This window comes from Schistocerca nitens, chromosome 4, assembly GCF_023898315.1.
Source record: "Schistocerca nitens isolate TAMUIC-IGC-003100 chromosome 4, iqSchNite1.1, whole genome shotgun sequence".
NCBI lineage: Eukaryota > Metazoa > Arthropoda > Insecta > Orthoptera > Acrididae > Schistocerca > Schistocerca nitens.
In genome coordinates this window covers 478,412,818-478,484,906 of record NC_064617.1, presented here as the reverse complement: position 1 = coordinate 478,484,906, position 72,089 = coordinate 478,412,818, and positions in this window count along the sequence as shown.

Here is a 72,089-nt window from a genome sequence, read left to right as displayed (position 1 = left end):
CGAACTAAAGTCTGTTAGAGGTCATGTATGCATTTCTTTTATTTAATGATGGACAAGGTAAACAAAATGTATCTTATAATTTATAATGAGTAGCAGATTTGGATCAGATGGATTACACGAGAGGTTGTGTGTTGACATTGTGTCTTCGGATTGTATGAGATGATGAATTGAGGTTTGCATTAGGATTTTGTCTGTACTTGTTCGAGGAGACTGACTAGAGGAAAGAGTTGTTTTGGAAGTGAAATGATATTGGTAATGAGGTTTATATGTAACGACGTAAGAGGTATTATTGAGGTATTGAGATTAGGTGAAGTTGATGATTATTGGAGTTTTGGTGGATAAGAGGTAAAGTAAATGAGGAGCATATTGTTTTTGTTGGTTTATATGGAACAAGGAGGATGAAGATGGCAGACTAGAACACTAAAGTGGAAGGAAGATTGTCTATACACACACTTGTTAAATCACTAAGCAGTATAAACGTTTTTTTGAGAGAGGAAGCATGGGCATATCTTGGCTCACTGACAGTTGTTCAGCAACCGTACATTTTGATCTGGCTTGGCAAACATTGGTCTTGACATGATGACTATGACGTTGACTTAACTGTTATTGACTGTTATACATTGCTGCCACTAGTACTTGGTACACATGATGAACATCAAATCTTGGACAGAGTTACATTTACACAGTTAACACTATTCAATTACACAGTAGTACTTAATGTGGATGAAAGATGAGTGGATGTGTTTTGTGTGTTTTCCTTTTCTAATCCTACCCACCTATCTCCTAAATATTATTTTATTTGTTGGTAGTGGCTTGCACTGACACCCATAAATGTTATAGGTTTACTGGTATTTGTGTATTGTAATAGTTAATAGGACAATTATCTGATATCATTTGTGTGTTTGTTATGATTTGTATGTTTAATGTAAAAGCATTGTATGTGTATTCAAACTATTGTTCATGCCTGAACTGTCTGGTTAGTGATGGTGCTGCACTTTTCAACATGATGTGTGACATTTAGGCATGTTTAATTTCTGCTGATGAACTGTGTGATCAGTGATTGTAAAAAAAAATTATGGACTGTTACTTGTACCTTCTCTACATGATTGGTGCCACTAGGACATGTTTAATTTCTGCTTATAAACTCTGATGAACAGTGTGATCAGTGATACTAGATTTTATGGAACTGCTTCTGCTGAGAAATGTGACTTGTTGCTGTGTGTACCTACTCAACATTGCTGGGTGCCACTGATGGATTGCTTCTACTGAAATGAAGTCACCTGTTGCTGTGTGCACCTGATCAACATTGCTGGTGCCACTAATGGACTGCTTCTACTGAAGTGGTGTTACTTGTTGGTGTCTGCACCTACTCAACATTGCTGGGTGCCACTGATGGATTGCTTCTACTGAAATGAAGTCACCTGTTGCTGTGTGCACCTGATCAACATTGCGGGTGCCACTGATGGACTGCTTCTATTGAAAAAATGTTACTTATTGGTATTTGCACCTGTTGACCATTGCTGGGTGCTACTGCTGGAACTGTCAACTGCTTATTCTTGGGCTATGGAAAGCGTTTATGTGAATATTTGTATAAACTGATTTTTTGTGTATTACTGTTTGTGAAAAGTTATGAGACTCTTACCTGCACATATTCGTCATTGCTGACGCTATTGATTGAACTGTTTAACCACATAATACTTGTGTAAACTTATGTAAAGTCACATGTATGAAAGAATTTGTATTGCTTACTGTATTTTATATATTAGGTTATTGAAAGGTCAGTGCAAAGCCAAAATTTTATCTAGTTATATGATATTTACGTATTAATATTATTTTTTATTTTTGTCTGTATTTTTTGACGAATTTGGTGGTATTTTCACCACCAATGCTGGCAAAAATACCATCAAATTCTAGCCGTGGAGGAAGGGCATATGAAAGGTGGCTACACTGAGCCACAGCGACAGAGATCGCTAGAGAGCATTGTTCCGCCGCCTCCACGGGAGTGATTATTGAGATGTCGTGGTAGTCAGTGCTTGTCCAGGACTGGTAGTAGTCAGTTGGTGTTCAGATGTGCTAGTAGGGAGTGCTTGCTGAGATGTGATACTGAAAGGTTCTTGTTCAGATGTGGTAATAGCGAGGCGGTGTGGAGATATATTGTAATTATGAGAGTGATTTTGGTCAATATATGAAGGTAACGAAACTTGATTTATTTTTCATTATTTCCATGTTTTAAATAATGTGTCATTACAGGTTCAGTCAACAAAGCATCTGGCTTGTGTTCTTGGATTAGAGTGTAATTGTGGTTCTCTTGAGTAATTATGGTATTTGTATTTTCTTTAATTAATTCAGTATAATGTTATTTAAAAATTGTTGTGTTGTTGAAGAAGAACCGTGCCAGATGCGTACGTTGAGTCACACTCCCACACACAGAACAGTTACTCTTGTGCTTGTTGTTGCGTTGGTTTTATAGTTGCTGGGGGCTTAATTAATTAACTGTGTTAATGAAAATTTCCATTTCATTCTTTGTTATTGTTCTAAGCAGTCAGATTGCGTAATAATAATAGTCAGGGCCAACCGGTACGAGACTTCGTAATCGGACAGACTAATACTAAAAAAAAATTAAAATTATTTGCATTAATATTTTTATTAAGCCCCCATGCATGGTGCGCAAGCTGACATTTGTTGATGGCTCAGCTTTGAAATCTGCAACAATTTGCGGAAGGGTTGCAGTTCTGTCACGTTGAACGATTGTCTTCAGTCGTCCATGGTCCCGTTCTAGCAGGATCTTTTCCCGGTCGCAGCGATGTCGGAGATTTGATGTTTTACCTGATTCCTGATATTGACGGTATGTTAGTGAAATGGACGTAGTAGAAAATCCCCACTTCATCGCTACCTCGGAGCTGTTGTAGCCCACCGCTCGTTCGCCGACTATAAAACCACGCACAAACTCACTTAAATCTTAGTAACGTGCCATTGTAGCAGCAGTCATCGATCCAATAACTACGCCAGTCACTTGTTGTCTTTTGTAGGCGTTCCCGACCGCAGCGCCGTATTTTGCCTGTTTACGTATCTCTGTATTTGAATACGCCTCCCTATACCAGTTTGTTTGGAGCTTCAGTGTAATTAAGGTGAGGATGATCAACTGGTCACCTCAATGGAGATGCATACCACATTCGAACTGTTTACGTGATTCGGTTGAAAGCCGCGAGTAATGAGGATGGTGGGACGGGACACTACATTAGTAGAGCGTCAATAAGTTGAGAATTTGGGTGTCACAAGACCCGTGCTATGGAAGTCTGTGCAGTTGCGATGGTCACTGTGTCCGGATGGCGCAGTGTTCAGTACATCTGCCTCTGAAGGAGGAGACCCGCAATCTAACCTGGTCTAGCACATACGAGGGCGGTTCAGAAAGTAACCTCCGATTGGTCACAGTGCGGGTTGTGGGGGGAGTAGCGACGCCATCTGTGCGTTCACGCACTCAACAGGTCAGTCGGCATCAAGCCGTGGTCGAGTGAACGTCGTACCTGCGCTAGTTTAGTTTTTGTGGCGGTTTGAAATGTGTGCTGCAATAGAAAACCCCGCCAAATGTGAAGTGCGTGCTGTCATAAGGTTTTTTACAGCCAAAGGATATTCTGCTGCAGCTATTCATCGTGAGCTTTGTGCCGTGTACGGACCAAGAGTTATGAGTGAAGGAGTTGTCCGTGAATGGGTACGTTTATTTAAATGTGGACGAGAAAACGTTCATGATGAAGAGAGGAGTGGTAGACCATCATTGGTGGCTGACGAACTCGTTCAGACAGTTGATGCAAAAGTTCGTGAAAATCGACGTTTCTCAATGTCGGAGTTGTCTACTGGTTTTCCACAGATTTCTAAGACTCTCTTGTACGAGATAGTGACAGCAAGATTGGGTTACCGTAAGTTCTGTGCACGATGGGTGCCCAAAATTCTTACCGACCGCCACAAAACTCAAAGAATGGCCTCTGCATTAGACTTTCTGTCACGTTATGAGGATGAAGGAGAACCATTGTTAAACAGAATCGTGACCGGTGACGAAACCTGGATTAAGTACGTGAACCCTGAGACAAAAGAACAATCAAAGATGTGGGCACATTCAAATTCGCCTACCAAACCAAGAAAAGCCTCGCAAGATTTTTCTGCCAGAAAACTGATGGCAACGGTGTTTTGGGATGCCAAAGGGGTGTTGTTGGTTGAATTCATGGAACGTGGTACGACCATTAATCAAGACGTGTACTGTGAAACAATAAAAAAGTTACGACGGGCTATACAGAACAAACGCCGTGGTATGCTGACTTCCGGTATCGTTTTTTTGCACGATAACGCCCGTCCTCACTCTGCTCGCAGAACAACGGCCCTTCTTGAGTCCTTCAAGTGGGACGTTATCAACCATCCACCTTACAGCCCAGACCTGGCGCCAAGTGATTATCACCTCTTCATGCATTTGAAGAAATGGCTCGGGTCACAGCGGTTTGATGACGACGAAGAGCTCAAAGATGCGGTCACAGGCTGGCTCCAGGCACAAGCGGGTGATTTTTATGCAGAAGGAATTTCAAAGCTTGTGAAGAGATACGATAAGTGCCTCAATCGCTATGGAGACTATGTAGAAAAATAGTGCAAAGATGTAGTTGTAAGATGTATATATTAAATTATTTTTATTTAACTTGGTGTATTTTTTTAAATCAACCGGAGGTTACTTTCTGAACGGCCCTCGTATTTTAAACTTCCACATTGACGTAGATCAATGCCCACTAGCATTAATGCCATTAATTCGTTTGTGTCGCCACATTCACATCAGGATTGATTCCATGGGATAGCAGATGCGCCGAGCGACTGTATTTATTTTAAGTAGTGAAGAGTACATCAACCAGTTTGCAAATAACGTTTATTGCACATCAAGATTTTGGTCACTATGTGGACATCTTCAGTGCAGCAAGTGTAAGTTACAATATTAAATCCATTTGTATAAGCATACTCAACCTTTGACATGAATACTCCAATAGGGCTGTGTGCATATATGAGCGCTTTTAATGTTTTAGCTTACATTTAGTGCACCGACTATATTCACACAGTGACCGAAATCTAGATAGGAAATAAACATTATTTACAACTGATTGCTGTACTCCTTTCTATCACCGAACGAAGTGGCGTAGTGGTTAGCACACTGGGCTCGCATTCGGGAGGACGACGGTTCAATCCCGCGTCCGGCCATCCTGATTTAGGGTTTCCGTGATTTCCCTAAATAGCTCCAGGGAAATGCCGGGATGGTTCCTTTCAAAGGGCACGGCCGACTTCCTTCCCCGTCCTTCCCTAATCCGATGAGACCGATGACCTCGCTGTCTGGTCTCTTCCCCCAAACCAGCCAGCCAGCCAGTCCATACTATCTGACACTCACACCAGTTTTTCAGGTACTCGGTCGCATAGTAGATGATACTGAGTGACGGCCCAGATGTTATAGGCCAGAGAGTAACATGAAATAAATTTTAACACACAGATTAATAAAATTAATTCCGACGCTTTTCCCCCTTTCTTTACGAATCAACAAAGGATCAATTTTTTCTATAAACTCGTTCGTTTTGAATTAATATTTTCCGGAGAATATAAGAATCGGATATAACTGGACTGTTACAGGCCTCTTTTAGATCTGCACCCTGTGTGTAATATGCAGCATGCGCAGCAGTCACGTACGGCTTGGGGGTTGAGAGGAAATTTGCGTGGGAGGAGGCGAGGTGGTCCGCCTGTCGCGGAGCAAAGGAGACGTTGGCCTAACGGTGGTGAGGGGGGCACCAAATTATAGATGCCAGCGCGTTATCTCGCGGGATGGCCGCTAAGCCGGCAGAACAATGCGCCATACAGAGATGCGCACATGCGGGGAGTTGCACGCACACGGCAATTACATGGCCCCGGTCCCGCTGATGAATATGCCCACAAAAAGTAAACAGGGATAGCGCTTCGGGCCGCGGCAGGTAGGGGCGTTAATGGCACAGGGGGCCCCGCTTTCTCGCGCTCGAAATGTCACGAGGAGGCCGCGGCCGTGTCGGGACATCTCACCTGCGGACGTTCACGCCCGGCCGTAAAACGGCGCAGGCGCAGTGAAGCCCCTGTCGCCTCGTCGCGACGCCTACTGGAGAAATCTCGCAGCGACGCCACGCTCGCGGCTCGACCTTTTTCTCTGCGCACTGACCTCTATCCATATGGAACTGAGTCAACACGCGCATTCTTCGCCTGTAGAAAGCGATACGGCTCTTTCCGCCATTCTCTGTAGGAAATACGATACGACTTGCAATTATTCACTCGCTACTCATCGAACAGAGAACTTGGTGTCCATACACGATCCACTCACCTTCATGTGACCACTGCCTATATTCGACGTCAATTTGAAACGTCCCGTTAGAAAAATTAATGAATTACTGTGCTGGTAAATCCCTTACGTTATACAATTTTCAAACAGCTGAGCAGAACTGAACGTACTCAGACATTTCTCACTTTACTTATTCTGATCATCACTAAATCGACAAACAATATTTTTAGCGCAACGCAATCTGACTTTCAATAATCCCTACAAAACAATGGCCCTGACTAACATTAACCTATACGTTTCACAAATCACTTACCTCACAAAAATCTTCGTTACTCGAACTACTGCAATACAACGAACACAACTACTGCCAGCTAAATAAAAGATTCAGACTACTGAAGGCACTAACTACTGATAGGCATAGTTAGCAAATGAAAGATTTTGATAGAGAACAAACAATGTATTTACCTTAATAGTGTTCAAAAGTCATAATTTATATAGCAGTTCATGACATCCATTCTTACAAATGTACTGTTTCTGATGGACACACGTCCAGATCATCCGCTCTCAAAAATCCGCCATCTCACTTCCCCACATCCACCACTGCTGGCGGCTCACCTCCAACTACACAATGCTATGCGCTGTTAACAGCCAACTGCCCACTACAATGGCGAATATCCCAACAACAATGCCAACCAGCCACAGACTGCACACAGCACAGCCAGTGATTTTCATACAGAGCGCTACGTGGCGTTACCAATATAAAAACCTAGACAGCCTACTTACAAATTTGAAATAACCACTTACAAACTGCAGGTGGCAGCACTAGCAGTGGAGGGTATATAAAGGTTGTGGAGGAAAGGGCAGGTGCGGAGGGGTGGGGGGTGGGGGGGGGGGAGGGGACGGAACGATTAATCAAACGCCCAAAAGGACACAATCATTGGCTTTCGGACTTCTGGTGGAAGCATTTTCGCAGTGGCTAAGTTTGTAAATTAGTCGTGGATCGTCGCGGTTAAAGTACACAGAGGTGACAAAAGCCATAGGTTGGCGTTATACACATTTATGGATGGCGGTACTATCACGTGCACAACTTTAAAAGTGTAATTCACTGGCGGAGCTGTGATTTTCACTCTGGTGATTCATCTGAGAACGTTTCCGATGGCCACACGATGGCAGTTAACAGACGTTGAACGCGGAAGGGTAGCTGGAGCTAGAAACATGAGAAAAACTGGTTCAAATGGCTCTGAGCACTATGGGACTTAACATCTGAGGTCATCAGTCCCCTAGAACTTAAAACTACTTAAACCTAACTAACCTAAGGACATCCCACACATCCATGCCCGAGGCAGGATTCGAACGTGCGACCGTACTGGTCACGCGACTCCAGACTGAAGCGCCTAGAACAGCTCGGCCGGCAAACATGAGAAATTCCATTTCGGAAATCGTTAGGGAATTCAATATTTCAAGACCCAAAGTGTCAACAGTTTCCCGAGAATACCAGATATCAGGCATTACCTCTCACCACGGACAATGCAGCTGCCGACGGCCTTCACTTAACGACTGGGAGCAGCGGCGTTTGCGCACAGTTGTCAGTGCTAACATACAAGCAACACTGAGTGAAATAACCACAGAACCCAATGTAGGACGTACGACAACGGACGCTGCCGCGAAAGTTGGCACCAGACAACCGACTCCAGTGCGTTTTCTAACAGCACGACATCATCTGCAGCTCCTGTACTGCTGACGTGAACATATCAGTTGGACCCGAATCGACTGGAAAACCGTGGACTGCTGAGTCCCGATTTCAGTTGGTAAGAATTAATGGTAGGGTTAGAGTGTGGCGCAGACCCCACGATGCCATGGACAGAAGTTGTCAATAATGCACTGTGCAAGAGTGTGGTGGCCCCATAACGTTGTGGACTGTGTTTACATGGAATGGACTGGAACCTCTGGTCCAACAGAACCGGTCATTGGCTGTAAATGTTTACATTCGGCTGCTTGGACACCATCTGCAACCTTTCATGGGCTTCATGTTCCCAAAGAGCGCCATGTCATCAGTCCACAATTGTTCACGATTGGTTTGAAGAACGTTCTGGACAATCTGAGAGAAAGATCGGGGCACCCAGATCGCTCGACGTGAATCCAGTCGAACATTTATGGGACGTAATCGAGAGGTCAGCTCATGCACAAAATCCTGCACCGGCAACACTTTCCCAGGTATGGACGGCTCAACAAGGTAACATGGTTGAATGTACAGGGGACGTCCAGCGAGGTTTTGAGTTCATGTCTCGTCGAGGTGCTGCACTACGCCGGGCAAAAAGACGTCCACTGAGTGGTGACAGATGCCCTTTTTAGACGATCACGTCCTATGCTCCGTCGGACAGATGGCAGTAGACGTGTATGGCGTGGAATGTCTGAAAGCAAATACCATGACACAATCGACACGATCTTAGGTGTCCCATGACTTCTGTTACCTCATTCTATACCGCGCACGCCAAAATAGCGCCATTCAAAACCGGCGCAGAGGCAAGTTGAAATGGCTCGAAGCACTATGGGACTTAAAATTTACAGTCATGGATTGTGCGGCTGGTCCCGACGGAGGTTCGAGTCCTCCCTCAGGCATGGATGTGTGTGTTTGTCCTTCGGATAATTTAGGTTCAATAGTGTGTAAGCTTGGGGACTGATGACCTTAGCAGTTAAGTCCCGTACGATTTCACACATATTTGAACATTTTTGAACTTAACATCTGAGGTCATCAGTCCCCTAGACTTAGAACTACTTAAACCTAACTAACCTAAGGACATCCCACACATCCATGCCCGAGGCAGGATTCTAACCTGCGACCGTAGCAGCAGCGCGGTTCCGGACTGAAGCGCCTAGAACCGCTCGGCCACACGGGCGGCTGCAATGGCAACTGTGGTGCACCATAGGCCGTAGATGACTGGGGTGAACGACGTCTACAGAAATGTGTACGATCAAATAGACAACCAGATGAACCACGAGCCTACCAACAGACAGCGTCTCCTCAACGACCATTCATTCAACGATGCTGGGTCTCAGCAACAGGTGCGTGGTTCATGCACCCACGCTGTCTGCTGTTCATAGGCGACGAAGGCTGGAACTTGCACCCCAGTACCACAACTGAACGTCCACTGAGTGGCGACAGATGCCCTTTTTAGACGATCACGTCCTATGCTCCGTCGGACAGATGGCAGTATACGTGTATGGCGTGGAATGTCTGAAAGCAAATGCCATGCGACAATCGTCGGAAGCGTCCAGGCCAGAGGGCATTGCCTGGGTGACCTCGTCATTCTGGATGGGACACTGGATCAACACATAAGCATGTCAACACCTGTATACAGTGTTTTTACTCGGGACAATGGCGTCTACCACCTTGACAATCGAGCGTGTCACACAGCTTACAGAATACTTGCCTACGTCGCAGAGAACCAGGACGAGTTATTTTACTCCCCTGCCCATGAAACTCCCTGGATTTAAAACCAATAGAGAATCTGTGGGACCACTTCGACAGGGCTGCTTGAACCGTGAATTCACAACCGAGAAACCCAGCACAGCGCGTCAAGGCGCTGGAGTCGGATGGTTCCACGCCCCTGTTAGTACTTTCCAGAACCTCATTGAGTCTCTTGCCGCAAGTCTCACGGCGGGCTGCGTTCCACAAGGTGGTTGTTCAGGCTTTTGACATGTGGTTACATTAATGTAGTTCACCATATCTTCACCCGTCAACGTAATACATTATTTCCAAGGATGAGCTAGGCTGTGCAAGTCTATACTTTGGCTGTACAGAAAAGGCGTCACATGGAAAAATTACGTTGTCGTCATTCTGTTAATTGTTACAGCGCAATGATTTCTTCAACCGGCGCAAGAGGAAGAAGTGACGTTGCCATGTTAGGGGAATCCAGGATGAAGCAAAATTTGGTAGGTTAAAGAAGTAGCATTTCTTACTGAGTCCTGTGCAGAGTGAGATGGGGGCTTCTCGTGAAACAAACCATCCACTCGGACGGCTTCCTGTGACACATCGTCTTGATAGCTGCCTTTAATGTAGACAGGAGATTTCAATAACAAGCTCCCGTTTCGGTTTGACCCATAAGAGTGCAATCTAATTGTGTGGTGATGAATTCACAGGTTTCCTCCTTTGTCTCGTGCTCATACTGAAACACTCAGCATCCGCTCATGGTGACTAAAAAACGGAAGCAGAAAGTAAGATTAAGGTAGAACACCCCACTAACAAAGGCGTCATTAGAGGCCAAGCCTAAGCTCGGTTTAGGGAAACATAGGGAAGGAAATTGGCTGGGCCCTTTCGAAGGAATCATTCTAGTATCTGTCTTAGGAAATTTAGGAAAATCTTCTAAAATGTAAATCTGGATGGTCTGACAGGGATTTCAGCGATCTTCCTGCCGAATGGTAGTCCAGCGTTGTAACCGGTCCGTCACCTGACTGTTCCACGGCTATTTGGTGGTGGGAGGTGTGGCGGGAGGGTGGGGGGGAGGGGGGGGGGGGAATTTGGTCATGCCCCTTTCTCAAAAAACAAACTGTTTAAGCTTTGAAAGACTTATGATGCAACTCCCCAACACTGGTCTGTCCTCCCAACAAACGTCGAATATTTGCCTTAGCGGTGAGCGCCCTGTTTATAGCCGCACCAGTGTATAAAGCGTGTGACAGCCGCTCTGCTCCTTATTACTCGTTCAACACCAGCCATTGTCTCCGCACTCGGTCAGCCTTCTGGCAGAACTGGCACATAACACTCTGTTGAGAAATCTCTGTAAGTCCATCTTTGTCCAAGATAGTCGGTGAGCTTCAGCTGTTTAATATATGATGTAAAATTAAAAACACTTTCTGCCGTCTATATTTTGAATGTAATTTGCTTATGCCATCTATTTCGACGTTTCGCTACGCCATCTTCACGCCCCCTGACCAACGTGTAGAAGGAATCCAGTCTCATGTCCAATCGAAATAGGGGCCAGCAGTAAGTAACTCGGATCCGTAGAATTATGGTTTCAACAGAACGATCCTTTCGTACATCAACTGAAGACATGCTGGGAACTGGCTCATTGTTTTCACCAAATAGCGTGCTATGTCTGCTCGCTTTCTCCCTGAATTCCCACATACCTGAGTACGAAACACAGTGGTACATAAGCGACCATCCAACCACTTGCGGTACTGGAAAAGGAAAGAGTCGTATATATTTTGGTTTATTTTCTCTCCGAGGTATATATGAACCATGTGCAGTGTGCTGCACTACAGTTCATCTGCAGTGAAATGTCTAAATGTGACCTATCGATTGTAAGTGACCTGTACCATGTGCATCTAGTACATACAGAACACCTCGGTACATCATAACGTCATAAACATTAATGTATGTATAAAGAATACATAAACATATATTTATAAATAATTATATAATCTAAATAGGTTCCCAATAATCCCTAGAGCACTCTTATCAGAATTTGTATACATATGTTTTTCTATATATTACAGATCACTGAAGCTGCTTACACTACTTGGTGAAACATGTTTGGTACACACACGAAAACATTTCGTTATGAAAGGCTGATTTGTTCTTACCATCTGACAAAGCATAATAGACGTACCAACTGAGCAAAATGGCTGGAAATATTTTTAAAAAATGTTTCATTCGTGTCGGTCAACAGAGGTGCGTACCAACGGCAGCAATTAATTCATTTTAACGCCTGTATCTTACTTGGATTCGATTCTGATTCTTGTGTAGCATTATGTAATACGACTGTGTGTGCCTCTGAGATACTATGCGAGCAAGACCACGTCACTCATGTGCTTTTACACACAAGGACGGGCTCCTACTGTCACATAATACGTTTACTGACTGAAAGCAACATACATTCCTGGAAATGGAAAAAAGAACACATTGACACCGGTGTGTCAGACCCACCATACTTGCTCCGGACACTGCGAGAGGGCTGTACAAGCAATGATCACACGCACGGCACAGCGGACACACCAGGAACCGCGGTGTTGGCCGTCGAATGGCGGTAGCTGCGCAGCATTTGTACACCGCCGCCGTCAGTGTCAGCCAGTTTGCCGTGGCATACGGAGCTCCATCGCAGTCTTTAACACTGGTAGCATGCCGCGACAGCGTCGACGTGAACCGTATGTGCAGTTGACGGACTTTGAGCGAGGGCGTATAGTGGGCATGCGGGAGGCCGGGTGGACGTACCGCCGAATTGCTCAACACGTGGGGCGTGAGGTCTCCACAGTACATCGATGTTGTCGCCAGTGGTCGGCGGAAGGTGCACGTGCCCGTCGACCTGGAACCGGACCGCAGCGACACACGGATGCACGCCAAGACCGTAGGATCCTACGCAGTGCCGTAGGGGACCGCACCGCCACTTCCCAGCAAATTAGGGACACTGTTGCTCCTGGGGTATCGGCGAGGACCATTCGCAACCGTCTCCATGAAGCTGGGCTACGGTCCCTCACATCGTTAGGCCGTCTTCCGCTCACGCCCCAACATCGTGCAGCCCGCCTCCAGTGGTGTCGCGACAGGCGTGAATGGAGGGACGAATGGAGACGTGTCGTCTTCAGTGATGAGAGTCGCTTCTGCCTTGGTGCCAATGATGGTCGTATGCGTGTTTGGCGCCGTGCAGGTGAGCGCCACAGTCAGGACTGCATACGACCGAGGCACACAGGGCCAACACCCGGCATCATGGTGTGGGGAGCGATCTCCTACACTGGCCGTACACCACTGGTGATCGTCGAGGGGACACTGAATAGTGCACGGTACATCCAAACCGTCATCGAACCCATCGTTCTACCATTCCTAGACCGGCAAGGGAACTTGCTGTTCCAACAGGACAATGCACGTCCGCATGTATCCCGTGCCACCCAACGTGCTCTAGAAGGTGTAAGTCAACTACCCTGACCAGCAAGATCTCCGGATCTGTCCCCCATTGAGCATGTTTGGGACTGGATGAAGCGTCGTCTCACGCGGTCTGCACGTCCAGCACGAACGCTGGTCCAACTGAGGCGCCAGGTGGAAATGGCATGGCAAGCCGTTCCACAGGACTACATCCAGCATCTCTACGATCGTCTCCATGGGAGAATAGCAGCCTGCATTGCTGCGAAAGGTGGATATACACTGTACTAGTGCCGACATTGAGCATGTTCTGTTGCCTGTGTCTATGTGCCTGTGGTTCTGTCAGTGTGATCATGTGATGTATCTGACCCCAGGAATGTGTCAATAAAGTTTCCCCTTCCTGGGACAATGAATTCACGGTGTTCTTATTTCAATTTCCAGGAGTGTAGATAACTCATATTCCTAAATATTTAATTTAAAAATATATAGTTTAAAATACGTTTTGCGTATTACAGCTATCCAGTGAGTTTTTTTTAGTGGGGTAATATCAAGAACAGCTCCCCCCACCCACCCTGAACCATGGACCCTGCCGTTGGTGGGGAGGCTTGCGTGACTCAACGATACAGATAGCCGTACCGTAGGTGCAACCACAACGGAGGGGTATCTGTTGAGAGGTCAGACAAGCGTGTGGTTCCTGAAGAGGGGCAGCAGCCTTTTCAGTAGTTGCAGGGGCAAGAGTCTGGATGATTGACTGATCTGGCACTGTAACACTAACCAAAACGGCCTTGCTGTTGTGGTACTGCGAACTGCTGAAAGCAAGGGGAAACTACAGCCGTAATTTTTCCCGAGGGCATGCAGCTTTACAGTATGATTAAATGATAATGGCGTCCTCTTGGGTAAAATATTCCAGAAGTAAAATAGTCCCCCATTCGGATCTCCGGGCAGGGACTACTCAAGAGGACGTCGTTATCAGGAGAAAGGAAACTGGCGTTCTACGGATCGGAGAGTGGAATGTCAGATCCCTTAATCGGGCAGGTAGGTTAGAAAATTTTTAAGGGAAATGGATAGGTTAAAGTTAGATATAGTGGGAATTAATGAAGTTCGGTGGCAGGAGGAACAAGACTTTTGGTCAGGTGCATACAGGCTTATAAATACAAAAGCAAAGTGGCTCTGAGCACTATGGGACTTAACTGCTGTGGTCATCAGTCCCCTAGAACTTAGAACTACTTAAATCTTACTAACCTAAGGACATCACACATAGCCATGCCCGAGGCAGGATTCGAACCTGCGACCGTAGCGGTCACGCGGTTCCAGACTGTAGCGCCTAGTACCGCATGTATATCCTGCGGCTATACAAAAGCAAATAGGGGTAATGCAGGAGTGCGGGTAAGCTACTACAAACAGCATAGTGAACGCATTATTGTGGCTAAGATAGACACGAAGCCCACGCCTACTACAGTAGTACAAGTTTATATGCCAACCAGCCACTATTAGCAACTCATGCTGAAGATACAGCAGCTAAGTTATGTACTATTTTTACTGTTTTATATTAGATGTAGAATAAATTAATATCTGAATTCTGTGTTCACGGACAGCATCTGTACCTCGCCCCTGTATCCACTGAAGAACCAGACAGCTTGCAATGAAGTTTTAACAGGGTGAAAGCAATTATTTGTTACAGTCTTATTATGTGCCAGTTCCCACGCTTTTTACACACACAAAAAAAACAATAGCTTCGTTTCTTTCTCTGAGACCTGTAAACAAGCACCTGGATGATTGTCAGCTGCTCTCTCCAAGGATATTTGCGATCCGCGGTGACCAGCGAATGTTGTGCCACTGCGATGTGCGGGAGTTTCGAAACACCTTTTCCTCTCTCTCACATCACGGTCTTTTGCTGTAACGGTGGCGCAACAGAACACACTATCCAACACAACTTCAGGGAGAGTAAACTCTATTTCTCTTTTCACATTCTACACTCCTGGAAATTGAAATAAGAACACCGTGAATTCATTGTCCCAGGAAGGGGAAACTTTATTGACACATTCCTGGGGTCAGATACATCACATGATCACACTGACAGAACCACAGGCACATAGACACAGGCATCAGAGCATGCACAATGTCGGCACTAGTACAGTGTATATCCACCTTTCGCAGCAATGCAGGCTGCTATTCTCCCATGGAGACGATCGTAGAGATGCTGGATGTAGTCCTGTGGAACGGCTTGCCATGCCATTTCCACCTGGCGCCTCAGTTGGACCAGCGTTCGTGCTGGACGTGCAGACCGCGTGAGACGACGCTTCATCCAGTCCCAAACATGCTCAATGGGGGACAGATCCGGAGATCTTGCTGGCCAGGGTAGTTGACTTACACCTTCTAGAGCACGTTGGGTGGCACGGGATACATGCGGACGTGCATTGTCCTGTTGGAACAGCAAGTTCCCTTGCCGGTCTAGGAATGGTAGAACGATGGGTTCGATGACGGTTTGGATGTACCGTGCACTATTCAGTGTCCCCTCGACGATCACCAGTGGTGTACGGCCAGTGTAGGAGATCGCTCCCCACACCATGATGCCGGGTGTTGGCCCTGTGTGCCTCGGTCGTATGCAGTCCTGATTGTGGCGCTCATCTGCACGGCGCCAAACACGCATACGACCATCATTGGCACCAAGGCAGAAGCGACTCTCATCGCTGAAGACGACACGTCTCCATTCGTCCCTCCATTCACGCCTGTCGCAACACCACTGGAGGCGGGCTGCACGATGTTGGGGCGTGAGCGGAAGAACAGTGTCCCTAATTTGCTGGGAAGTGGCGGTGCGGTCCCTACAGCACTGCGTAGGATCCTACGGTCTTGGCGTGCATCCGTGCGTCGCTGCGGTCCGGTCCCAGGTCGACGGGCACGTGCACCTTCCGCCGACCACTGGCGACAACATCGATGTACTGTGGAGACCTCACGCCCCACGTGTTGAGCAATTCGGCGGTACGTCCACCCGGCCTCCCGCATGCCCCCTAACGCCCTCGCTCAAAGTCCGTCAACTGCACATACGGTTCACGTCGACGCTGTCGCGGCATGCTACCAGTGTTAAAGACTGCGATGGAGCTCCGTATGCCACGGCAAACTGGCTGACACTGACGGCGGCGGTGCACAAATGCTGCGCAGCTAGCGCCATTCGACGGCCAACACCGCGGTTCCTGGTGTGTCCGCTGTGCCGTGCGTGTGATCATTGCTTGTACAGCCCTCTCGCAGTGTCCGGAGCAAGTATGGTGGGTCTGACACACCGGTGTCAATGTGTTCTTTTTTCCATTTCCAGGAGTGTATAAGGACTGACAATAAACATCATTCGTTATAAATTTTGCTTATTTACTCTCGCTATGTTATCAGCAAAGAGCGAAATTCGTAAGATCGAGCGAAATATAAACAGCAGAGACATTCATGCTTCAAGATCTATTGTGTTGGCCGCCGGCCGGTGTGGCCGAGCGATTCTAGGCGCAACAGTCTGGAACCGCGCGACCGCTGCGGTTGCAGGTTCAAATCCTGCCTCGGGCATGGATGTGTGTGATGTCCTTAGGTTAGTAAGATTTAAGTAGTTCTAAGTTCTAGGGGACTGATGACCTCAGCAGTTATGTCCCATGGTGCTCAGAGCCATTTGAACCATTTTTTATTGTGTTGGCAGTAGCCTCAGTACACGATCATTTAAGAAAATGTTGGCTAACTTAAGTACATGCATATATCTCTCTCTGTATGATTTCATTTATTGTTGCTGCAAGGTCTGAGGCGCCTTTCCACAGTTCGCGTGGCTCCCCCTGTCGAAGGTTCGAGTCCTCCCTCGGGCATGGGTGTGCGTGTTGCCCTTAGCGTAAGTTAGTTGTAAGTTAGATTAAGTAGTGTGTAAGCTTAGGGACCACCGACCTCAGCAGTTTCTAATTTCTAATTTATTGTTACGTTTTCGCTACTGATATATCAGGTATGAAACGTCTTTGTCTTGCACAACAACTTTCCTAATTCATACAAGCGTCGTTTCTGAAGATAGCATTTTAAGATGTAGCAATGGCTGAACGCTTTTTCTAACATCACATTCCCAACTTATATATACATTATCTTCTCTTGCATATTAGGGGCCTCAACTATTTGGTTATTTTTGTGAAGCAAGGGTATACTTGTTTTCCAAACACGTTTGTAGGTATCTCCTAGATGTCGAATACTCCCGGTTATTTGTTTTTCATCTGCTGTACGGATTAATCTGCAGGAAATATATAGTGTATCGGAAAAGAAGATAGAGAGCTCTGAACAAGACAGAGGTCATTTAGAACAAAGTACAAGATAAGGTGGTAAAAGTATTGCGAAGAAGTAATTTCGGTTTGTTTAAATAATACGCCTCAAAAACAGAATAGGAGATAGAGAAGCGCTAGAATTAAGAAAAACATATTGCACGCTGCGGTCTTTCTTCTATGCTGTTAAAAACCGAATCGAAGAAGAAATGGACGTTATCAAAGAGACGTTCAGAAGTGAAAAATCGGGATGAAAGCGTATAAGTGATGAGATTCGTGGGTGATATTGCTAGCATCAGTCACACTAACAAATCGGCAGACAAAAACAGATAGGCTCAAGAAATAATTTGAATATGAGTGTCAGAATAGTAAAGAATTAAGACACACTGCACAGGGAGGACTTTTATCAAACTTCGTGGAGATGTTCATCACATAAAGGATATTAAATGATTACACTTCCATTTCATTTGGAACTGATATCCAACATCAACATCAGCTGCAGTATCAACGCCATAGGAACAAATACATTCTTACATTCGTTATGGCATGACATCTTGAGAACATTTCTTGTAATACTTAAAATGCGTTTTGTGTCCCTTCATAAATGTTGGTGGCTTGGTGCTTGTATGAAACCAGGTCTCTTCCCATGGCATTTGACGCATGCTCTTTGAGCGACAACATAGGGGAGTGGGCATACCCGACCCGTACATTCCTTTAGATGTTTGTGATCGGAACTACAGTGCGACGTGCAGTTTGGTATCCTGCTCCCGAAGGCAACGACCAGACGGTTTATCTGTCTTGCAACATACAGGCGAGCAGTCATACCCTTTAGGCAACTATCACACCAGTCGCGGTGCCATATCCATCACCTCCCCCATTTCAGAAGTTAGAGAGGTATATGTGTCGAGAATCACTTGTATCACCACGTCGCCTACGGACACATTGGCATAGATCTGATCACCACAAACAGAAGATAATTAGCTACACAGATCATCTGAACGACATTCAGATAATGTGGAACGAGACAATTTACAGTATATGTATATAATTAATTTTAAAAGTAATGAACATATTCTTTTTCAATCCTATTCATGCCAGAAAACTAGATTCTTTTTTTCATTTTCTCTGGGCATCGCGGTGGCCGAGCGGTTCTAGGCGTGGAGTCCGGAACCGCGTGACTGCTACGGTCGCAGGTTCGAATCCTGCCTCGGGCATGGATGTGTGTGCTGTCCTTAGGTTAGTTAGGTTTAAGTTGTTCTAAGTTCAAGGACACTGATGACCTCAGCTGTTAAGTCCCATAGTGCCCAGAGCCATTTGAACCTCTGGGTATGATTCATACCTTGTAAGTAGGCTGTTTAGGTTTTTTTAATGGTAACGCCACGTAGCGCTCTGTATGAAAATCACTGGCTGTGCTGTGTGCAGTCTGTGGCTGGGTGGCATTGTTGGAATTTGCCATTGTAGTGTTGGGCAGTTGGCTGTTAACAGCGCGTAGCATTGCGCAGTTGGAGGCGAGCCGCCAGCAGTGGTGGATGTGGGGAAGTGAGACGGCGGATTTTTGAGAATGGATAATCTGGAGGTGTGTCCATCAGAAACAGTACATTTGTACGAATGGATGTCATGAACTGCTATATATATTATGACTATTAAGGTAAATACATTGTTTGTTCTCTATTAAAATCTTTCATTTGCTAACTATGCCTATCAGTAGTTAGTGCCTTCCGTAGTTTGAAACTTTTATTTAGCTGGCAGTAGTGGCGCTCGCTGTATTGCAGTAGTTCGAGTAACGAAGATTTTTGTGACGTAAGTGATTTGTGAAACGTATAGGTTAATGTTAGTCAGAGCCATTCTTTTGTAGGGATTTTTGAAAGTCAGACTGCGTTGCGCCAAAAAATATTGTGTGTCAGTTTAAGCACAGTATTGTATAATTTTTCTAAGGGGACGTTTCATATGTCGACCGGAATCTTCTGATTGTGTAATTAGTGTAGCTATTGTTTATTGCTAGCGCGTAATTGTAGAGAGAATCTCCTTTGTAGTTGCAGTCTTTCATTGTTGTACAGTAAAACAGTTGTGGCATGCATGTAGATTTGCACCAAGTATTTCGCAGCTGCGCTTGCAATTAAGTAGATATTATTTTCAGTTCTATGTTAATGTGTTTTCTTATTTTGCTCTTCAAATGTGCTTTTCTGTGTTATCGTGTGAAATACGTGATAATTATGGCTTGTGAAAAACGTAACATAAGGCTCCAAAGTAAACTGAGAAATAATAGTGACGACGAGTGTAGCTTATCAGCACCACTGTGTAATGAATTAACAGACATTCAAAGTAGTAATTTGGTAACTGTACGTAGGGAAATGGAGTGGGCGGCAAATAATGGTGTAGACAGTGAAACAGGTAGTGAACAGGGAAGCATTATCGATCGATCGGTCGGCAACAGCTTGCCTCAGGAATCAGGAATGACAGAACACAATATTGCAGATACTGTAGACTCAGGTTTTGGGTTCTTACCGTTTTCTCAAATGAGTCAAGACACATTTTCCGCTTGTCAAAATGTGAATGTTACCAGTGCAAATTCACTGCTGAAAAGCACTGAGGAACATGTTTCAGACACCAGTGCATTGTTATTACAGTTAATGCAACAAATGGGACAAAGGCTACAAAAGTTATACACAATGGAACAAAATCTTCAAAAGTTAGACAAGATGGAACAAAATCAGACAAACACAGCAAAAGCTTCAAAAGTTAGACACAATGGAACAAAATCTTCGGAAGTTAGTCACCACGCTTGAACAAACACGTGAAGATTTAACTACTGAGTTACATAACATTGAATCGAAATGTCAAAAAGTCTGTAATGACGTAAAAACACAATTTTGTGAGCATTTTCAACCTATTTTTTCGCGGCATGAAAATGCATTACAGAATCACGAAGCAGCCATAAAAGAAATGCAAACTGTTGTTCATGAAAATCATGAGACCTTGCAAGCTAAAATTGACTCAGTCAACCTGTGAAATTTTTATTTGAGACTGTCACTGTAGTGCAAACTGGTGTCGTAAATATTTCAATAAGAAAGGTAAGTGACCGCCTTCACGTAATGTGTCGTGGGCACCCAGCTGCGTGACAGTCGCCTGGAAAAAAGCCATTAGTGCGTGCCTTTCAGAGGCACAGGTGAAAAAAAAGAGGCCATTATCCTCCCTATTGCCATTCCTTTGTAGAAAGAATCGCAAATACGACATGCTCAAACTTGAAAACATATTATTACACTGTGGCGCTCTTAATTTATGATATTTACTAAAACGCCTAATGAAATGATGAGAAACATTTTACATCTATTGTCTTTCTAGTTGAGAGATTGCTCATTTTGTTTAATATCTGGTTTCCAGCTGTGTTGCAGCATTGGCTTTATAAAATAAAATTAAGTGCATTTGCTAATGTGAACACTTTCTGCCAACAGATCTATTAAATAATAATTTTATGATCCATATTCTTCGAAAAAGGAGCACTTGGAATGGAAAGAACAATAATAAGTGATTAATAACAGTAACTGCATACATAATTTTCTTTTCAACTACTTGGTAATTTTTTTGGTAGAGTAAGTTATCGTGATGCATCACTCTAGTGTTAAGATGTGACATAGGTATTAAACATGGCCATTTTTACTGTAATATTTTTTCTGCTTGAGCTTTGTCATGTTTAGATATAAGTAATTGCATTTGCTGCTGCTGTTTGCCAGGCATAGTGCTACTAAATTTCACTTTGTATTACTCTGTTAAGCCAGTTTTACTACTGATTTATTTTTCTTGTTGCTGCACATTGGCTCATATTAGTTGTAATGTTGCATTTGCTTGGTAATTTAGATTTACTGTAGCTTGCTTTGCCAATTTCCATTTTTTTGTCATTTCTGTTTGTGTTAATTGTTTTGTGCTGCTGCATTGCCTCATCCCTTAGTTTAGCATCTGAGCTCAGTAGATTTAAGTTAGTTTAAGATGGGGTAGGCTATAATTGAGAACGAGTTGTGATGAATTGGAAGAAATGCATTGAGAAGCTATAAGAAAATGGTTTGCCCATAAAAGAATTTTGAAAGAGGATGTGAACAGAATATAGAAAGCATGCTTGGATATGATTTTTTTTCGTGGAAACAAGTGTTGAAATAAGACGAAAGATCTATGGAATGAAGTTTTGGGTTGGACTGCAGTACCAAATGTTAAACTGAAAACAAACCCTGTCCTGTATTTTTGTGTTATTACACTATGTGAATTTGTGTTTTTCCTGTCTGTATGTGTTTAGCTAATAAGATTTATGTCGTAGAATTTTCTGATAATATGTTATTTACCTTGTAAATATGCTTAGACATTATTTATTCTGTTTTGTTTTAATGCTCATGTGTGAAGTTGATGTTTCAAAAGTTATTCTGATCTTTTATGTATGTACTTATGTCATAATTCCTGTAACATTGATGTATATGTATATTTCTATTCTTTTATAAAGCCTGTATTACTACAAATGTTATCTGTATTGTTATGTTCTTTAATGCTGTATTTTGTACCTTTGTTATTGTATTCTCATGTTATAATATTGTAATTGACATCAGTTCATCAAATTAAGTAACTTGTAAGCATTCATTTCACTGCACACATTTCTGTTGGTCATAGTATATGCACAATATGTGAAATAAAAGAGGACTGTTAGTGTTTGGACGTGTGTTGATAATTCAGCAAGGGACTGGTTAACAACATTGCTGGTTCTAAGGACAATTCAAAAACTTTGTGAGTGCACAAGTGGTGGTTTATGGACTTGCTATATTCTCCGCAAGACTCTTCAACGGTGATTGTGCACCTGCATAGTCGCAACAGATGGCTGTTGGCTGTCTCTACAAGGTCTACAGTGGGTCTGCACCTTTGATGACCCACCATACCATTATTTCTATAAGAACTGCAGTGGGTCTGCACCTCTGGTGGCCCACCAATACCATACTCTCTACCAGGACTACAGTGGGTCTGCTCTGTGATGACCTACCTACCAATATTCTTCAAAACTTCGACTGACTCTGCTGTGGGTTTGCTCTGTTGTGGCCCATTACCTGTCTGCATGTCAAGAGTCAGCGCTGTCTTTCCGTTGGAAGGACAACACTACTTCTTCAAGACTGCATGGAAATCCACTACCTCCGTGTGCATTCTCTTTTGCTGCTCAGACTTTGAGAAAACACTGCAATTTCACTGTGATGAACGATCAGGACTGTCTTTATGGACTGTGAGAAAATTTTAGCTTTTGACCAACATTGTATCGATAAGTGTGTGCATTTGATTTCATTGTTCTTGCCGAAAACAATTTGTAAAATTTTTTTGGGGAGCATGAGGGCTATGAAAGTAGGCTGTTTAGGTATTTATATTGGTAACGCCACGTAGCGCTCTGTATGAAATCCACTGGCTATGCTGTGTGCAGTCTGTGGCTGGGTGGCATTGTTGTAATTTGCTATTGTAGTGTTCGGCAGTTGACTGTTAACAGCGCGTGGCGTTGCGCAGTTGGAGGTGGGCCGCCAGCAGTGGTGGATGTGGGGAGAGAGATGGCGGAATTTTGAGAGCGGACGATCTGGACGTGTGTCCATCAGAAGGAGTAAATTTGTAATATTGGATATCATGGACGGACACATATATTATCACTTATGAACATTATTAAGATAAATACATTGTTTGTTCTCTATTAAAATCTTTCATTTGCTGACTATGCCTATCAGTAGTTAGTGCCTTTCGTAGTTTGAATCTTTTATTTAGCTGGCAGTAGTGGGGCTCGCTGTATTGCAGTACTTCGAGTAACGAAGATTTTTGTGAGGTAATTGATTTGTGAAACGTATAGTTTAATGTTAGTCAGAGGCATTCTTTTGTAGGGACTTTTGAAAGTCAGATTGCGTTGCGCCAAAAAATATTGTGTGTCAGGTTAAGCACAGTCTTGTATAATTTTTCTATGGGAACGTTTCAACCTGAAATATTCCACTAGCGACAGACGCGTATAACGGCTACCATATAGTGTTGCAACGGCTTTTTCTGTATTGACAATAATGTTACACAAAGATGAAAGTTAAATCAACAAATGGAGCAGGTACGGAAGTACTGGAGTATCTGTTTCGTAGCGTTCTGTCAGTTTCCATTTTCGTCAATGAATTCTGACAATTACTGTTCTAACGTTGCTGAAAATTTAGTTTCTACATTTGTTTGTGGTCAACGTTCTACAAACACCGCTAACATTTTGCGATAATTTTTTTCATAACTAATTCTTAATGTGAAATGTACTCTCTTCTACCTTCTCATGTGTCTGTGGTGTCATCTTCGATATAGACTTCTCTTTTTCTTGAAGTACAGACATAGAGTTTGAATTTACTGATTTCTCGAAATGACTGTCTATTCATTTAAAAATTCGTTACAAGTCAATTTCGATGGTTATATCCCTGCCGTAGCAATCAATCATCTGGTGTTAGAGCACAGTATATGTTCATAGAGTCGATAATGGGATCGAGAATTGTGCCCTACCACGCGGCGATTGTCTGCCTGAGAAATGACGTAACCATCGAAACTGACCATTCTAGCACATTTCTCAGTAACGGCGCAAAAATTTCACTACGTTGAAGCATAATTTGAGTGACAAACAGGAGCACCACATCAGGCAAATTAGGCGGTTATATTAATCTGGTTCAACATGTTTGTTTGTGGAGCCAAGTTCTATGTTGATACCTTTTCTTCAATTCTGCCAGAGGAGAGGAAGATCTGCACTTCCCAAGGTGCACAAAAGAAGTGAGTGCTGAACAAGCATTTTCATTTACATACCGTCTCTTCCAAAATATATGTATTATATGCCAAAGCAGAGGAAGTTGTTATGATTTATGTGATAAGGTTCTACATGCTTTCAATTTATCTTAAATGATGTGTTATTAGTTGCGTCCTGCTGCAAATACCACAACCCGTTGACGACCTCCAGTTGTATCTAAGTGAAAAACCTATAAACCTGAAGACAGCAATCGAGAATCTCAATACCGACCTGTCGGCACTATCAAAATGAGCTCAGGATGTAGGGATGAAGCTCAACTCATCCAAAATCCCCGCTAATGGTTGGTCGTTCTAGGTTCATTAGCCCGAAATATCGTGAATCACTACTACCGTTAAAGCTAAATGGCACAAATACTAACTTCTCTAGTTCAGAAAGAAGGTCAAGGAATAATAATAATAGACGAAAATCTGAACTGGACTGAACACGAAACTGTAATGTACAGAAAATATGGGGTGAATGGAACTGGAGGAAGGAACATTTCAGGCCGTCTCCCTGCGCATTCGTTGGTCTGAGAGGGCCCATGTTCACACAAACGCCCATAAAAGGTTTGACATATTGTGTGTGTCGTTGGTGTCTGAGACGGTACTTGTTTTGGTAGAGCCGAGCTGCCTCTCGACCGTTTCCATCTGCTTGGCCGTACACAAACACCATTTCGGCTTGTTCTCGACATGAATACCGGATCATCCAGCTGCTTACAGTACGCTGCGCGAAAGACACAGCCTACAACACACAAGGAACACACTGCGCCTGGTCAGCGCCGTCTACGTGGCAATGATGCATCTCCGGACACGTGTTCATAGGACCTTTATCCTCCATTTCCAGTCAGGAGTCCGTCCCTGCAGTTTGACGGTTTTATTAATGTTCACATTGTATAAAACGTTCTTCCCGCTTGAGTTGAAAGTGGAACTTGTGCAAACACTTATACGTCCAGTTACTGTTAACAGCGATATTTGCGTGCAAGGCCTTTTTCAGGAAAGCTCACGCAGCCTGGAACTGGTTATGGAAGATTGTGTTCGTTATAGTTAGTTAGTTAATTAGGTTCGACTCTTTGATCACATTTCACTATCACGTGTATAGCTATCCTGGCTGCGTCCAAACAAGGGCACAGGTTTCCATACACTCTGTCTTCTCTACTGTCTTATCAACGAATACAGTCCCTCATATATCTGCTCGAACTTAACGCCATTGTTCGAACAACACTGCAGGAACTCCCGTCCCAGTTAGAGCAAAATCATTTCTGTCCCGCTCTATCGTTCAGCCACTTTCTCGAAGTCCTTCTCAGTAGCAGCAATCCCACCCTGGAACGTCCTCCCACAGCAAATTAGAGAACTTAATGGCATCTTCTGTCTCAGAAGGCAAGTAATGACGTGTCTACTAAAGAAACAACAAAGGTTGCCATTGCCCCTGAACACACTCGTCGCCCTCATATACGCCTCTTTCCTACCCGAGCCATGTCGCTTCCCAAAATTCTTAGCCGATACAATCTCCTGAAATCTTCTTTTCCAAGAACTTGCTATATTAGATAACATCTGTTTCGTACCACTATAGATTCTTTTTATCTGCCACTATCATTATTGTTACTAATGTCAAAATTGTTGTCATTATTATTATTATTATTATTATCGCTATCAGAGGCGCCAGCTGCAGCCGTATAAGTAATGCCAGCTATAACTTTGTTAGTTCATTGTCAGTATAATTTAATCCCACTGCCACTTCAGAAACTCAAACCATATTGATACTAGTTATCATATTAAAACTGGTATCTCTTATGTAACTATATGGCAATATATAACGCATTTGTGAAATCCTGGTCTTAGGTAAGGGAGGGCCAGATGACGCTTATCGGATCAGGTTAAACAAATAAATAAATAAATAAATGAGTCTGTTGGTGAGACCATTCTCCGAATAAGTTTATAAATATTTGTTTAACATCATTAAACATCTTATCTTGGTGCCATTTATTCGTTTATGTTCAAGACGCGTGTCCCACCAGAACCTACGTTTCCTCACGCGTCGTCATAGAGCGCGCACTTCCAGTTAGACGTCATCTCATTTTTGCTTAGATAAATAACGTGTTAAGTTTATTTGTGTCGAGAGACACCAAGTGAACAAACAGTACAGCGACAAATATGGTTCAGTTCTCGTAAGATTAATCTGAAATTTTTAACAGATCAGTGCAACGACAAACATTATTCAATTCTCGTAAGACAAATCTGAAATTTTCAACAAATCACCAGTGAAGTGGTTCACATCAATTGGTTAACGAAAAACTAAGTGTGAAAACTACAGAACAAAAAGATACAGTGGTGAATACGCTATGATTTTGCATAAGTGAATCGGTCCGTTGTGAAAAGGTCTCAGTCAGAATTTAGGATTACTTAAGTCCATCGTCTCTGTTTCGTCACCTGCACTAGTTTAACGTCTGAATATCAACTAATAGTACAAAATAACATTAAGCATACATTGGCTGTAATATTGGATTCTTTTTAAAATCGAAGACAATTCGTGTGAGAATTACACCTTTTCCTATTTTACCCGGAAGTCTCTCAACTGGAGCAAGGGCGTCCACGCAATGGTTTGCAGGGGCAGACCCAGAGGTATCGAATATTTTTAATATTTTGGAAGACGAACAGCGAATTGTAAGTAGCCGTAAAAATGCTTCCAGCTGCGACCCATTTAAAAACCTAATTCGAATTTTAAACCATTGTCTTCAAAGAAAAACACCTTAGTGTGCTATGCGTTTTCCGATGCCTGACTCAGAGGGGGAGGGGTTCTGCGGGTCCCCTGGCTCCAAGCATGGGCGTCCTTGAGTTGGTTTGAGGCCCTTTTAGCGTAGACCGACTGTGTAGTTGAAGTTCACCTGTAACCCACGAGCAGATAAGAGGAAACGTGTATTTTGGCGAAGCAGACAACTCAGTAACCCACGGAGTACGCCTTTAATACGCACCTAGAACACACAGGACATGGGATACAAGGAATACGTCCTAATATCTCGTCGGATCTCCTTTTGCCAGGTGTAGTGCAGCAACTTGACGTGGCACCGACTCCACAAGTTGTCAGAAGTCCTCTGCAGAAATATTGAGACGTGCTGCCTCTACAGCAGTTCATAATTGCGAAAGTGTGGCCTGTTCAGGATTTTGCGCACGAACTGGCCTCTCGATTATGTCCCATAAATTTTAGATGGGAATCATGTTGGGCGAGGTAGATAGCTAAATCAAAAATCAAATGGCTCTGAGCACTATGGGACTCAACCGCTGTGGTCATAAGTCCCCTAGAACTTAGAACTACTTAAACCTAACTAACCTAAGGACAGCACACAACACCCAGCCATCACGAGGCAGAGAAAATCCCTGACCCCGCCGGGAATCGAACCCGGGAACCCGGGCGTGGGAAGCGAGAACGCTACCGCACGACCACGAGATGCGGGCGATAGCCAAATCATTCAGTCGAACTGCCCAAAATGTTCTTCAAACCAATCACGAACAATTGTGGTCCGATGATATGGCACTCTGTCACCCACATAAATTCCATCGCTGTTTGGGAACATGGAGTCCACGAATGGCAGCAAATCGTCTCCAAGTAGCCGAACATACCATTTCCAGTAAATGATTGGTTCAGTTGAACCAAAGCTCCTAGTCAATCCGGTGTGAACACAAACCCTGCACCATTATGGAGCCGCCACCGGTTTGATAACTTGGGTCCATGGCTTCGGTGGGATCTGCGCTTCACTCGATCCGTACCACGAGCTCTAACCAACTCAAATGCTTCAAATGGCTCTGAGCACTATGGGACTCAACTGCTGTGGTCATAAGTCCCCTAGAACTTAGAACTACTGAAACCTAACTAACCTAAGGACAGCACACAACACCCAGCCATCACGAGGCAGAGAAAATCCCTGACCCCGCCGGGAATCGAACCCGGGAACCCGGGCGTGGGAAGCGAGAACGCTACCGCACGACCACGAGATGCGGGCGATAGCCAAATCATTCAGTCGAACTGCCCAAAATGTTCTTCAAACCAATCACGAACAATTGCGGTCCGATGATATGGCACTCTGTCACCCACATAAATTCCATCGCTGTTTGGGAACATGGAGTCCACGAATGGCAGCAAATCGTCTCCAAGTAGCCGAACATACCATTTCCAGTAAATGATTGGTTCAGTTGAACCAAAGCTCCTAGTCAATCCGGTGTGAACACAAACCCTGCACCATTATGGAGCCGCCACCGGTTTGATAACTTGGGTCCATGGCTTCGGTGGGATCTGCGCTTCACTCGATCCGTACCACGAGCTCTAACCAACTCAAATGCTTCAAATGGCTCTGAGCACTATGGGACTCAACTGCTGTGGTCATAAGTCCCCTAGAACTTAGAACTACTGAAACCTAACTAACCTAAGGACAGCACACAACACCCAGCCATCACGAGGCAGAGAAAATCCCTGACCCCGCCGGGAATCGAACCCGGGAACCCGGGCGTGGGAAGCGAGAACGCTACCGCACGACCACGAGATGCGGGCTAACCAACTCAAATCGGGACTCATCTGACCAGGCCACAGGTTTCCGGTAGTCTAGGTTCCAAACAATACGATCACGAGCCTCGGAGAGGTGCTGTGGGCGATGTCGTGCCCTTAGCAAAGGTTCCCACATCGGTCGTCTGCTGCCGTAATCCACTAACGCCATATTTCGCCACACTGTGCTAAACGATACGTTCGACGTACGACCAACATTGATTTGTGGGGTTATTTCACACAGTGTCGCTTGTCGGTCAGCACTGACAACACTATGCAAATGCCGCTGTTGTCGGTCGTTAAGTGAAGGCCGTCGGCCACTGCGTTGCCCTTGGTGTGAGGTAATGCCTGAAATTTAGTGTTATCGGTACATTCTTGACACTGTAGATATCGGACTTTTGAATTCCCTAACGATTTCCAAAATGAAATGTCCCAGGCCTTTGGCTTCAGCTACCATTCCGCGTGCTGAAAGTCTGTTAATTGCCGTCGTGCGGCCAGAATCACGCCGGAAACCTTTTTACACGAATTACCTGAGTACATATGACAGCGCCGCCAATGCACTGCCCTTTTATACCTTGCACTCCGATACCGCCGCCATCTGTGTATGTGCATATCACTATTCCACGACTTTTGTCACCTCAGTCTATATAGCGGCGACAAAAAAGCATTTCAAGTTGTAGAGCGAACAGTTACGAATCAGTCTGCATATCATTGCTGTGACCAATACGTTGCCAAAACGATATAGCATTTAATGAAAGAAGGAAAGTAAACTTGTGTTTGCTCAGATGTGCAGCTGGCGAAAACGCAACGGGAGTGAATGCGCTCGTCGGAACATTCCAGAGAATGAATGGGAAGCGCGAACCCCGCCGCGTGCAGCGACCTCGTTCTGTGGCTCGGCGAGCCGCGGCAGCTCCCGGGCAGGCGACCGCTCGACGGATTACTGTCGCGGCCGGTCCGAGGCGCGCCGCCTGAATATTCATGCGGGCAAACAATGTGAGGTGGCAGGCGGCCACTTTCACGGGGACGGGACTGACAATGGCCACAGGCTGGCGCGAGGTAATGACGCCGCCATTGTGCAACCGACCGCTCGCGGCCCGCTCCTTACGTAAACAAGCAGGTGACGGGGATACGGGGGACTGCAAAGCGCCGCTGAGGGTGCACCCAACTTGGCGACGGGCTTGTGTCTGCACATAGCTGCGCGACACGGGTAGCAAAGCGATAACGGACATGGAAGCACCCACCCTGATCTATAGGGCCTATCGATGTAAATCAGATGAGTATGGTACTTCAAGGCAATGAGAAAATTTGAATGATCGCATGGAAAACTAGTTTTTCTCAAAGCTTTAGTAAGGAAAAACATCGTATGGGACACAGCTTGCTTCCTTGACGCATATCTTGCAAAAATAGATGCTACTCTACAGGTAGATTGTGTCTTCTGTCCCTTCCGAAACGCATTAGATTCTCTACCACTCTGTCGAGTGGTAAACAGAATACGATCATAAGGAGCGCCTTCGCAAATATTTGTTAAGTGTAAGGGTCTACGGGTTACACGCAGCCGTAGCTTACAGTACGTAACACGAGTTCGCCAGCCGACCTACCGGATTTTTTTTTTTTTTTTTTTTTTTTTTTTTTTTTTTTTTTTGGGCCTTTGAGTGTGTACTCAATTTAGCCATCGGCAAACCTATCTGGAATTCTGACAATTTGCTTGGTCAGTACACGGGCGTCCGACCGCAGTGCGATCCAGGGAGTAAGCAACTGGCGCCGTATTAACCAGCGTGGCGTCGGGCGCGACTACGGCTCTTTTCTTAGCTCACCATGGAGCCTTTCGATACGACCATAATTAGGATGTCACACACAGCGGTGATGGGTGCACGTAGTGTGTGTGTTTAATAATCAGCCTTTGTTGATAAAACTATTTAAACTTACTTCTAGGTGTTCGCCTATTGCTGTACCTCAAGGACCCACCGCTTACAAATCCTGACAAAATGCTTCATCTAATTATCATCTGGGGCAATAACAGAAACAACCCCCTTATGATAGCCCTGAGGAATTTTTGGGTAATAAAACGTAGTACGTTATACCGGACGTAAAATGTATCACTTACCGAAAAAATGGTTCAAATGGCTCTGAGCACTATGGGACTTAACATCTCAGATCATCAGTCCCCTAGAACTTAGAACTACTTAAACCTAACTAACCTAAGGACATCACACACATCCATGCAGGAGGCAGGATTCGAACCTGCGACCGTAGCAGTCTCGTGGTTCCGGACTGAAGCGCCTAGAACATCACGGCCACCGCGGCCGGCTCACTTACCGATAGTAACAAAAGCGTGCCGAAAGCAAGCATAATGGGACATCTAACACATTGTCCATGTAAATTTATGTGACCACCCATTAAACCAAATTTTCCAGCGCGAACATTCAGAAAAGGAGCCGACGAGGTTCTCGAAGGTGCGACAGGGATGTGGACCCATGCCGATTCCAGTGACGTGGTCAGCTGCGCAAGGTTTCTCGGTTCAGGTTCCATGGTGCGCCGGCCCGATCGATGTAGTTCCTCAGAGTCTCGACTGGTTTTAAATTCGGAGAGTTTGGTGACCCGGGGAGGACGGTTAACTCATCCTGGTACTGTCCGAAAGATACACATACATCTTGCATTGCCCTGCTGGTAGATACCACCGTGCCAAGGAGAAACAAACTGCATGTAGGGGTCGACAAGGTCCCTAAGGACAGATGCATGCTTGTGGGATCCTTTCCGCCTTCCAGAATGACAATATAACCCAGGCAGAGCGCTGTAACACACTGATTTCGCAACTGGTACATAGACGTTAAGGGTTCAGTGTTTGAAATAGTTACATCTTGGAGATTCATTCCAGATTCAGAACGAGACGCTGGAAGCTCTGTATTTGAAAATGGAAACTTAGTTCGATGAATAATTGTTCTACAACAAGTGTGGTAGCTCAAGAACGACGAACTACTTATCGATACTTAATAATTGTTTGTATTGTAATGAAAACAATGAATGCTGTCAATCGTGAACTACTCCCTATTCAAGTTTTCACAATATCTACACTGTCTGACAGTTGTAAGCGGACAGGCCTATGTAATACTTTTTTGCCCACTGGATGCCACCAGGGGTGGACCCGCTAGTATAAAAGATGGTGGGCAGTACTGTGGTAGCAGCAACAGTAGACTGGGTCGGTCGGGAGATGTCAGTGACTTCGAACGTGGTCTTGTTCTTGGATGTCACCTGAGTAACCAATCCACAGGGACATGTCAACCCTTCAAAAGCTGCCCAAGTTGACTATTCGTGATGTAAGTCTGAAAGGGAAATGCCAGGGAAGAATTGTAACTAATGGAACACCAGGCAGACCTTATATACTGACGGACAAGGACCGTCGATCATTGCCGAGGGTGGTTGTGAAATATCGCATGAAATCTGTGAAATGAATTACTCGTGTTTTTGAGTTCCAAATGGTTCACATGGCTCTAAGGACTATGGCACTTAATATCTGAGGTCATCAGTCCCCTAGGCTTAGTATTACGTAAACCTAACTAACCTAAGGACATCGCACACATCCATGCCCGAGGCAGGATTCGAACCTGCGACCGTAGCAGCTGCGCGGTTCCGGACTGAAGCACCTAGAACTGCTCGATCACAGCGGCCGCCTGAGTTCCAAAGTACTATCAGCAGTCCACTGAGCGTAGAGAGTTAAAAAGACTAGCGTACAATGGTCGAACAGTTCCTCACGAGCCAACATTTCTGTAGTCAATGTCCACAGACATCTGACGCGGTGTAAAGAGCGACGCTACTGGACAGTGGATGACTGGAAATGAGTGATTTGATGAATCACGAGAAACTCTACAGCAAATCGATGGGGTTGTTTGGATTTGGCAAGTCCCTGAAGAATGTCACCTGCAACTACGTGTAGTCAATTACGGAGGAAGGTGTGTTATGGTATGCGTGTGTTTTGCGTGATTAGGGTGTGTTCCCCTAATTGCGCTTAACGAAACACTAAATGAGGAAGGATATGAACCCGTACTGTGTACATTATAGGAACATTTCGAAGAGAGTGTTTGTAAGAGCATGACAGCGCACCCCGCATGAAGCAACATTTTTGTGGCATGGTTTGTAGACAACAGAACTCCTGAAATGAACTCGCATGTCCAGAGTTACAATCTGAGCATAATGGAACCTTTTTTTGGGATGGCTTAGAACTACGTTGAGTCGCTCCAGGACCCAATGTCCAACTTCACTACCTCCACTTGTTTGGGCTCTTGGGTACAATGGACTGGTATTCCTCCATTGAAATACAGATATCTCAGTGAAAGTGTCCCCAGCAGAGTTAAAGGCATCATAAAGGTGGAGAGTGGACTCACTGCATATTAATATCCACCAATAGATGTCAGTTAGGTTTAATCGGGTGGTGTATGTTGTAACCTCCCCGCAATAAATGTTAAAGAGATTTATTCTAATGTTAATGGACATAGAGCCAAATGTTACCTTGCGAGGTGCCGGGGCTAGTAGTGTATTTATCACTAAATTCTACTAGAATCCACATGTGTAAATCATGCTCTAAGCCCCCCCTATTCTAACTCCGACTTTTGCTGTTGCACAAGGATAAAACAAATACGCGAACTGACTCTAATCAACCCTGCTAGTGGAGTAGAAGAGAGTTTGGCACCTGCAATAATTTAATTTGATAAATAAGTTAAATAAACAAAGGTTTCATTAGCATAGTGAGGAATGATAGGGTTGCTCTATTGATTAACAGAAAGAAAGTTCTGTCCAAAATAACAATATGATTTATTAAGATTAAACGCAGAATAGTAAAAGAGACACAGGAAATATAAAACATCAAATTGGCTAAAATTGGAGATTCATACAAACACAGTAAAGGTGAAGTTGTCCCTAACTTAGATCGTGAGGTTTAAGACGAAGTGGTATGTGGAGCCAATTCCTTTCCACTCAAATCTCAAGAGAGACACACAGCTAACCCAATAGTAATTGCTGCTACTCGAAACTGAACAAAGTTAGAAAAGGATGAACAGGCGCGCTCTGCTGAGCTCTGATTATCACCTAGGAAAATCCCTATCTGCCGGTGCTGCGGACGTACATTACCAACAGTCTTCTTATCTCCCAGAACACGATCTGGCGTACCGCAGGCGAGGGCTGGTTGCTCCGACGTCCTCGACCGAAAGGCGACTGCCGACCACTCAGAGCACCCGTACAGGCCGAACACCGAACATTCCCGCCCCGACGACAGTGGCCGTGGTTACGTTCCAATCAGCAACTCGAAAACCGGCGGAAATTCCACTCCATTGCCGGAGCACTACCATTCCACCAATGGAGATTCTTGGCGCCAATTTCTGTGCTGATTTTGCAGAAAGTGCGGGAATTTTCCCGCCACAACTGCGTGGGTACACAAGTCATTCCCACGCCTCGCTGGTAGCCCGCCAGAAAGTGTTTTCGCAAAGTTTCTCTGAAGTAACGGAACCTCTAGCCCAGCCGCTACTTCACACCCCAGCGGGCGTGTCTCTTGACAATGTCGGCGTCTGAAAAGCATTCACTCGACTGCCTCACACACGTCGGCTTAACTCTCTCCAGTTCCACAGAGCCCGCCTGTCACCGGCCCACCCGGGTGACGAGAGACGCTGCGTGGGAAGTACGCGTGTTAAGGAAAAGCAACCCTCCACCGCATGCAACTAGAGAGGAGAATCGTAAGATAGAAATATGAGAGGGGGCTCATGCCACCTCTCATTGCCCCTACGCCATTTTAGATTGTAATTGGTGAGCGGTTGGCTCACTTAGGAGCAAGGTAGTGAGTCAATCGCCCAAGAACAATCTTACAAAGTGACTCCACATACCGCACTCTATAAAAAAGATCATTGCAACTGAAAAATGCAACTCATAGAGGGAGGATTATTTATGATGTAGCCAACTTCACCTTCTTAATATGGAACACTAACACTCACATCACACATCCATACCCAGGGAGCCCCTTCCAAACACCGATTCACGCAGACATTCACGCTCTAAACATGGCCCGGGCATCTGAGCCAAATATGGAGCAGTTTATTCTTTACAATCAGAGTTGGAGTGCTCCGCAATTAAATGCCCAAGATGTTACAACAATTTTAATCATTAAACTAACCTGACCTCACTCACACATGATAATATTTAAGTTAACAATCTCTTTGTGAGTTTTCAGAATCTAGTTACAACCTCCGATTCATTCTGTCTCCCTGCAGCAAGAATAACCTTTACAAAATGTTCCCTGAACTGATGGTCCATTCACAATGACAGTGGTGGTATCTGCTTCAGTTTATGGGGACTTCAGGCACACTGTTAGCATACACACAACAATAAACACAAAATACAAAAAAAACATGATGTGGAGAACAATACAGTAATCTGTAATAAGAATTACAGTGTAAAACACAAACGCATACAAGGTATAACATACATTACAGAAACAACATAAGAGAAAGAAATTTAAGAAAAACAAAAAAAAACAAGGTTCATGGGGCATCAAATTGTGCGTGCACATTGCACAAAGTTCACGACTGTGCTGAGAATGAGGCACTAAATCACATTGTTAGAAATATCCGTGGCACTTCACTGATTCCACTGTACTGACATCACATAAGGCTAAACGTCGGTTGTAGTTGCTACGTTGTGGCAACAGCAATAGGGAGTTCTGGAGTGTCTGCAGTACGCTGTTGAGATTGTAGTCAGACCCACGCATATGATCACGGCCGTATGGTAGGAAGACACAGTGATAGGCTCTCCTCACGTCGATTAAATTGTCTCTGAGGTCTACTCGTTGGGATACATCACTAGTCTAGGTCTCTTCTCTCGCTGGACAGAACTTTATGTTTCCCAATATTGCAGTTCGACGAGGGATGATGGCACGTGGAGTGACTCCACAAGTGTGTGAGGTCATCCATACAGGATCGAACTAGGAGCGACTATTGTTAAAAACTGCTCTCTAATAGAGAGGAGAAGTAAGACATGAGACCATACATTTGTTAGTGTGGCACGATACTGCTTTGTGTATGCAGATCGGCCAATGCTAGTGAGTTGTAAAAACCCAAACAGGTGAGTATAGAGCGTCCCTTTCTGTCCTGAGGCACATGAGGCGCAGGTTCTGACACGATATGTGATGTTCTTCGTGTACTCACGACAACGTGGTCTGCCGCAGGGAATCCCTCCAAGCGGCTGCCGCGTCCGGAGAGCTAGCAGGCTGTCGCGTGTCAGGGTCAACGGCCAGCCCCACTTTCGCTTGTGGCGGGGCGAGGGTCCCGTGTAATCCCTCAGGTAGGCAGCCGGGTGACTGTCAGCGTGTAGGACGGGACGCTCGCCCTCTAGCAGGTAGCCGAAGACCTCTTGTTTTTGCGCTGGCTGGCCTCTGCATTGCCACGTTCCTCGTCATCTGTACAATTCTTACAAAAGTCTTATGCCTAACTTTTTCCCATGACCTTCTATGTTATAATAAATTTACATAATGAAACATTGATGGTCTGTCATTTCAGACACTCTTATTTTACTTTTATAGTTATTAATCTATGGCAATCATTATAACATCTAATCTAGACATGGAAATAATTTATTTTGATATATGTGTAGAGGCCGATCTCAGTATGTACATGGTGTGTGATAACTGATGCTTTGTAATGGATGAACAACAAAATGTGCGGGCCCGCACTAATATTACTATTAATTATATAGATCGACAGTAGACATGCTTCAAGAATTAACTACCATATCCCAACGATCTACATTCTACGTCTTTTAATTAAATTATGTTGTTATGCAGGTCTAAGTTTTACTGTGCTATAAAGAACATGCAACTACGCTACTTTCGCTCGCCCGTCGTCCCTCCATCTCGGGTCTGTGGTTTGGTGACCTGAAAAATAGCAACTCAACAGGCGCGCGCCACACTTGTGGTAGAAAACCCCCACAATATTAATCTAGTTATTGTTAAATCCTACAGTTTAACTTATCCTAGTATCGTACTTTCCCTTTTATTTATTTATTTATTTATTTTATTTTATTTATTTATTTATTTATTTATTTATTTTTTTTTTTTTATTTACCTTATACAATACCCTTACATAGTTCCTGTTACGCTGAGGTGTCTTGCTGCTCGCCGCTATTGACGACAGTGATGTGCGCGCCGTACGACATGACCTCCGAGTTTTCATTACGCCTCACTGAAACTCCAGAGACTGGGTTAGCCATGGCTATACACGACAATAAATTTATAGTTGCAACTTCCTTCTCTATGTGATGCGGTTTTCGCGATCAAAGCACACCTTTCCAGAAGCAATGTAATATGACCAAGCCAGGACTGGTTCCTGTTGAGGATTCAGACACCCAACACACGCCAGCTACACAGTATGTCACGAATATCCAAGTACAATTCCTTGGTGATTCATCTGTGACAAAAACGAGCAGCACGCTAAATCCCCAACCAGCACATTAGCATGGTAGGCTTTTATGCCCTCATTTCTCTCGTCTAGGGCACCATTAGAGTCAAATGCTCACAGGTTCACCCCGACTTGCAAGACAACGATACCGGCGCAGCTCTGCAAAAACTATACTGCCCATATTCACCCTCGAAATCGCGCAATATACCACAATCGTGCAGTGCACTGACGCGTGCCTGCAAGCATTGGTATGAACGTCTCACGAACTGGTTGTGGCCGCTATGGAGCGTATCACGACCTCTCAGAACGCTTCTAAGAGCACGTTCTTGTATGCGCCCGTTTGTGCGACGTCTCATCACTCATCCTTATCCCTTAACATGGACACCAGATAGGAAAGGACAAAAACATTGCTCATGAAAAGGTAGTGTCTCCTACTCCATCGACATTGGAGATCGCAAACATAAACAAAAAGAGGATAGCAGCAGTAAATTCTTATGCAAGACAACGCAGCGTGTTAATACTTTAGCAATCTTAATCTATTAATGTAACGATTATTGTTCCCCGAACAAAGGTTCATATATTTGCCTATTCTACTATGTACATTTCTTACACTACTACTATTCTACGAACTCCTTTATGTGAGATATGTGGTGGAGTCCTATGGACTTCTTTCCTTTCAGCGTCTCCAATTCATAAGCATTGTGGTGAGCTGCTCTCCTTATACGGTACGGGCCGTTGTAAACAGAATAGAATTTTTGGCATTTCATTTTTTGTTTGTTCGAAAGTCGGAAAGACTTAACGAGCACCTTTTGTCCAACTTGGAAGTGTCGTAGACGAGCTCCCCTGTCGGCACGTCTCTTCCTGACCTCTGCTGCAGCCCGTATCCTCTTGAGAGCCAAATCCACTATGGCTTGGTGCTGCGTTCGCGCCCTTGGTGGGAAGTTTACGACCTTGGTTATCAAGTCCTTAGGAATCCAGTTTTTTAGTACTGTAATGGGTGCCAATTTTGTTATCCCATGGGGTGCCTCATTGATCACCTCCTGGAAGTCTTTAAGGAAAACGTCCCATGTCGTGTGCTGTTTGTTACAGTACAACCGGCACAAGTTTCCGAGTTCTTTAATAACCCGTTCTGCAGCATTCGAGCTCGGATGGTGTGAAGATATAAAAATGGGATCAATTTTACATCGACGCAACGTCTCCTTCCATGTTTTTGACTTAAACTGTGGCCCGTTATCAGAAATGATTCTACTCGCATGACCAACCTGTGGTAGGAAATCCCGGATGAGGGCTCGTGATACAGTTCGTCCTGTCGCCCTCTTCAGTGGCGTAAAGGTAACGTATTTGGACGTTAGTTCAACAAACACTAATACGTAAGTATATCCTCTTCTTGTTCTTGGCAAAGGTCCCATCAAATCTGTTGCTGCTAATTGTCTTAATTTGGTCGGTACGATTGGGTATAATGGTGCCTGCATGCTCACAGTGGTGTGCTTCGCCTTTTGGCAGTCTTTACACACCGACAGTACCCTCCGAATTCGACGCTCCATGTTTCGAAAGTAACACATGGTCCTTAGCTTGAGATTGCACTTGCGTGGTCCGAAGTGTCCATAGCTAAGGTGAGTATGCCATATAACCTTGTTTATTAGGTGTTCAGGGATGCATACCCCCCATTCAGTGTCATTGGTATAATTTCGGTGGAAAATTATGCCTTTACGCAAGAGGTAGAACTGCCTGATGGTGGCGTGTCTTCTGTCTATCCATTTCTGCTTCAATAACACTAGGGCAGGGTCCTTGTCTTGCTCCTTCTTGATGTCCTGCATACTACAGGTAATAAAATTCTCAAAGGCTACTTTCTGCATATAGTAAAGGCAGTAGTGATTTTCCTCTAGATCTTCTTCCATGTTGTGCTCAAATCCGATCGGTGACCGTGATAAGGCGTCTGCAATAATGTTCTGACTGCCGGGGATATATTCTATCGAAAAGTTGTACTGCTGTAGATATGATGCCCACCTAATGAGCCGCCTGTGATTAAGCTTTGCAGTCATCAAGAACTCGAGTGCCTTGTGGTCTGTGTAGACTTTCGTCTGGCGACCAAACAGAAGGTATCTGAATTTTTCAAACGCCCATACAATAGCCAGCGCCTCTAACACGGTTACTGAGTAATTCCTCTCGCTCTTGGCTAGTACTCTGCTAGCAAACGCAATTGTCTTCCACACCCTGTTTCCTTCATGTACATAGTCTTGGAACACCATGACACCCAGACCGGAGTATGAACTGTCCGTTACTATGCAAAGCTCTTCAGCTAAATTAGGGTGTGATAGGATGGGTGCTTGTAATAATGCGAATTTTAATGTTTTCCATTCGGATTCGGCCGCCTCATCCCATTCCCAAGGAATCTTCTTTCCTGTAAGTTGATGCAACCGAGGACTGCTCTGAGTTTTGACATGTATAAAGCGGTTGTAAAAATTTATGATCCCCAAGAACCCCCTTAACTGCTTCTTTGTCGTAGGAATGGGAAACTTTTCAATCGCTTCGATCTTTTCGGGATTTGGCGCAATGCCCTCACCCGTGATGATATGTCCTAGAAATTTCACAGAGGACGTCCCAAAATTCGATTTTTCGATATTGATAGTCACACCGTATTCCTTGAATGTCGCTAGGAGTTCACCGAGGACCGCATTGTGCTCTCCCCAAGATTTCTCCGCGATCAGCAAATCGTCCACATAGCTGGTGACATGACGTTTCAAATTATCGCTTAGTATGCCGTCCAGCCCCCGAATGAATGCGGCAGATGAAACGTTCAAACCAAATGGTAGACGACGAAACCGGTAACATCTTCCAAATGCTAAAAAGGCTGTGTACTGTCTGCAATTTGGATGGAGCTCGATCTGCCAGAAACTCGATTTTAGATCAACTGATGAGAAGATTGATATTCCATGGAAGTTTTGTAAGAGTTCCTCTAATCGTTCCGGTCTGTCTGTTTCGGGTTCTATTATGGTATTAATTTGTCGCGAGTCCAAGACTAAACGAATACTACCATCTGCCTTCTCGACTACTCTTAACGGGTTATTATAGGCTGAAGCCGTAGGTTCTATTATTCCTTCACTCAGCATTCGCGTAATTTCAGCTGCTACTTTCTGTCGATATGCCAAGGGGATTGGATAGGGTGGCACACGAAACTGGTTGTGCGGACGTACACGAAATTCATATTGGAAGTTCTTTATTGATCCTGTCTTGGGAAGGAAGACCTCCGCATGTTCTACTAGTAATTTATGAAGTTCTTTGCGGTGTTCGCCCCTTATATTCTTTATTGCTTCCACTTTTTCTCCTATTTTCTCCTTTATTTCTCCCATTATTCCGACTTCATTCTCATCCGTGTCCTCTCCCCTATCCGCAACGTCGTCCTGTTCTTCCTTTCTGTCTTTCAGACACGCATAGTTTATCCGAACACAGTTAGACGGTAGTTGAGCTGGGATCAGCTGATCGTCGAACTTAATGTGGACGGGATTCCCTTTCCTCAAAACCACTTCACCTCGTCCTAGATCAACTATCGCTTCATGTTCATTTAGGAAGTCCGTTCCTATTATCATGTCGATCGCCAGATTTGGCACGATCCAGAAGTTAGACTCTATTTTGTGTCCTTGGCAGGAGAATTCCAGTCTTGTTTGTTGGGTGACCTCCGTACATTTACCCGCTAATGCCCCTTTTATTTTGGTTTTCTTAACCGATAGGACAGGCCAGTCCATCTCCTGAGAGCACCTCTTGTATGCTGCCTCAGATATTGCTGTTATGTAGCTTCCACTATCTATTATCGCATTCAGACTCTTTTCAGCTATTGCTACTGTGATAAGAGGCTGCCGATCATGTCGAGGAGTTGCTTTATGTTCCTCGAGCAGGATTTCTGATAAATCTTCGTAATGTATCATCCGTAGTTGGCCAGGTCCGAGATTACGTGCGAAATTCCGGCGGCCTGTGTTCGCACTAGTCTGGCGTCAATCCCTAGTTAGGCTCCCCCTCCTCTGACGTGCATTAGGATTTGCGGGTCTGGTTTCAATCTCCTGGTTCCACCGTTGTCCTTGGTTTCGCTCTCTCCAATTACGGTCGCTTTGCCGTTCGTTATTCCTTCTATCCCAGATTCCTTGTCTAGATTGACCCTGCTCCCTGACGTTCTGGTTTCCGTGTCTTTGGTTTCCATAACCTTGAATAGCGTAACCTTGACTTCCGTAACCCTGGTTTCCTAACTGACCAGTGCGATTATGCAATCTGCTGTCGTCTTCTGTTCCTGGCCGGTGGTATTTGTTACTTTGCCCCTTCTTCCTGTCCTTTGCGTCTTGTTTATCAAAGACTACTTCGAGTTCGCGCAATAGAATCTTGAATGCTTCTATGTCAGCTCCACACTTGCCGACAAGTGTCTGTTGGTACCTAACTGGCAATTTGGAAAAGCAAAATTTAATGATTTCTCCGTTACTATATGGACTATCTAAAAATTGATTCTTCTTGAGTAAATCATCAAGAAATTTGGTTGCGCTCCTATGCCCGGACACTTCCAGTTCAGGACAAAATATTATTTCCTCTTTAATCCTATCTTGCGTTTCCTTTGACCAGTAGGTCCGCAGGAATGCACCAACAAATTCCTGATAAGTCCGACACGTCACTGCCACACCCCGCATCTTTTCCGCGGCTTGGCCTTCGATGTGTCCACACATGAATTCTAATTTTGCCTGGGTTGGCCATGATGCCGGTAATGAATTTGTAAACTGCATCACCCAGCTCTTCGGATGCATCGACCCTCCATTTTCTTTGAACTTCTGGAATTTCAGTATCGACAGGAAGTGATTGTGATCAAAATCCTGTCTGATCCTCGCACTGGTGTTGTCACTCGTTTCCGATACTTGCACGTCTGCTGAGTGTCCTGTTCTATCTTGCTGATAACTGTGATGTGCAACCTCTGTATCACAGTGGAAGTGGCACTCAGAATTCACTCTCCTAAGTGGGCTATAATTATTGGAGCTATTACTTGCTGTTTCTGCGTGTGCATTGTTAGTTCCGCACTCTGTCACTGGGCTAGAGCACGGCGGGCTTTTCCTCGGAGACACAATTCTGTGTACTCCATCATGGGTATCCGAACGCGCAGTGCTCGTGTGCCCGTTTTGCTCTAGTTTTGCTATCCGACTCTCTACTTCTTCCATTCGTTTCGTGGAGTTCGCAACCGCGATATTACCTTGAGTTTTTAAGAATGCTAGGGATTTTGAGTGGGATTGTGTTGTACGTCGCAAGCGCCCTGCGAGTTTAGAAGTTGCTTCCGCGACTTTCATTGCCCCTGTTGCTGCAGTTTTGGCAAGGCCTGCTACTTTTTGTGCTACCGTTGACATTTGTTTTGCTTCTCCACATTCTTTCTTTATTGTTAATAATTCCCCACGAATTTCCCCTATATGCGAAATTATTGCCTCCGTGTCCTTCTTACGCTGTTCGTCAGCTTCTTCCTTCTCCTTCTTACGTTGTTTCTCCTCTTCTTCCTTCTCCTTCTTACGTTGTTTCTCCTCTTCTTCCTTCTCCTTTTTACGTTGTTTCTCTTCTTCCTTCTCCCTCTTACGCTGTTCGTCAGCTTCTTCCTGCTTCTTACGCTGTTCGTCAGCTTCTTCTTTCATTGATCGTAGGAAGCTCAGTATTGGGTTTACGTCATCTTCTTGATCCTCTTCAAACATGGGCGATGTAACTCTGGACACCTGGGCGCTAGAGCTCTGACGTGACCGAGCTGGCCTCTGTCTGCACTCGTTCGTTTGACTATAAACTTCTGCTACCGTCTCGACCTGTGTGCCTGTCTCTGTTTCATCCTCTACTTCACTATCATAATCACGGCCGCAACGCTGCTCTGAGATCGCGTCCAAATCACCTTCCTCATCAATGCCCCTGGCGTCCTGTCCTGCTAAAAATGTGCCCATCTCATCTCCGAACCTATTCCCGTCAGTAAACTGCCCCTTATCCATTATGCTATCCTCTTTTGTTTTAGCTTCGCCCAATAATAGTCGTGCCTTACTTCTCGTTATCATTCATAAAAACAAATTCATCTAAAATGCACAATAAAATTAATCTACTCCATATATTTTTTACACATAAACATAAAATTTCAACAACGCTGTTCCAACGCTGTAATCACAAACACAATTTGATGTGGTACAGAAACCGCACACAAATCCGACAAAGTGCGATGCGGTACAGACACCACATCAGCGAAACACAAAAAAAACAATGAACAAAAAATATATACACTGAAAACAAAAACTGTAGTCATGCGCCGCTACTTAAAACTAAACGCGGAACTACCAAAAAAAACTTGGGTATTAATCATTAAAAAAAATAGAGAGAAAAAAAATTGAATGTTCCTACTAAGAATCCTGTTTGTTTATCAGAGATTCACAGGAAAGATCCTGGCAGGGTCGCCATATTATGCGAGGTGCCGGGGCTAGTAGTGTATTTATCACTAAATTCTACTAGAATCCACATGTGTAAATCATGCTCTAAGCCCCCCCTATTCTAACTCCGACTTTTGCTGTTGCACAAGGATAAAACAAATACGCGAACTGACTCTAATCAACCCTGCTAGTGGAGTAGAAGAGAGTTTGGCACCTGCAATAATTTAATTTGATAAATAAGTTAAATAAACAAAGGTTTCATTAGCATAGTGAGGAATGATAGGGTTGCTCTATTGATTAACAGAAAGAAAGTTCTGTCCAAAATAACAATATGATTTATTAAGATTAAACGCAGAATAGTAAAAGAGACACAGGAAATATAAAACATCAAATTGGCTAAAATTGGAGATTCATACAAACACAGTAAAGGTGAAGTTGTCCCTAACTTAGATCGTGAGGTTTAAGACGAAGTGGTATGTGGAGCCAATTCCTTTCCACTCAAATCTCAAGAGAGACACACAGCTAACCCAATAGTAATTGCTGCTACTCGAAACTGAACAAAGTTAGAAAAGGATGAACAGGCGCGCTCTGCTGAGCTCTGATTATCACCTAGGAAAATCCCTATCTGCCGGTGCTGCGGACGTACATTACCAACAGTCTTCTTATCTCCCAGAACACGATCTGGCGTACCGCAGGCGAGGGCTGGTTGCTCCGACGTCCTCGACCGAAAGGCGACTGCCGACCACTCAGAGCACCCGTACAGGCCGAACACCGAACATTCCCGCCCCCACGACAGTGGCCGTGGTTACGTTCCAATCAGCAACTCGAAAACCGGCGGAAATTCCACTCCATTGCCGGAGCACTACCATTCCACCAATGGAGATTCTTGGCGCCAATTTCTGTGCTGATTTTGCAGAAAGTGCGGGAATTTTCCCGCCACAACTGCGTGGGTACACAAGTCATTCCCACGCCTCGCTGGTAGCCCGCCAGAAAGTGTTTTCGCAAAGTTTCTCTGAAGTAACGGAACCTCTAGCCCAGCCGCTACTTCACACCCCAGCGGGCGTGTCTCTTGACAATGTCGGCGTCTGAAAAGCATTCACTCGACTGCCTCACACACGTCGGCTTAACTCTCTCCAGTTCCACAGAGCCCGCCTGTCACCGGCCCACCCGGGTGACGAGAGACGCTGCGTGGGAAGTACGCGTGTTAAGGAAAAGCAACCCTCCACCGCATGCAACTAGAGAGGAGAATCGTAAGATAGAAATATGAGAGGGGGCTCATGCCACCTCTCAACCTCCCGGAGAATTTTGAAAAGGCATTAGTGTAATTTCACCGGAGAATTTTGCAATGACAATACTTAAATGTGAATACTCATCGTGCTAAGTGTAACCTCACAGCAAAAATGTAAGTCAATGACAATAAATCTGAAATCTCAGTGACAATGAAAACGCAAATAGACCGAAATGTCGATCTTAGGCCCTGTTCACTAATTAAACTGAAATTCTTACCTCAGTAAAACTGCATGTCTAAATTCTGCTCTTATTCTTCGCCCTAGCTTGGAGGAAATGCATTGCAAATATTCTTTGAATGTAAGTGAAACTTTTCTTTAAGGAAAAGCATGGGAAACTTTCTTTCAATTCAAATGATTGTTTTCTTAAAAAATTGCTTTGAAAACGAAATTATTATTGGGGCGATTCTTGGACAAATTAATTACAGTTAAGATACATTACATTATCAGATGTGCGCAATGCTGCTTCATTACCTTATTTAAAAAATATACCTCGTCCTGAATCTTGAAGCCCGCCGATTCCTCACACACAACTCCGACTGTCTCGCGCGTGCTACTAGCACTGACTGAGTGCAACTAGCAACTACATGCTCTCGCGACTCGCTACGTACAACTAAACTCTCTCGCAACTCGACCGCAACTGCACTGAACTCTCGCGCGATCAAGCGCAGACTAGCAACGATAAATAACTCTCTGGTCAGAGATTCTGTCATGCCTCGCCATCGCTGCTACTGAATACATGAATACATACGTGTTTCAATGTTAACACACACAAGAGAGTTGTTGATATTATTTAGTGAGGGACCGTTTGCAACATCAAATACACAGTGTCCCAAAAAGAAGACTCCACTATATTGCAATTACCTTGCTTCTTCTACCAAATTAATCGCAGTAGCACAAATAACTCATTTATTTAAACAAGATCCATACCAGTAAATGCATGTCCTTATTTATCCTTAAACCTTGGTATCTGGTATATCCCTCTTTAGTTTACTATTTGAGAAGAAATTTATGGGCGACCACAAACTTTCTTCCAAACACAGCAGAGAATGCGGAAGACCGTTCTCCTCAAAACAAATGAATGTCTGTTGATTCGCACATTTTTAACCCTGGAGATCTCTCAGATAAAACATTTGTACCTTTATTGCTCTTATATAAAGGTTAACGATTTTCTAACGAATTTTCGAAAGCGTTTAAAATGTAGCTTCTCTGTCGTCTCGTTGCCCCCTGTTGTGTACTACTGGCAGCAAAACTGACATTTGCAATATGGCTTTCAGTATAGACGCAGACGTAATCGAAAGTACAGCTGTAACACAGCTGCAAAATGTTTTACTTACGACAGCAACCAGTTAAAGAAACTGTAGGTCACATAAAACAAACAAGTAATACGAACTCGTATCCGCTTATTGCAAAGCAGTTATGTTATACAGTTAAACGTTTTATTGTCAAATATAATGAACACGCTTTCTCTTCAGATGACGTCATGATGCGTCACTCGCCGCAGCTCATGTGGTTACGTTTCATGTAGGGCAGTTGGCATATTACTCCGTCCCATTACGCACTGGGTTAAGAAAGAACTTCTAAATACTTAACTCAACTGTTGTCCTTCGTATATAGGGTGGTCCATTGATAGTGACCGGGCCAAATATCTCACGAAATAAGCATCAAACGAAAAAACGACAAAGAACGAAACTCGTCTAGCTTCAAGGGGGAAACCAGATGGCGCTATGGTTGGCCCGCTAGATGGCGATGCCATAGGTCAAACGGATAACATCTGGGTCTTTTAATATAGGAACCCCCATTTTTTATTACATTTTAGTGTAGTAGGTAAAGAAATATTAATGTTTTAGTTGGAACACTTTTTTCGCTTTGTGATGGATGGCGCTGTAATAGTCACAAACGTATAAGTACGTGGTATCACGTAACATTCCGCCAGTGCGAACGGTATTTGCTTCGTGATACATTACCCGTGTTAAAATGGAACGTTTACCAATTGCGGAAAAGGTCGATATCGTGTTGATGTATGGCTATTGTGATCAAAATGCCCACCGGGCGTGTGCTATGTATGCTGCTCGGTATCCTGGACGACACCATCCAAGTGTCCGGACCGTTCGCCGGATAGTTACGTTATTTAAGGAAACAGGAAGTGTTCAGCCACATGTGAAACGTCGACCACGACCTGCTACAAATGATGATGCCCAAGTAGGTGTTTAGCTGCTGTCACGACTAATCCGCACATCAGTAGCAGACAAATTGCGGGAGAATCGGGAATCTCAAAAACGTCGGTGTTGAGAATGCTACATCAACATCGGCTGCACCCGTACCTTATTTCTATGCACCAGGAATTGCATGGCCACGGCTTTGAACGTCGTGTACAGTTCTGCCAGTAGGCACAAGTGAAATTACGGGAAGATGGCAGATTTTTTTCTATTTAGCGATGAAGCGTCATTCACCAACAGCGGTAACGTAAACCGGCATAATACAAGGTGCATTCAAGTTCTAAGGCCTCCGATTTTTTTTCTCCGGACTGGAAAGAGATAGAAACATGCGCATTGTTTTAAAATGAGGCCGCGTTCATTGTCAATACGTCCCAGAGATGGCAGCACCGTAGGGCAGATGGAATTTTACCGCCAGCGGCGAGAATGAGAACCATTTTACTTAAAATGGCGACGTTTTCCTTACTTGAACAGCGTGCAATCATTCGTTTTCTGAATTTGCGTGGTGTGAAACCAATTGAAATTCATCGACATTTGAAGGAGACATGTGGTGATGGAGTTATGGATGTGTCGAAAGTGCGTTCGTGGGTGCGACACTTTAATGAAGGCAGAACATCGTGTGACAACGAAACAACCTCAGGCTCGCACAAGCCGGTCTGACGACATGATCGAGAAAGTGGAGAGAATTGTTTTGGGGGATCGACGAATGACTGTTGAATAGATCGCCTCCAGAGTTGGCATTTCTGTGGGTTCTGTGCACATAATCCTGCATGACGACCTGAAAATGCGAAAAGTCTCATCCAGGTGGGTGCCACGAATGCTGACGGACGACCACATGGCTGCCCGTGTGGCACGTTGCCAAGCAATGTTGACGCACAGCGACAGCATGAATGGGACTTTCTTTTCGTCGGTTGTGACAATGGATGAGACGTGGATGCCATTTTTCAATCCAGAAACAAAGCGCCAGTCAGCTCAACGGAAGCACACAGATTCACCGCCACCAAAAAAATTTCGGGTAACCGCCAGTGCTGAAAAAATGATGGTGTCCATGTTCTGGGACAGCGAGGGCGTAATACTTACCCATTGCGTTCCAAAGGGCACTACGGTAACAGGCGCATCCTACGAAAATGTTTTGAACAGCAAATTCCTTCCTGCACTGCAACAAAAACGTCCGGGAAGGGCTGCGCGTGTGCTGTTTCACCAAGACAACGCACCCGAACATCGAGCTAACGTTACGCAACAGTTTCTTCGTGATAACAACTTTGAAGTGATTCCTCAGCCTCTCTACTCACCTGACCTGGCTCCTAGTGACTTGGCTTTTTCCAACAATGAAAGACACTCCCCGTGGCCGCACATTCACCAGCCGTGCTGCTATTGCCTCAGCGATTTTCCAGTGGTCAAAACAGACTCCTAAAGAAGCCTTCGCCGCTGCCATGGAATCATGGCCTCAGCGTTGTGAAAAAAGTGTACGTCTGCAGGGCGATTACGTCGAGAAGTAAAGCCAGTTTCATCGATTTCGGGTAATTAGTTAATCAGAAAAAAAATCGGGGGCCTTAGAACTTGAATGCTCCTCGTATGCACTATTGAGCAACGGAAAATCCACGATGGCTGCGACAAGTGGAGTATCAGCGACCTTGGCTGGTTAATGTATGGTGCGGCATTATGGGAGGAAGGATAATTGGCCCCATTTTATTGATGGCAACCTAAATGGTGCAATGTATGCTGATTTCCTACGTAATGTTCTACCGACGTTACTACAAGATGTTTCACTGCATGACAGAATGGCGATGTACATCCAACATGATGGATGTCCGGCACATAGCTTGCGTGCTGTTGAAGCGGTATTGAATAGCATATTTCATGACAGGTGAATTGGTCGTCGAAGCACCATACCATGGCCCGCACGTTTATTGGATCTAACGTCCCCGTATTTCTTTCTGTGGGGAAAGTTGAAGGATATTGATTCACCGACAACGCCTCACAACATGCGTCAGCGCATAGTCAGTGCATGTGCGAACATTACAGAAGGCGAACTACTCGCTGTTGAGAGGAATGTCGTTACACGTATTGCCAAATGCATTGAGGTTGACGGACATCATTTTGAGCATTTATTGCATTAATGTGGTATTTACAGGTAATCACGCTGTAACAGCATGCGTTCTCAGAAATGATAAGTTCACAAAGGTACATGTATCACATTGGAACAACCGAAATAAAATGTTCAAACGTACCTACGTTCTGTATTTTAATTTAAAAAACCTACCTGCTACCAACTGTTCGTCTAAAATTGTGAGCCATATGTTTGTGACTATTACAGCGCCATCTATCACAAAGCGAAAAAAGTGGTCCAACTAAAACATTCATATTTCTTTACGTACTACACGGATAGGTAATAAAAAATGGGGGTTCCTATTTTAAAAAAAACTCAGTCGATATCCGTTTGACGTCTGGCAGCGCCATCTAGCGGGCCAATCATAGTGCCATCTTGCTTCCCCCTCCATACTAGACAAGTTTCGTTCTTTGTAGTTTATTCGTTTGATGCTTATTTCGTGAGATATTTGGCCCAGTCACGATCAAAGTACCACCCTGTACTGTAAAACAAACGTAATACTACTTAAAGACTTCAATGTGATGACTGGCTGACATGGTAAAACTGCGAATACCCATTACAGAAAAAGTGACATATACCCGCCAGGTTATCCGAAAGCGCTAAGGCGCTGCTTCATAGACTCGGATAGGCGTGTCGGCCCCGCATCGAATCCGTCCGACGAAGGCCATCCTGGATGTTGTATTTTAGGCGGTTTTCCGTATCCCAATAGGTGAATACCGGGCTGGTCCCCACGTCCCGCCTCAGTTACACGTCTAGCAGACACTTGGAAACGTTTGCACTATTTCATGGCTTACACTAGATGCAGATAGCTGGGGTATGCAATTTCCGTTCCGGACGGTACGGGGTGGCGACAGGAAGGTCATCCGGCCTCTCTCTGACACTAATATCGTCAAATCCATATTAACAAGGCCGACTCCGCGTTGAAGTGGGACAAAGGCACCAAGAAAATGAGGATGATGATGAGAAAATACCAATATACACTGTACAGCCACGTTAATGTAACCAATTGTCAAAAACCTGATTAAACACCTTTTGCATCGTGAAACGTGCGACAAATGAATCAATAATATTCTGGAAGGTGCCGACAGTGACGTAGGGCCATGCCATTTCCAGTGCTGTCGTCAGTTGCGCCAGGTTCCTCGGTCCAGGATCCGTTGTACGAACAGCCCGATCGATGTGATCCAATAGATTCTATAATCGACTTAAATCCGGGGAGTATGTTGGCCCAAGAAATGCTGCAGACTCATCCTGGTTGACTTCGAACCACGCACGTACACTGTCAGACATGTAACACGTTGCATTGTCCTTCTGGTGGTTGCCATCATGCAGAGGAAAAACAAACTGACCGCCGCCGTCAGTGTCAGCCAGTTTGCCGTGGCATACGGAGCTCCATCGCAGTCTTTAACACTGGTAGCATGCCGCGACAGCGTGGACGTGAACCGTATGTGCAGTTGACGGACTTTGAGCGAGGGCGTATAGTGGGCATGCGGGAGGCCGGGTGGACGTACTGCCGAATTGCTCAACACGCGGGGCGTGAGGTCTCCACAGTACATCGATGTTGTCGCCAGTCGTCGGCGGAAGGTGCACGTGCCCGTCGACCTGGGACCGGACCGCAGCGACGCACGGATGCACGCCAAGACCGTAGGATCCTACGCAGTGCCGTAGGGGACCGCACCGCCACTTCCCAGCAAATTAGGGACACTGTTGCTCCTGGGGTATCGGCGAGGACCATTCGCAACCGTCTCCATGAAGCTGGGCTACGGTCCCGCACACCGTTAGGCCGTCTTCCGCTCACGCCCCAACATCGTGCAGCCCGCCTCCAGTGGTGTCGCGACAGGCGTGAATGGAGGGACGAATGGAGACGTGTCGTCTTCAGCGATGAGAGTCGCTTCTGCCTTGCTGCCAATGATGGTCGTATGCGTGTTTGGCGCCGTGCAGGTGAGCGCCACAGTCAGGACTGCATACGACCGAGGCACACAGGGCCAACACCCGGCATCATGGTGTGGGGAGCGATCTCCTACACTGGCCGTACACCACTGGTGATCGTCGAGGGGACACTGAATAGTGCACGGTACATCCAAACCGTCATCGAACCCATCGTTCTACCATTCCTAGACCGGCAAGGGAACTTGCTGTTCCAACAGGACAATGCACGTCCGCATGTATCCCGTGCCACCCAACGTGCTCTAGAAGGTGTAAGTCAACTACCCTGGCCAGCAAGATCTCCGGATCTGTCCCCCATTGAGCATGTTTGGGACTGGATGAAGCGTCGTCTCACGCGGTCTGCACGTCCAGCACGAACGCTGGTCCAACTGAGGCGCCAGGTGGAAATGGCATGGCAAGCCATTCCACAGGACTACATCCAGCGTCTCTACGATCGTCTCCATGGGAGAATAGCAGCCTGCATTGCTGCGAAAGGTGGATATACACTGTACTAGTGCCGACATTGTGCATGCTCTGTTGCCTGTGTCTATGTGCCTGTGGTTCTGTCAGTGTGATCATGTGATGTATCTGACCCCAGGAATGTGTCAATAAAGTTTCCCCTTCCAGGGACAATGAATTCACGGTGTTCTTATTTCAATTTCCAGGAGTATATATATATATATATATATATATATATATATATATATATATATATGGTCCGCAAGGATATATGCATACTTCCGTTGATCCATTGTGTCTCCCACAATGACTGTTGTCACGCAGGAAGTGGGACGACAACATTTCCCAGATCACAGCTCTCCCTCCTTCGACCGCGACCTTTCTGACGATTGTTGTTTCGTGTCGATGGAGCATAAAACGTAATTCGTATGAGGAAGCCACCTGTCGCCGCTCAGTGGACGCCCACTTGCGCTATTGGTGCGCAAATTCCAGCCCTCGTTGCCGATGGAAGCAGTCAGCAAAGGTACAAGAATCAGTCGCCTTCTGCGGAGGTCCATATGCAGAAACTTTCGGTGAACAGCAGTTGAGGAGTTGTTGTTGATAGCCCATTGGTACAGCTGAGTGGTCAGTTGCTCAATAGTGGCACGGCTATTCGCCCATTCACATCTCCGCAGCCTTCCTTCACTCCTGTTATCTGTGGTCCGTGGTGCAGCAAAGTTGCCTCAGCGCCGGTTTTGGAAAGCGCCATTTAGTCATTCACGGTATACTTTAACCACGGCGGCACATGTACATTAATGTGACTGGACCGTGCAAATATACGGTTTAGCAGACAGGATAAGCAACGGTAAAAGAATGTTCACTGATGATGCTGTTGGGGACAAGAAATTATAGTCTTTGGATGATTGTAAGGAACTGCCAATTCTTAGATCATAATATCCCGTTGATGTATCGTAATGTAAATAAATATAATATCACACCTATAACAAAGAGAACCTGATAGAATCTTGTTTCAAAGCTATTAGTGGATATTTTAACTATGTCAGATCATGTAAGTAGAGGTAATGCTAAGAAGCGATATTAAATAAGACGATCATGTGAAATGAGTGTTAGGGAAGGCTAACAGCAGATGTAAATTAGTTGAAAGTATTCTGGAAAAACGCAAGCAGTGGTGAGGAAAATAGCGACTTTCTAGAGTATTTCCCAGTGTTTAGAGTACTTACATGTACGCACCATGCCTGCCGGAGTGGCCGAGCGGTTCTAGGCGCTACAGTCTGGAACCGCGCGACCGCTACGGTCGCAGGTTGGAATCCTGCCTCGGGCATGGATGTGTGTGATGCCCTTAGGGTAGTTAGGCTTAAGTAGTTATAAGTTCTAGGGGACTGATGACCTCAGATATTAAGTTCCATAGTGTTCAGAGCCATTTGAACCATTTGTACGCACCATGACAGATGTAGAACGGATTCACAGACGCACTCTTAGGATCATGAATGGGTGGCTTATCCAGTACGAACGTGTAACAGAGACACACGAAGGATTTAAACGGAAATTCTTCAAACAAAGACGTCCCAGTTCACGCGAAATGCAGTTGGGTAATTTTAAAGGACCTTTACTTGACGAAGACTGTGCCAGAATACATACCATTCTCCACGCACAAAAGTCTCCAGAAGTAAAAGTAACTTCCGACGAACCCCAACGGAGTGTTATAAGAGCATTACTTTTCGTAACAGTCGTGTGGTCAGAGGCTGTACTTAAAGCTTGTAAGGTTGTTGCAGGTTACGTTGTGCTGAGAAATAGTTACTAAGAAAAAAATTCAGAAGTTGCGTCTTTCCCGAGTTAATTAGCGTTGAAGTTAGCCAATCAGGCGACTACGCTCGGAAAGGCAAGCAGCCTGTCAGAGACGGTGTCGCCAAATTTGTACTTCGTTTGGTTTCCTGAAACCGAACAATAAAGAGAAACAAAAGTTGAACATGGGATGATAATAATGATCGAAACCAAAGGCTGAGCAGTCTCGTGCGCTATCATCTACCCTACGAGAACAACTGACATTAATATTGTATGTGGTGGGCAAATTGAATTTGCACGCCTAGAGTCTTGATTGGCTGTTTAACTCGGAAACGTTGCAATATATCGAATCTTTTTCTTAAAAATTATTTCTCAGCACAGACTACCTCGCAACACTCTCACTAGTTGCCGCGTGGGGTGGCCGCGCGGTCCGAGGCTCTTTGCCACAGTTCGTGCGGCTGCCCCCTGTCGGAGGTTATAGTGCTCCCTCGGGCATGGGTGTGTTGTGTGTTGTCCTTAGCGTAAGTTAGTTTAAGTTAGATTAAGTAGTGTGTAAGTCTAGGGACCGATGACCACAGCAGTTTGGTCCCACAGGAATTTACCACAAATTTCAAATTTTCTTACAAGTTTTCAGACTGTTTCTGACCACCCTCTACATATATGACCTAATCGACAAAGTCGGAAGTTTCACGAGGCTTTTCATGGATGCCGTGTATAGAGAGAGGTGGCGACCGGCTAAAAGTGTAGCGAAATGCAGGAATACCTGCACAGGATCGACGCTTGTAGCAGGGAGTGGCAACTGACCCTCAACATAAACAAATGTAGCGTATTCCGCATGCATAGCAGAAAGACGCGTTAGTGTATGATTAGGCGATTACTTTTCATTGTTTTACCTTATAGTCGCCACTGAAAATTTTGATCTAACGTAACCAGCCTTGGATGGGAATTTGAAATTGTCTAGCTCTTGACCACTCAGCTGAAAGTAGGCATGGCGGTTATCACTAAAATAACTGGTTTTAGATTATACCGTTTTCTTCTTTAATTTCAGTTTAACCTGATTGTTAAAAGCTCTCAAAATAAATGGTTTCCGAAATAACTGTTTTTCGGTTTGTTGTTGCTTCCTCAAAACAATGTGATACCAAAGTGCTTGATAACGACACACGCCCAAAATTAGCTAATAGCAGAACACAAGCCCACAACGGACAATGTATTCTTTTATTAAAGACTGAGAAATTCCAAGGCTCCCTCAGACGTTTCTATTATACATTTCGATATATATAGAATCCAAACATCAAATAAAAGAGGCAAATAAACAAATAGGTAAAGGAATAAAAATTCCACCAGCGGTTTGCTGCCTTTCTCGAAAAGTAATAATGGGTACAATACTTCCAAAAAAAAAACAACACTGGTGTTCTGCTACTGATTCTAATTTTTTAAATCTCTGCTCGAAAATCTTATTCAGAACGAAGATACGACTAGTTTGGCATTACGAAAAGTCAGCACATAAGGGTGAAAACTGAGGGTAGAGAACTCAACTTTTCGTGTTATGTTGTCATTGCCAAGGGCTACAAGCAGGTGAGGACGCATAATATCGAAACAGGCAGAAGATCAGAGACTTTCTATTTTTATTGAGTACTAAGAATGAACTGTTAAGTTTTTAATTTATTGCTGTTGCTATAGCTTTTTCTTTATAATTTCATAGCAATAACGGACAAATAGTAAACTTCTTCGTAAAATCTGTAGCGTTCTTTTTCGTTAATTATTTCGAGTGTAAAATCCATTTTACTCAGATATAGATCTTTACTTTTTTAATACAATTGATTTTCCACTGACGAAACCAAAAATGCTCACTCAAAAAATTGAAATAAAGTATTAAGATAGCAGGCAAATTTTAACAAGTACTATGAAGTATCAGATGACAACAGTCAGAATGTCAGTAATGAAGTAATCCATTGGTCAATATTTATTGTCTGATCTGTTCATAAATACTCGTTCTGTGATGTATTCATCTGTAAGTTGACTCCTTTCATCAGGAAAAATATCATTCAAAGACGATATCAGTCTTAGGTTGCGACAGGTTTCTTTAAAAACAAAAAACTGTAGCACCACTGCTGTGGCAGACTGATATATCGGCTTTATATCCGGTTAATACCGAAAAAGAAAAATACCTGTTATAACCGAGACGAAACAAATATCGAAAAACACCGGTTATTCAGAACTTCAACACCGGTGTCGATTTTAACCGAGTGGATTTTCCCATGCCTAGGCGAAACTATTATCCTCAGCTATTTTAATTAGTGACTGCACTCACTGACGTAACAGCTACTACTTGGGGCCAGGTGGTTTAACTGCAAACGGTTCCAGATGCCCAAAACCAACGCGTTTCCGACGAGTGTTTAGTTGGAAAATTTTGCCCAGTTCGACGTCTCCTATCCTGCCTGTTCTAAGGTTTCCACCAGGTTTATTTTCTCCATCCTTTTATTGTCCATGCACAGCATAAGGCGATCTGAATTTAACTGGTAACTGGTAGGTGGTTTCTAACGTTCGACACGAAACGTGGACAATGTGGGACGCCAGTTCCAGCAACGTCATGACACCAGGAGCGGCGCAGTCGGCGGAAGCGAACGGCAATCGCCGGAGTACAGAGCCCGCGTGAGATCTGGATTAGCATTCGCCGCCGAGCAGTCCCGCAGATGGGAGAGCGAAGCGTCTGACGTGCACTTAGCGCCATCAAACGTACGTTTACAAAACTAATGATTACCTTTGTCCCCCTCCCCCTTCCTCCCTTTTTTTTCTTTTCTACTCCCTTCCTCGCAACCGCTGCCGTTAACTAGACCACAGCAAAAGGAACGGTGGGGAATATCGGCGACGTTAAAATCCCATCATCGTGCGCCGCCACATTTGCTGAGCGCGGCCGCCGCCACAAAGGCAGGTAAAATATTTGTTGGCAGGCCGTCGTTATCGGACGTCACGCCTCACCTCGCCCCGGTCGCTTTCAATTATATTCGCATAAATCACCGCCGTGGCCGTCGCGTTGTTAGGCGACCGACGGCCGGCGTCCGACAGCCGCGTCCCGCCCTCACAGTTGCCGCCAACCCCGCGACGTTAGTTTCCGCTCTGGCGCTCCGAGAGGCCTGCAATTTGTCGGTCAGCACGAGGCTGTCCTGCTTACTCACGCTGCGCACCTTTGTGGAGGTCGCCTCTCTCACTTCAATTCCGATACAACAGCGCGAGGCGAGAATACTTCGCTGCCTCACATACCGCTATGCTCTTAATTTTGGACAAAGTGTTCTCTTCGATCAATTCATTTTTCCACGGAGTAGAAATAGACATTGTCATTGTATGATGGCTTTTCAAACCCACCACTTCTTGAAGGTTGTCGTAGATGTAGTAGCAGTTTTATTGACTCGTCTACCATTCTTACAATGATACTGGACAAGGTATTGTAAAGGGACGAGCCATTTGGCAAATTCCTTTTCATTTAATATGAAAATCACTCTCTACTAATGGAGTAATGAGAAGCGAATTGGACTACGGTGAAAGTACTGATTTCTCACTACATTTAACATTGTCTGGGTCTTCTTTTTCTTCGCTTTCCGAGAGCGCGAGGCAGTGGAGTGCACACTGGATTCGTTATAAGCTAGACAGTGTCCGATATTACGAAAAAGTGGACCCGAGCAGCCAGCGGGAACTCAAGCATTCGCACAGGGCAGGTAACATAGTAGGCTGGTAGGCTTAGAATCCAAAACGGAAAGATTCCTTCAAAAAGTTCTATTGTTTTAGTGGCTTCATTTGTGGCTCAATGCGATTATCCTAGGTCTCCACCAGCGGAGTGGTGCTTAAGTGGTGGAGCGTAAAAATGCACCTCCAAAAGGGGTAATTTTCCGTTTTCACAGTTATATCTCGTGAAACCCTACAATATCGAAATCATGGTCCGTTACAAATTTAGGACATTAAATTCTGCATTGAACGAAACTAGACATCTATTTATTGGACCACCCATTCCCATACTAGTACCTATCAAAGTTGGACAAATTTTACATTTTTACGAAAATTTTTTGTAGTAACTACTGCTCTTGGTAATATCACCTGAACTAACCCATCTATCATTAAAATGGTCCATACAAAAGTTACAAAGGAATAAGTTCGACGAGACCAAAAGTGGATTTCTTGGACCGCCCGTTTCCATACAACTCTGCCTTAAAGTTGAACGACTTACATTGATTGTGTAGGTTGTGGGGAAGAGTAGCGATCTTTTTATGTTTTTTTTTTCGTCCTCTTTCGTACTGAAGTTAGCTAAATGGTAAAACATATTGCTACAGCACATCGTAGTACTAGTCTTGTACTTAGTGAGTATAGTAATGTTATCTAATTAAAATTTGGAATGTACAATTAATTTAGTTGCTGACTGGAAACGAGCAGATGTAAAAATGACGGATCTCGTCCTGTGTCTGAAAAGACAATAGAGGAGAGTGAGACAGTGACTGTGAATGCAAGAGGAATCAGAGCTTTGTTGGAGTGCAGTAGGGAGACACATGATGGAAAGAATGTTACGGAACGAATACTCTTTTTAAGACATGAGATACCGTATCATTTCATGTCTCATGTCATAAATTTTACACCATGGAAAAAAAAATTATCTGTTGCAGAGAAAGTTAGTGGAGGACGAGTTGCACGGTAAGCCCGATTAGGTTAGCCAGCGTTCAACTTTCAAACTTTTTTTTAACACGGATGCCAATGATGATCACATTCCAAGCAGCTAATACTGAATGTCAATCGGCGGGTTGATGTAGATACTGCAACCACTAGAAAATTTCGAGACTGTCTCTTGGAGACTTGCGTTGCTCAGGAAGAACAGTGGGCGGAAGAAATCACATCCGGATTAGGGAATGATTTGATTGCTGATTAGGCGAGATACCATCAGAACTGCATGAGAAAATTTTTCTTACCTGCACGTTCGACAAACACCAAAGGTACAGCCCAGGATGAAGGCTGCAGGATGTTTGCAACTACAATGAGTGCCTGGAAACTGATTGCTAGTTTTCTTTCAAAGACATCCCGAAAGATGTCCCTGAACCAAAAGTAAGTGAGAAATCTCTGAAGGAAAGGTTGCAGTACCATCATGGGAGTGACATAATCATATCAGTTGGTCAGCAGAGAGAGACAGCACTCCGGTTCCGCAATACTGGTTACAAAATCTTGTCCCGGCAATGGTGTAAATCCAAACAACCAAATGAGAAGGAAGAACACCTCCGACTTGTTAGAGCAGCGACTGACATAATCTGGGAAAATATCCGTTCAACAGTGTATCGCCTAAACAGTTACCAATATCCCAAAAGCTTTCTGGAAAAGTCGGAGGAGGAGTTCCACAAAATCTATAGATGTTGCTTGATTCAATCATACAGAGAGGCAGACGAAGCCTATGGCAGAAAGACAGAACCAAAGTAATTTCTACTGCCCACGCTGTAATACCTACCACCAAACCTAGCTCTATTCATTCATCCCTCCAATTTGGGGCTGGAACCCTCCCGTCTAGGAAATATGGCTCAAGTGAGCTAATACACATAGGAAGTGGACTTGGTTTCTGCTGTTCCTACGACGAGGTCAAGACGTTTGAGATGTCTTGTACGAATCACCCTCAGAGTTCTAAACACCAAATTTCTGTTTCTCAGTTGGCTGTAATAGTTTCCATGCGTAACCAGCAAATTTTACGCCTTCAAGTGGTCCAGTAACTGCTAGAAAAAGTGTTGCTCCAAAAGCCAACATAGTTGGAGAATGCTGTGTAGTCTTCAGTAACAACATTTGAACACACTGTAGCATCTTTGAAGAGCATCATGTTTGAGAACCTTACGAAAAATTGTTCTAGAGTGAACATTAGACTGGCTGATTTCAAGTGGATTTTTGGTAAATGGAAAGAAGTTGATCTTACAGGATGGAATGGCTTCAGGGAGCAAATAACGTGCTCTGAAACCTACTTGACGTCACAGATACTGTTCCTTCCTTTCATCAGTGCACCTCCCAGCAACTATGAAACTGTGTACACTTCACTTCTCACAGCAGCAAACAAACGCAAAAATATCAAATAAAATGTCTGTTTCTACATTTCACTAGTCTCTATCTTAAGGCATGTGAGGTAGTTCCCTCCAGACTTCGATCTCGGCGTGGTCATAGTACGGTTGGGAGGGTTTCATCTTTTCATCTCATTCTTGGGAGACACAGGCTACAGTATGAGTGGAAGTGGGTTGCAAGAGCTGTTTTGTGTTGCTTATGCGCAGGTGTCAACAGAAAAAATGATGGCTGGTTGTGCTTATTCAAGGGTAGTTCGTGTACATATTCTTTGCAATTTGGCTCTTGCACATGTCACCCGCATAAGAATGAGTGACAATGAGAGAATAAATCAGCACCTTGAAGAGGCTTCTATCTCAGCACGTCCCTTGGAAGCCCTTGATTACGAAACTTTGAAGCAGATGTTTGCACAGAAACTTGAAGAATTAGAGCTAAGTGGTCCCACTGCCAAGTTATGGATTCTCTACCGCGACATGAATATTTCGATGGGAATTCATCCAGACTGAGAAGAGCAGTGAGTGGGAACTGCACCTCACCGCCCTACTTTCATGCGCAACTCTATTTACAAGACATGATAGGTCTTGAAAAGAAAATATCTCAAGATGAGTGTACATGGTTGCGTTCAATTGGTGGTTCACTGTCAAAAGGTCAGATAAGTTTTGGAGTGGGTTATGGTCTGATATGACGACTGATCAGACCCTATTGCTCTCGTTGAAAAGTACCGGAGGGCTCTGTCATGGCCTCGGCATTTAAGACAGTACTCTGAGTAGATGGAGTCTGACGATGCCAACTATTGCTACAGTGACCCAGCAGGTTGTGTGTGGTATCATTCATTACGGTACCTCGGAATAACACCTTGATGTGAGATGTGAGGGATGCTAGAACGCAGTGTGACAATGCAGACTTTCAAAAGCTTATTGAGTGATGTCAATCCCATGATCCTTTCCCAGTTACTAATTTTGTTATGCCCATCAGCCCGGGAATTGTTGGAGATGACTCAATCAGCTACCAAAGAGCCTTTGAAATCGACAATTCGTCAATGCTCGCCCAGGTTGGTCAAACTTTTGACAACATCAAGTTTGTCCGAAGAAATAGAGTAATGAGCGTACAAGAATTGAAATCTAAGGTGAGCATTCATTGGGAGGATGGACCAGTGAAACCTTAAACCATATTCCACTGAACAGCAATCCTCAAGAAATCCAATGAACAGCTTAAAGAATTTTTCCATTATGGGCTGGCACCCTATCCCCTGTCTCTGTTCGATGTGGCTGGAGGGAGGAAGACTCCCAAGTAAGCGTTGTATGACTTGTTCACACCACTGAACTTAAAAGGAGAAGCTTTTGTGATCTATGGTGGATTTCTTCTCCGCCAGGCTGTGTGGGAGAACGGTGAAACTTTCCAATTAATCCTAACTAAATATGCTGACTAACAAAAAAGATACTACAACCGAAGTGCGAGAATTGTGGTATTTGATGGCTGCCAAGAAGACCTGCCCACAAAAAGCATCAAATGCACTGACCACCTCCACCAAAGCCGAAGAGACACTACTCCTCAGGTCCTCTTTACTGAGATAATGGTGGTCACCGTGGCTCAGGAGCAAATCCTTTCCAATGGCAGAAATAAAACTCATCTCATTAGTTTGCTTACTGACAGGCTTGAAGGTGAAGGCTTCTCAGTCAAGCAAGTTAATGAAGACGCAGACCACTTGATTGCTGCCATGGCCCTTGAGGTATCACAGGGCCATGAGAAGGATCTGATAATTGGTGAGGATACGGACCTTCTCATCAGCTCAATGCCCTGGTCATACCATCAAAACACACATACTTCTCAAAACCTGGTGGAGGAACGACAGCATCAAAAGTATTTATCCCAACAGCTTCAAACTGGCAAACAACATCAGAAGGCCACTCATAGTTTTCCACGTCACAATTCAATGGGACACAACTTCAGCACTCCTCAATTAGGGCAAGAAGAAAGCGGTCAAGCTCTTCGTCAAAAATAAATGTATTCTAGAAGAAATCAAACCTTTCTACGAGCATGACGCTCACGCTAAAGTTAGACAACAATTTGTAACAACCCTCTACTTAAGTACAGCAAGAGACACTTCACATAAACTGCAGATCGACCTGTTTTCCAAAACTCTTGTGAAACCCAAATTCAACCCGGAATCCCTACCACCAACATCCGAAGTAGCCCACCAACAGCGTTTAAGAACTTATCTACAAATACAAATATGGATAAGACACCAGATGCATCCGCTCCTCTGGTGACGGCAGAGATGGCAAACTTCCGGGTTTGGTGTTGACACCTTCACCACCTTCAAGGAACCACCTCCATGATCTTTTCCTTCCACAATTTTCTGCAAATGCAACAAGGGGAATACAGGTCCTTGTGCGTTTCGGTGTGCTGGGATTTAGGATCACTGATCTGTGCCAACTGCAGGGAGAACTCTTAAACTGATTCCCTCCAACCAGATGAAACTGACGAACCACAAGTTGACAAAGACCTGTCCTGCATATATATGGCGGCGAAAGTTACAGACTTTAAGGAACCGAGTGATAGGGCGACGGACTCCGAATCGCCAATTACGGACTTTGAGGAGCCGAGTGGCCAAACGACAGTCTGTGAAATTTGTGTACCTACCTATTATTTTTCTGTCTTTTCATATCGATATCCTTAACTAAAATTTTTATTATGATCCTGCCTCCAACTCCGCATCAGGTGACTGGATCTCATCATGTTCTATATGAAACCATTTTTAATATTATCTTTTATGTATTCCGCGATTTCAATATTTTGTTGTATTACTATATTTACTAAGTACAAGACTAGTGCAATGGTGTGCAGTAGTACTATTTTTTATGCAGTATAAATGACACTTATTGAAGACCTGCTTTTCATACAGTCGTCACTGATGATGAGAAGTGGTCCAACTTTAAGATTAGCTCCATAGAAATGGGTAGTCAAAAAAATTGACTTTTTGTCTCATTGAACGCCGAATTTATTCTTTTGTATGGACCACTTTATTGATAATGTGTTTGTTTAGATGACATTACCAAAATACAGAAGCTAAAACGAAAATTTTTCATAAAAATGTAAAATTTGTCCGGCTTTGATGAGCACTATTACGGCAACGGGTGGTCCAAAAAATATGCTTCTCACTCAACACAGAATTTAACTTTTAATCAGATCATGTTTTCGTTATTGGGAGTCTTTTACGAAATATAACCGCAAAACAGTAAAAATACCCCTTTTGGCATAAAAATGTAGTCTCTTTCCCCACCACTTAAGAAGAACTCCCCTGGGGGAAAACCTAGGACAGTCATATTGGGCCCCAAATGAAGCAATTAAAACAATAAAACCTTTTGTAGCAATTATTTCTGATTCGTCTACCTTTCTTGGTTTTACACTACTGGCCCATAAGGTGTGTGACAAGTTGCAACGCCGGGCGAGCCCCGAGGGACCACTGCTATTGTTGTGTTACGACTCGTCTGGAGCCTAGCGGCTGAGCAGTGCTGAGGGGAAGAAATTTTATCAGCGGGAGACTTGCGCTCTGCCGTGTTCTGAAGACTACCTTGACCAGACAACAATTTAGCGCTTTCCTAAAGATATACGGCGAGTCACAAAATAAGAGGCTAGACTCGAGTGAAAATATTTTACTTTCTCACGATCTCTGATGCAAGGCTAGCTGCTGGGTGCGAAAACGGACAGTTGATAAATATGCTTGTGACATTAGGAAAATGGATCATAGGTAGAAGTTTTCTGGTAAAGAGAGTGTATCGAAAAATGACTGAAGTTTTAATGTGATGCGTTTTCTTGGTGAGACTTTTGCGGAAGAAGCAATCACGCCACTGGCTGGCTGAGTGCTCTTATACAGCAATTTGCGGTCAGTTCTTGCTTGGTGGGAAGCAAACAGGAGGCTGTACAGTTCAGCTAGAAAACTTGGAGTTCCTTCGGGGTCGGAGGCAAACGACTGTGGAGGAATTCGTTAAGAAAAGGAGACGACAGTAGGTCTAGGAATTCGTCCTAAGTTTAGAGTTCGTATTGGAAGAACCAGGTTCCTCGTCCTATACTACTGACAGGCAGTTGCGACGGCAGCGCTCTGCACGTCACGTCACATGCTAATAATTTACCGTAAGCATTATTAGCAGCGCCAGTACCTGAGGACAATCCTTGGTCACAGTTTACTCAGTTTACTCAGATTAATCTGCTTGCTAGATGCATGTGTTTTTCAGTCCAATGGCAAGCACAAAAGTCATGGCCTAATCCATGCACTGCAGCTTTGTAATATTAACTTTTTTAGATAGTCAGACACATTTTACGTTTGTGTTTTCAGTTCAATAAAGTAATGAGTTCATTTCAATATTATGCAACTTTCTACTTCATGACCCACCGCTTGGCCCATAAATTCTTCATATTAGTTAACCCGTCTGTGCGCAGTAATCCAACTGGGGTTTTGAATGTGTTCATAAATTTTTTGGGTCAGAGTGACTTATCCGGAGGACGCTTGGGGTTTTGCAGTATGGTTAAAGAAAAAAATGATTCATGTACAATACTAAGGTTACATTTGTCACCTCCAATGCAATAGATTCGTATATTTATATTTATTTGCAGATACATGTCTGCTGCGCCAGTCTACAATGAAATTTCCACAACTCCTTATAGTAGCACGCCACTAGATGAGTCAAAAGCAAATAGCGCTTCCATTTGATATAGTAAAGGTGGTATCATCTATCGTCGTGCTATGGTATCACGGTCCCGTGATTTCAATGTGTATAGCCGGAAAAATTGAAAATAGACGCCGAAAACAAAAGAAATAGTTGAGCGTCATTTCAGCTGTCCTATAGTGTGCCATATAGTCTGGCTTGGCTGTGAAAAATCTGAGGGAATTTGAGGCACGAAATTTTTAAACAGCCACCGTATTTACCATTTTTTGCACACTTGGCTTCTATTTGTCCTCACATCCCATGATGTTTGTGGCCAGAAAATAGTTGTCATCCAATATAGAGATTATGGCAGACACGGAATCAGTTTTTGCGCAGTTTCTAGAATCGCAACATTGGGAATAACATCTGCCTACTCTCAAGGCCAAAGTTCATTATTGCAATAGGAAACTACGAATCTAATATCTCTCATTTACTTTCATGGAACAACAGATACACTCACACAGTAACACAGACAAATAGAGCAATGTTTCAACAACATGTCATTTTTCGACATAGTCCCCACCACTAGTTATGTAGTTTTACCAACGATGAAGAAGAACCTGGACGTTGCTTCACTTCAGCCTCAACCGGCTGAGGTATGTCATTGTCTTACAGCTATGACGAAGATGTGTGAGCTGATTATGGAAAATGTGGGCCAAGCAGTCCTACTTAAAGAAACGGTTCGATGGGTGTGGTAGTACAGTCCACCAAAATTTCCCAACGACTTCAATGATCGAAAAACTGTTGGTCTGGCCTTAGCATGTAAAAAGCGACTAGTGACTATTATCCTTTAGCGTTCTTGGTTGACAGTTGGTTTAGGCTCGGCGTCAAATAGCTACACCCGGCCTATCCCAGAGGACGCGCACATCACTGCACGCAGATGGTTCTCTACAGGGGAATTGTTATGCCCCCCACACCGCGAACTGTCTTTTCGATTCTTGATAGTCACGTCTCTTGTTCAGAAAACTTCCACTTCAACCTTATGGTTTTCCAATAGTTCCAGATAAATTTGCATTGAATGAGTTTCTTGATATTGCACAGGATGCGGCCTGAAATTTTCTTATTATAAAAACTTCTAAAACAATAAGTATTGGAGATATGAATTTAATTCTCCTTTCTTTACATAGAGGCAATTTAAAGTTGTATTTAATTAGGTTTTGAAAGTAATATCTTGAAGGTGGTCTACAATTTGCCCAGTGCATTTGTAGTATCGAAATCGGCATTTAGGGTCCACTCTCTCCAGCATGTTTCTGTGCTGGTAATAGCAGGACGAAAATTGTTCCGCAGTTTATCCCGGGGTCGTGGACGATAGGTATTCAACAAGGATTTAAGATAGCGCCATTAAAAAATGCCTTAGGGATTAAACTAGGCGAGCGTGCTGGCCAATGAATATTCCCCTCAAAGAGATGAGAGAGTCGTGGAAGCGTTCGCGCAAGAGTGTCATTCGCGTTCGTGCGGTGGCTTCGTCTTGTTGGAACCAGACACCCACATATTCATCTCTTCAAATTTATTCTCTGGACATATTGCTCAGAAGTGACAGTAGCTGCCCTATCGTTCTCATGGGAATACCAGGGGCCAATAATGCCAGTTGTGCATAATGTACGCCAAACAGTCACACGTCCTGTATGCAGGGGCTGCTCATGGAGCTCTCGGGGCGTCGTGGCACTCCAGTATTGCATATTTGTTTATTCAATCATCCAGACAAACGAAAATGTGCCTCGTCGCTGAAGAACACCAGGGCGTCATGAGGAAGGTTTTCGATCAAGGTTTGATAAGCATTTAATCGTGTGGATTGTGTGTGCCACTGGTAGTTTGCATAGATTAAATTTCAAGTCTTCAGGAAGATTTCGTTTCACTGCAAGAGCAGCTGCATGTTTGCTTGCAGATCACTTGAGGGAATACAATAACGCCAGCCTTACTTTCTCATATTTTCTGGTGTCCTGGTGGTAAGTTGATGGTCCTGCTTCCTTTTTCTGCACACTACAGTATCCATGAATGTGTCCAACCACACAACAGTCGATTTTTGATCAGGAAAACGAGCCGCAGGCGGAATATTAAACTGTTGCCTGAATACAGGCTGGGCTGTGATGACCGAACGGTCATTGCAAATGTTAAGTCTTCACGCCTCTCTCTTCCACTGCATGATTACTGATAAACTAACCATTAAAAATTATAGGTCCTTCCCTTTCGAATGCGCCCAATCCCACACAACAATGAGTAACGGCCGCTGTGTGTCGCACGTTTCAAATAAGGAAGTTCCCGCGCTGCAGCGTCGACGGGAAACATCTCACACACATTTTACGGTAGCCAATGTCCTTTACCCTCATATCCAAGACATTAAGTGAACATGGTATCTAACTGGGGACACTGTAAAATCCTGTAGAAAGTCTCGTCAGTGTGGTCAAAATGTTGATTGTGTGAGATGAAACCGAAGGAGGAAATCTACAACCTAGATTATTTTACCTTCCAGTTACATGAACAGAGTATCCGAAACACTCTCATTCGTTGCACATAAAAGACTAAATGTCTGCAAGGACTGCGAAGAAGCGTAGATTCAGCGTGGTTCTTAGCGGTCCATTGGGTCGTCACTATAGGCAACACAAGGAAGGAGGCAATGTAGTCCGATTAAAATTACTTGATAGTTGCCGTCTGTCATTTGCCGCTGGAGTGTTGCACACATCAGCTGCCGGCTGCCGGCTGCCACTGGCTTGTAGGTGATACACCAACACGACGGGTCACAAATGCTGTTAATGTGTAACGCGGAGCAATGCTGGAAGTGTCCGCCGCAGCGTAGGTCGCAAATGCGAGTTGCTCTGTCGACAGCTGATTCTAAGTGGCCAATGACTGAGCTGCGGCAAACGTGTTCTGTAGCACTGGACCAGATGTCCAGAGTTAGCCACAACGGCGAAATGTGCAATGTATCACAGAAAATGGAGGTCACCAATCTGCGCAGAACTAAAATCACGATCGCTTCGTTCACGGCGATTAAAGGTAATCACTGCGAACAAACTCAAGACAGAAGATACTCAACTTCAATGCTGAAAGTAAACTAAATTTTCGCTGTCATTGGTTACCTGAAAGTATCCTCAAACTGGCTACTCAAGCAGCCGCGTTACCAAACGATGGTTACAGATTATAGGCGACAAAGGCAAATTCAAAATGAAAACAGTGATAGGAAGAAAAGTAAGAGTAAATAAAAAAGCTAGTACTGTAATAAAAATGACGAGACGAAGTACCAGAAATAAAAAAAACACGTTTCAATCATTTACGTGAACAAAAATAATAAGCAAACTCTTTTGATTAGATTTAAGAATTAAAAAGAAGTTTCATTACATTGGCCGACGTTCGAAACGACGCTCTTCTACACGTTACATCTATACGACAACCATTGCGCTATGCCTCATCATTGAGTTCTTTAGCTGTGTTTGTAATTGCAGTGACGCAGTTGCAACGATGAATTACAGCCTTCAAAAATTCGGCTCCACGCAATGTCGTGCGAAGCTTATCTAATGTAAGCCTATCTCTGTGATTATGAGTCGACCGTTGTTGCCGAACGGTTCTAGGCGCTTTAGTCTGGAACCACGCTGCTGCTACAGTCGCAGGTTCGAATCCTCGTCGGGCGTGGATGTGTGTGATGCCCTTAGGTTAGTTATGTTTAAGTAGTTCTAAGTTCTAGGGGACTGATGACCTCAGATGTTAAGTCCCATAGTGCTCAGAGCCATTTGAACCATTTTTGTGATTATGGTAACTGTATATGTGGCGTTGAATCGCTTCTTGTGCAGAAGTATCCAGTAGCGTTTTGGTTTTGTTGATTATCAAACGTGTGTATTTCAGTGGCGTCGTTTTGTTTGTGTGTGTTTTGTTTTTGGTGTGGTTATAATGTGTGATAAAATGCGAAATAAAAGTTCCAGATCTTAGATTCGGGATCCAAACACTTCAAGAAAGAATGCCGGAGAAGCAAGTGGAAGGTAACTGACCAATTGTTGTGGCAGTTTGACAACGGCGAACGGTTTGGGCGTGCCACTGAGATCTCTCTGACTGGAGGAAACCGACTCTAACGCTGAAGTGTCAACTGTCAAGTAATTTTAACCGGACTATAGTTTTGGAATAACCCTCGTATGCAAGTTTTTCATCCAAAAAACACAATAGTACAGAGTCAGCCAGTGACTTCTCTGTTGGTCCTTGCAGAGATGTGGATACAACCGTGCCAGCGGGGGTACAGCAGTACGAATCCCTCCGAGAAAGGTTGCCAATACGAGCAGGTGCTCGGTAAGGTGACAGGGACAGCGACCACGACGCTGGTCACCTGCGAGGCGGCCCCACAATGGGACGGATCGGTGTCAGGCCAGGCAGGCGCGGCACTGATATCGTAATTTGCGGAGGCGCCGAGTCACGGCCGGGGCCAGAGGGCAGCTAATAGCCGCCCGCCGCGAGTGCGCCCGCGCCATTAACTCGAGGTAATTAGACGCAACCCCCTTGTCAGCCGGCCCTCACAATACGCCCCATCACGCCTCCACTTTGTTTGAGGCGCGTCCGGGCGGCTTCTCTCAGCCGGGTCGGCATGAAAAGGGTACCTCCTCGAATTCTTTTGTTGCTAAACTTTCTGGTGGTGCTTCCCACTCCCGGCCGGTACTGTTCTTTCCAGTTCGCTACTCTGTTTTGTGCCTCCGCACCGGCTGCCATCTTAACAGCATCGACATCAGGCTGGAAGAACAAAGCGCTCTCCTGCACAGTCAGCACATGTTATACCTACATAAGCACACCACATAAAAAGTTATTCACCCTCTCCCGCACCCACTTCTCACCAGCAGACGCAAATGCTCCTACAATGGAAAGTTATAAAGAAGTAAGCGAGTGTGAACGTCATGTTAAAGTCGGCGCACGAGCGATGAGACGCGGCATCTCCCAGGTTACGATGAAGTGGGGATTTTCCCGTACGGCCATATCGCGAGTGTACCTTGAATATCAAGAACCCGGTGAAACATCAAATCTCCGACATCGCTGCGGCGGAAAAATATCCTGCAAGAACGGGACCAACGACAGCTAAGACAATCGTTCGATGTGACAGAAGGGCAAAACTTCAGCAAACTGCTGCAAATTTCAATGCTGGGCCATCAACAAGTGCTAGCGCGCGAACCATTAGACGAAACATCATCGGTATGGGCTTTCGGAGCCCTTGGTCACTACAGGGCACAAAGCCTTACACATGGCCCTGTCAACACCGACATTCGACTGTTGATGACTGGAAACATGTTGCCTGGTCGGATTAGTCTCGTTTCCAATTTTATCGAGCGGATAGACGTGTACAGGTATGGAGTCAACCTTATGAATCCACAGGCCGTGCAGGTCAGCAGAGGACTGTTCAAGCTAGTGGAGCCTCTGTAATGGCTTGGGGCGTGTGCAGTTGCAGTGGTATCGGACCCCTGATCGTCTAGGTGTGACTCAGACAGGTGACACGTACGTAAGCATCCTGTCTGATCACCTGCATCCATTCATGTCCATTGTGCATTCAGATGGACTTAGGCAATTCCAGCAGGACAAGGCGACACCCCACACTGCCATAATTGCTAAATAATGGCTACAGGAACACTCTTCTGTGTTCAGCTTCCGCTGGCCACCAAACTTCCCATACAAGAACATTTTTGAGAATATCTGAGATGTTTTGCAACGCGCTGTCCAGTAGAGGTCTCTGTCCCCTTGTATTCTTTCGGATTTATGGACAGCCCTGCAGAATTCATGGTGTCAGTTCCCTCCAGCACTACCTCAGACATTAGTCGAGTCCATGCCACGTCGTGCTGCGACACTTCTGCGTGCTTGGTGGGGGGGGGGGGGGGGGGGCGGGGGGGGGGGTTACACGTTCGTGTACCAGTTTATTTGACTCTTCAGTGGTATGAAGACCAGAAGTTAAACAGCACAGCACATTCATCATGATGGTGTAGGGGAAAGTACAACAGTTGGTTACGGAAAATGTTGAAATAAATAACCTAGTTCACGTTCACAGTAACCTGGATATCAGAGCCCTGTTCACTGTCCGAAAAGCATTCATAAAACATCATGCAACTGCCTTCCGCCTGAATTACAACCTCCAAATCACACTGCAGATTAAATGCTTTATTACCTATCGGTGCAGACGGCCCACTGTATCATTAGCCCTTTGACTGCTGTGGACGAGTTAAAACGCAGCCGCTGGGTTTTCCTCAAGCGCTATTGACGTATTTACCCTCTCACTTCTGCGGAAAATCTACTTTCATACCTCGGCGAATAAAGAAATTTCGACAATTTTTCATTCTAATACCTGCCTCTTTCTGAGCTATTGTTTGCAAACAAAATCGTTTTTTTCTCTTGAACCGTTTTTAAAATAAATAACTGCTATGACCACATGATTCCCGATGCGCAGGGATGGAGTTGGGTGCGCTATGCGACTACGTGCTGGACATAAAAAAAAACAATAAATTGAGGACTCAGGGAGATACTGTTCTCCTCTCAGTTTTAAATAAAATTTCGGTATCTTATCTACATTTCATACACAGTAACATAAGAGGTAAAATCAGTCATACAAAACGTTTACCTCAGCAGATTCCTTAAAATTTCGTTCAATACTCTATTTAATATAACACAGCACAGTAGCTATCACAAATAAAGAAAAGAAATTCAGTCCTTTATCGATCGGGATGCAAACATCAAATTTTTCCACCGAGTAGTGTTTCTAAAATCGGATTATAAGTATTTCAAAAGCCGCCAGAAAGCTGTCTCTCGGTACACTAACAGCAAACCCATTTATCAGGGTTTGCAGAGAGCATATCTTTAGTTATAAAAGGTTTAGAAACGAGGCAAAATCGCGACTCATCGAACCAAACTACCAATCTTCAGTTAGCTACTAGTCAGTTTCTGTGTTGTTCCCACTGAGGACGTGCAGCTTCATGTGCCGTTGTGAGCAGGTACCCAACCCCAAATGACCACTGAAGGCAGCTCCCTTCACAGCAATCCGTAATTGCAGCACACTTTTTCCTTAGGGCAGCCATAGCCTGGATTCATCATTTTGAAAACGTAAGACCACTTCAGCTACAAGTCTCGCGTTCTAGCTTAATCATCAGCTACAGTAAAATAAGGTTCCGATTGAGAAAAGACAATTGGATGACATAAAATAGCATAGAACGCTCCCGTGATACGCTTCCATGTCACCATACTGTTATTTGTGGTACCATGGGAAAGTATCACGGGAGTGTTATAGCCCGCATCTCGTGGTCGTGCGGTGGCGTTCTCGCTTCCCACGCCCGGGTTCCCGGGTTCGATTCCCGGCGGGGTCAGGGATTTTCTCTGCCTCGTGATGGCTGGGTGTTGTGTGCCGTCCTTAGGTTAGTTAGGTTTAAGTAGTTCTAAGTTCTAGGGGACTTATGACCACAGCATTTGAGTCCCATAGTGCTCAGAGCCATTTGAACCATTTTTTTTTGTTGGAGTGTTATATTTTATGTTTGACAACTACTACTTAGAGGGAAGTTGCTGACTATGAACACTTGATCATGCCATTCTCTTTTCTTAATCGGAACATGACTTGATTTTATTGCACCTGATAATGCAGTTGAAATGCTGCGAATCCGATGGTTGCTGCGAATCCGGTGGTGCCTATAAATAAAGGACTTACAGCTATAGTCCGATCTTTTTAAAATTCGTGATTGTCTGGGACAGTCTGGTATTCACTGAAAGAAATTCCTGTCATGTATGGAATCGATTGTCATTGACACTCGTCGCTGGATCTTGCCGCTGAGGATCTTTCACAGCGACTGTTCTCACGCCGTGTTACAAGGCTGTGTGTGGTACATCATTCACTGTAAGCATCTTGAACAGTTTGCATCGATACACCGACATGCTGAACAACTCAGTTTACGGTGTGGTAAAGTGCATGTCCAAACATGGTATCTACTTCCTGTCACTTTGTCATGTC